This window comes from Podarcis bocagei (genome assembly GCF_964188305.1).
Source record: "Podarcis bocagei genome assembly, chromosome: 11".
In the NCBI taxonomy this organism is placed as follows: domain Eukaryota; kingdom Metazoa; phylum Chordata; class Lepidosauria; order Squamata; family Lacertidae; genus Podarcis; species Podarcis bocagei.
The window spans coordinates 27,812,317-27,884,405 of NC_138136.1; the positions used below are offsets into that span (position 1 = coordinate 27,812,317).

At 44.2% G+C, this 72,089-nt stretch overlaps 1 protein-coding gene across 2 annotated transcripts; it reads left to right on the forward strand.

Moving 5' to 3' along the window:
- Nucleotides 1–11,090: 11,090 nt before the first annotated feature.
- PCSK1 (proprotein convertase subtilisin/kexin type 1) lies at nucleotides 11,091–43,736 on the forward strand. 2 transcript variants are annotated; one of them, XM_081212382.1, is made up of 14 exons: nucleotides 11,091–11,628; nucleotides 17,658–17,762; nucleotides 21,441–21,551; nucleotides 22,943–23,089; nucleotides 23,720–23,796; nucleotides 25,213–25,301; nucleotides 27,326–27,498; nucleotides 32,961–33,173; nucleotides 34,834–34,934; nucleotides 35,866–36,099; nucleotides 37,049–37,206; nucleotides 39,940–40,073; nucleotides 40,550–40,711; nucleotides 41,574–43,736. In XM_081212382.1, exons 1-14 carry the CDS (start codon nucleotides 11,446–11,448, stop codon nucleotides 41,931–41,933), a joined length of 2,247 nt encoding a protein of 748 aa, XP_081068508.1. In that variant the 5' UTR covers nucleotides 11,091–11,445; the 3' UTR covers nucleotides 41,934–43,736. The 2 variants fall into 2 exon arrangements, with proteins under 2 accessions (XP_081068508.1, XP_081068509.1); XM_081212383.1 differs by having other exon boundaries at nucleotides 11,499–11,628; nucleotides 17,690–17,762.
- The last annotated feature ends 28,353 nt before the right edge of the window (nucleotides 43,737–72,089 follow it).

Genomic DNA, 72,089 nt, shown 5'->3' on the forward strand with positions numbered 1-72,089 from the left:
AACCAAACACAGACATCCTTTCAGATTCACACTTCTCCAAATTTTGCAATGTAGTAATGCATACAAAAATGCATATACTGGGGTAATTGTGTGCACACAAATGCATATATTAGTAAAAACAACATACAAAAATGCATTATATTAGGGGAAATTGCTTTGAAAAAAATGTGCATATTAGGCAAGATTGCCTACGAAGTGTATATAATATGGGCAATTCACACTAAGATGCTGATAAATTTCCGTAAGGCCTCTTTTTCATTAAAAAGAAAAAAGAAAAATGATATGAACTGAAGATTAGAGAAAAGAGAAACCAAAATGGACTTCTGAACAAAACCATAGCTCAATGAGCCAAGTCAATATCGGAGATCAAAAAGCCCATGTTTTGGGAGGGGGCACCAAACCAGGTGCCAGTGGCCACACCCAAATCCTCACTGTGCAGATGATCCTGCTGCCTCCCACCATGTGGCAAGCCACCCCACCTCCTCCCATCCTAGAGGAAGGCAAGGAGGGAGACAATGGGAGCAGAGGTTTTTGGTAGCACTAAATATGCAGCAAAGCAGGGAAGAATATAGCAAAGCAGGGAAGAATATCCCAACCTTTTTTTTTCTTTTTTTTGGGCCATCTCTAAAATCCTGATGCCCCTACCCTGTGACATATAATTTCAAAAAGTAAACTTCTATTCATGTGGAGGAAGCCTAAAAGGTCTTTAACTGTTAATAACTCATTCGCGAATTGCTCCCCCTTAAAAATTGAATTGTCCCCCTGTTGGGAACCACAGATGTAGGGGGAGGGGAAGAGGCCCCCACCACTAAAGTGATGACCCTCCCACAGCAAAAAGGAAAGTCGATAAGGAAGAGGAGATCCTGCTGCCACCATTGCCCTCAAGAAGAGGGGGGCAGAGACCAGTGTGGATTTAGGGCAGAGGAACCGGTTCTGCTGCAATGGGTGCCGATTCTCGGGGGTGCTGCAGGGTGCCACAATTATGAGATAGTAAATTGAGCAGAACAGAAGCCAAGAGGCAGGGAGTGCCAAATTTTGGGCTCGCGCGGAGCACCACTGAAATTTGAAAGACCAAAACCCACCCATGCAGAGATAAGGGGGAGGCGAAAGCAATGAAGGATCACACAGTGTGATTTGTCCCAGGCCCTGTACCTGCTTAGGCATGCAGCTGCCAGCAGAGGTTTAAAAATAATGCTACTTGGAGCAAAGCCTAAGCACAGCAGGAGGCTCACATATTAACAGGGGGAGATAACTTGGATTCAAGCCTTTTACAACTTTAAAGGTCAAAAACATTGGGAGCTAATAGCCAATGTTGCTATTCATCACATTTATGAGGTACTTTCTTTGGCCAGCTCCCACCTACATGCATCTGATTATATACCGGTACATAATCCAGTGATCAGGGCACTGAATTGGATCCAGGCTTCTGCGACTGAAGCCCCGTTCTCTCAGGCCTTGGCTCTCCCGTCTTCTCCCTGCAACCTTCTTCTCCTTGCCTCCTTGCTCAGGAGAACCCTCTGAGAATGTGTGGAAGGTAGGTAATGTGAGAGGCTACAGGGGAAAGTTGGAATGAGGGGTTTCCTTCCTCCTCTCCATTCCTAGAACGCTTCACCCGAACCAAGCTCCTCCCTTCCATGTGTGACATGGCAACTTTGGAGCTAATCCACTACAGTGTTAAAGGTAAAGGTAAAGGGACCCCTGACAGTTAAGTCCAATTGCAGACGACTCCGGGGCTGCGGCGCTAATCTCGCTTTATTGGCCAAGGGAGCTGGCGTACAGCTTCCGGGTCATGTGGCCAGCATGACTAAGCCGCTTGTGGCAAACCAGAGCAGCACACAGAAATGCCATTTACCTTCCCGCCGGAGAGGTACCTATTTATCTACTTGCACTTTGACGTGCTTTTGAACTGCTAGGTTGGCAGGAGCAGGGACCGAGCAACGGGAGCTCACCCCGGCGCGGGGATTCGAACCACCAACCTTCCGATCGGCAAGCCCTAAGCTCTGTAGTTTAGACCAGTGTTTCCCAACCTTTTTTGGGCAAAGGCACACTTGTTTGATGAAAAAAATCTCCAGGCACACCACCATTACAGCCCCGTGACGTCAGCGCGCAGCGTCACGCCGGGAGGGACGCACGAAAGTGTAAGTTTCAATTTTTTTCCCTCCCCCTTGCCGGGGAACCTCCAAGCTTTTGGGGGTGGGGGGGGGGAGGAGGCAGCAAAGCGAGGCAGGAAGGAGAGCGCGGCTTGGCTAGGTGAGCTTTGGCAGGGGCAGGGAATGAGAGCCGCGAGGCGGGCGCTGCGGACGGAGGCGCTGCCCGCCAAGCTCGCAGGCAGCCAGGCAGGCAGACGGCGAGAGCCCCGCGCTGGGCGGCCTCTCCTCGCCGCCGCCGCCCCGCCTCTCGCCGCCCGACTCGCCCGCCTCCCTCCAGGCAACATCTCGCGGCACACCAGGCAACATCTCGCGGCACACTAGTGTGCCGCGGAACAGTGGTTGGGAAACACTGGTTTAGACCACAGCACCACCCACATCCCTACAGTGTCAACTACACTGCGTCAACTACAGTATTAGTTGAAGTGAATAATGTTTCTGTCCCTTTACAGAATGTGCACAGTGTGCACATTTAACTATCTGCAGCAAAACTGAGTAGATTTTCTCATCACAGAATGTTGCATGTCCAAATGGGTGGGTGCTGTTACTGGATAAACATTTGAAAAACTTCTCTTTGATTTGGTTATCCATGGCTTTTCTTCCCTGTGCAGCTGAATGAAGAAGTTTTTGAGAACTGTGATCTTGGTATACACCCAACCACAATGTCATTAAATTGGTATGGATATATACACCTGTTACTGCTCTCATACTTTTTCAATGGGACACACTAGGAATTAATACAAGATGAATCTGCATTGTGCTTTTCATATTTTGAATGGAACTCAGTTTATGAAAAAGGACTTTTCAAGGACATAAGATATGTAATACAGTAGGCTCAGGGACTAAGTAGAAAGAAAAAAACTATATTTCAGAGTGCATTGAATTCAGAATATCATGTAATGTGTAAGCAGTCTAAGAGTCCTCCAGTTCTCTGCAGGCTCTTCCTACATTAACTTAAGGCATGTCTCATGCTGCAACATTCTGTTTATATTCAGAAAACAAATGTTTTCCCCATTATTTTTTTTAGCATGGAGCTGAGGTGCATTTGTATCTTTTTAAAAAAAAACAGCAAGTGTAAGTTTCTCTAGAGGAGGTGACACCAGGAATCCACCAGCACATCTCAATTTAGCTGTGTGAGAGAGAGTGGGGAGAGAAGTGATAGCTGTATCTATCTGCGGGCATAAATAAAACAAATCACTGTCAGCGTAGCCAAAAATATATAATCCAATAAGGGTGCCGCTCACAGCGACACAGGAAATCTGTGATCAGGAATTCCATAGGTGTGTTTTTTAAGGTTAATAGCAGAGGGGATTGTATTGTGGCCAGTGTGCTTGAGAAAGGAGAATTAACTAACTAGTTGCCAGTTCATTATTGTGTCTAGTTTAAGATTCTCACACTAGTGGTTAAATTCCTAAATGACTAAGGCCCCAAATATCTGAGAAACTGCCTCTTTCCCTTTCTTGGATGTTACTATCAGCAGAGGGGGCTCTCTTGGTAGTTCCACTACCCTCAGAAGTTGGGGGGGTAGACTAGGACAGGACATTCTTTGTGGTGGCCCTAAGCTGTAAAAGGCTCTCTCCACAGAGCAGCGTCTGATACCATCATTATGATGACTCACATATTCTGAAGACTCACTTTTTTACTCTGGCCTTTAACATCTAGGAGATACATTTTCAAGACCCACACTTTCTTGTGACTGTAATTGGTTTTACACTGTTTTTAATATTGCTTTTTTAAAAATTACAGTAAACTGCCCTGGATGAATGGCAGATAAGAAATTGAAACAACAAGAGGATGTGGTCCCTTTTCCTTGTGCTGTTTTCCCCAATTAAAATCACTACCAACACATGCCTAAAGTTGCTATTTGCTCCATGGGAGAGAACAAAAGGTACCACCTCTGCTCAAAATTGCTGCTTGATATCCGTCATTGTAATACTGAAAAAAGTACCAGAGGCACTCTTGGCTTTTAAGAAAATCAGTAGGAGCAGGGAATGTTTAGTTTCTGGCCACAGATTAAACTTCCATTGCAAGACCAAGAACATTGCCAGTGTGTTGGCTAGACACTCACTGGAAGCAAATAATCTACCCTCCCAGGAAACAGAGCATTGCCATTCTAGCATGAGTGAGAGACAAAGAGTTGGAATCAATAATGTTGGAAAGCGAACTTTGACAAAGAACCTTTGATGGATTTGCTACCCATCAGAGAATACAGCTGCTGAGCAGGGAGCGTTTACCAGCCGTTGAGGGAAACTGATTCCAAAGTGGACATGATTACCTTAATTACTTGACATGTGTTAACCCTGGTATGTTGAATATTTGTTTTCCTTTGCTTCATTCAAACACCAAGGTCCTAGACTATGGACCTATGTTGTATGTTTAAGATAATATTTTGTTCTCTGGCTAATGATGCTGTTTTAAATGTGTATTCTATATTTGACCTCCTTTTGTAATGTTTTATTTTAAAATCTTTCAGGTAATTTAAGTTTCCTGTTATTTATATATTTATATATGATTATATTTCATTTGTTGTAAGGTTTTATTCTGGAATGTTTTATTTGCTCTTTTAAAGTAGGTTACAAACCACTTGGATATCTTTTTCTTAAAAATATAAAGCAGTATAGAAATGAAATGAATAGTACTAATAGTAACAATAGTAGTGCTCTGGACCACTGATGTCCAAGAATTGAAATCTTCCATGGAAGTTTTGCATGAGTAAAGCAATCTTCTTTCCTCTATAGTGTACCAAAATAAAAAAGACCCTTAAATCCCTTGTATGCTGCATGGAGTATTCCATGCTAATGAAAAAGGCCATCATTACATATTTCTTAATTTTTTAGGTTTAAAATTATTATAATGGATTTGTGCAGTGACTAATGCTGTAATCTTATTTATGCTTCCCGATGAAATATACTGGAGACTTACTTCTAACTATGCATGCATAGGATTGTGTTGTAAATGAAGAAAAATAATACTCAGTGCCCCTAACTTCATCTGCAAATATATATTCCCTATCACTAGCTGATTTTCTGATATGCCCAGAAACTAGTGCCTGTCTTGTCCATGTGCGCTCTCTCTCTCTCTCTCTTTCTCTCTCTCTCTCTCTAACAAGACTAACAGAATAACCACTACCCTGGCTAACAATCCTAAATAGTGGTTTGAATCCCTTTAAAACACACACACACACCACATTTTAATCATTTAACCACCACAACTGCCAATACTAAATGGTACAAAACTACGTTACCAAATAAGCTTTTCTGAGAAATCCAATAGCTAAGTATCCACAGGCCCAGAACTCCATCCCATATCCGAACCATTCCCACTACCATCAGGGAAACCATCAGAAAAGTTTGGTGGGTGCTGCAATCTTCTTCCAACCTTGTTCCCTCCCATCAGAGTCAGTGGGTGGGAAATAACTCTCTCCATGTCCTGTCCTGGCATGATTTCTGTTGTGTTCACAGGCACGTTCATGGGATGGAGAGACTAAGATCTGGTGTAGTTGGGTTCCTCCATTCATGCTGCCCACTTTCAGCCTAGGATTCAGGGAAATAATTTTCCCAGTGGAGGGGCTCCGTGGACTTTTTGTACAGCATACAGGGGCATTTCTGCAGGCTTTCAACAGGAATTGGCAGCCTCCATTTCACTTCAACTCCCCTTGACCCATGAACCAGTGAGGATAGGATTGCACCCTTTAGGATGAACTAATTTGCATTAAGTGGTGCCATGTGTCATCCTACTCCTAGGCCAAAAGGGTGACAGTTCACCACCACCACCACCACCACAGCTAAACCTAAAATTAAAGTTTAGGTTTATTTGTTTTATTGATCTCCAGAATCGTGGAGGACAACTGAAAGACCCATCTAGAAATCTGTGCAGGCCAATGTAAAACAATAGCACAGCAAAACAAACAAATAAATTCTCAATTGTCCCACTACTTAAGGCAAACCTCGAGTCATCTTGCTAAGCAAACACCCAAAGCGGGTGATGAGGATGAAACAAACTCTGATTTCAACCACCATCTCCTCTTGAAATTTAAGGAAGGGATATAGAAGTTGGAGGTAAACTGGGGCTGTGATAACTGAAACAAACAAGATAAAAAAATTCCTTCCAGTAGCACCTTAGAGACCAACATATTTGTTGTTGGTATGAGCTTTCATATGCATGCACACTTCTTCAGATACACTTGCATGCACACGAAAGCTCATACCAAGAACAAACTTAGTTGGTCTCTAAGGTGCTACTGGAAGGAATTTTTTTTATTTTCTTTCCACTATGGCAGACCAACATGGCTACCTACCTGTAACTGAGACAAACAAGGTCAAGGAAAGAAGCAATTTTCACAAGATAGATAAAGGAAAGTGATTGCAAGAGAAGAGGGGGTTCAGAGGGGGGATAAAGACAGGCAACTAACCAGTGCTTACGAAAAGTGAAGTCGGTGTTTGAGAAAGAATCAGGAAGGAAGGTCATTGGGGACTTATGAGAAAGAGTGACAGTGCAAAGGAACATGATAATGGTAACTGTGGGAGCCAAGGAGAAGAGAGCAGAAATGGTGAAACAAAAGGGACTGCACAATAAATTTTGCGCATTAAACAAAATGCAGACTGCAGTCCTATACACCAGGGATGGGGAACTGTGGTCTACCTAGGGTTCTTAGACAGCAGCTTCCATCATCCTTTACCATTGGCCATGGTGGCTGGGACTTTGAGTACAACAACATTTGGAAGGTCAAAAGTGACTACTTCCTACTAGACACAGTTATAAGTAAGTGTGAGTAAGCTCCACTGAATAGGACTTTAAAATGTTAAAAAAAAGAAAAGGTAAAGAACCCATGGACCGTTAAGTCCAGTCAAAGGCAACTATGGGGTTATGGTACTCATCTTGCGTCAGGCTGAGGAAGCCGGTGTTTGTCCACAAACAGCTTTCCAGGTCATGTGGCCAGCAGAACTAAACCACTTCTGGCCCAACGAGACACCGTGACGGAAACCAGAGCACACGGATACGCCGTTTACCTTCCTGTCACAGCGGTACCTATTTATCTACTTGCACTGGCATGCTTTCAAACTGCTAGGTTGGCAAGAGCTGGGAGCAATGGGAGCTCACTCTGTTGCGGGGATTCGAACCGCCAACCTTCTGATCGGCAAGCCGAAGAGACTCAGTGGTTTAGACCACATCTCCACCCGCTCCTCCTGAATAGGACTTACCTTGGAGCAGACATGCAGAGGATTGCACTGTCAGTGCGTTTGCAGGAGATGCTGCTGCCCACTTCCTCTCTCCAGTGACTTGTAGCCATCTTTGTAGATGTTGATGACTTGCAGACATCTTTGCACCCACCACCATCTCACACAATTGGGCAGCATCACGGCTCCCATGGAACCATTGTTGGAGGCCGCATGTCTCTAAATGCCAATTGCTAGGAATCACAAGACTGCTGCTGCACTCGGATCCTGCTTGTGGGCTTCCCACAGACATCTGGTTGGCCATTCTAGGATCAGGATGCTAGACTAGATGGGCAAGTGGGCCTGGTCCAGCAAGACTCTTCTTACCGTATTTTTCGCACCATAGGACGCACTTTTTCCCTCCTAAAAAGCAAGGGAAAATGTGTGTGCGTCCTATGGAGCGAATGCAGGCTTTCGCTGAAGCCTGGAGAGTGAGAGGGGTCGGTGCGCACCGACTCCTCTCGCTCTCCAGGCTTCAGGAAGCTATCTGCTAGCAGAGGGAGACCCAGCTCTCCCACCGCTAGCGGAGCGCTGCATTAATCCCGAAGCTTGGGGCGTGCGGAGCTCAGCACGCCCCAAGCTTCTGGGTGCCGGCAAGGTCTCCGCTAGCCCTGGGAGAGCCCCGCGACGTCGCGCGGCTCTCCCAGGGCTAGCGGACCACTGCGCTAATCCCGAAGTTTGGGGCGTGCGGAGCTGAGCGCGCCCCAAGCTTCTGGGTGCCGGCAAGGTCTCCGCTAGCCCTGGGAGAGCCCCGCGACGTCGCGCGGCTCTCCCAGGGCTAGCGGACCACTGCGCTAATCCCGAAGCTTGGGGCGTGCGGAGCTCAGCACGCCCCAAGCTTCTGGGTGCCGGCAAGGTCTCCGCTAGCCCTGGGAGAGCCCCGCGACGTCGCGCGGCTCTCCCAGGGCTAGCGGACCACTGCGCTAATCCCGAAGCTTGGGGCGTGCGGAGCTCAGCACGCCCCAAGCTTCTGGGTGCCGGCAAGGTCTCCGCTAGCCCTGGGAGAGCCCCGCGACGTCGCGCGGCTCTCCCAGGGCTAGCGGACCACTGCGCTAATCCCGAAGCTTGGGGCGTGCGGAGCTCAGCACGCCCCAAGCTTCTGGGTGCCGGCAAGGTCTCCGCTAGCCCTGGGAGAGCCCCGCGACGTCGCGCGGCTCTCCCAGGGCTAGCGGACCACTGCGCTAATCCCGAAGTTTGGGGCGTGCGGAGCTGAGCGCGCCCCAAGCTTCTGGGTGCCGGCAAGGTCTCCGCTAGCCCTGGGAGAGCCCCGCGACGTCGCGCGGCTCTCCCAGGGCTAGCGGACCACTGCGCTAATCCCGAAGTTTGGGGCGTGCGGAGCTGAGCGCGCCCCAAGCTTCTGGGTGCTGGCAAGGTCTCCGCTAGCCCTGGGAGAGCCCCGCGACGTCGCGCGGCTCTCCCAGGGCTAGCGGACCACTGCGCTAATCCCGAAGTTTGGGGCGTGCGGAGCTGAGCGCGCCCCAAGCTTCTGGGTGCTGGCAAGGTCTCCGCTAGCCCTGGGAGAGCCCCGCGACGTCGCACGGCTCTCCCAGGGCTAGCGGACCACTGCGCTAATCCCGAAGCTTGGGGCGTGCGGAGCTCAGCGCGCCCTAAGCTTCTGGGTGCTGGCAAGGTCTCCGCTAGCCCTGGGAGAGCCCCGCGACGTCGCGGGGCTCTCCCAGGGCTAGCGGAGACCTTGCCAGCGCCCAGAAGCTTGGGGCACGCTGAGCTCCGCACGCCCCAAGCTTCGGGATTAGCGCTCCGCTAGCCGTGTCTAGGCTGCGGATAGCAGCCTGCTTCCCGGAGCGTCGGGCGCCCTGAAAGCAGAGCTCCCGGCGCTTTGGGAACACATCCGCAGCATGGGGACCCTTGCAGGAGCTCCCCGCAAGCTTCCCCACGCTGCGGATAGCAGCCTGCCGCCCGGCGGGTGGGGCACCCTGAAGCAGAGCGCCCCTCGCGCCAGGCATACATCCGCAGCGTGGGGAGCCCTGCAGCAGTTCCCCACAAGGCTCCCCAAGCTGCGGATAGCAGCCTGCCGCCCGGCGGGTAGGGCGCCCTGAAGCAGAGCGCCCCGCGCGCTAGGCAGACATCAGCCAGCCCCACAAGCTCGGGGGACAGCAGGGAGGCGCAGCGCCACTATCCCGCTGTTCCTCGACCTGGTTCGGTTTCCCTGACCTGCTTTTGGGGGGGGAAATAAAGGGAAAAATTTTTTCCTTTATTTCCCCCCAAAAAAACTAGGCGCGTCCTATGGTCCGGTGCGTCCAATCGTGCGAAAAATACGGTATATTCTTAAAGGGATTATAAGGTCCATATGACACATAGGAAAGGCATATGCTATGGGGAACTGGAAACATTAAAATCATCATCCTGACTTGCAAGCTCTAAGCTCTTAAGAGGCATATGTTGGCGTTGACTCATGCCGGAGTTTGGTTGGAGAAACAGGTAGGGAACATGGGAGGGGTCGCTAGAAATGGCTTGATAATGCCGTGACAATAATGTTGTCGAAGCCAAGTGAATCCCAGGAGTCTAAGGCTTATCTGGTAAGAAGAGCAGCATGGATAATGCCATTTTGGACTTGGAATGAAAGACTGTCAGTATATATGGTTCCTAATGGCTTTGTGAATATTTTTTTCCTGTTTCAAACAGCAGGGTATCAGTTTCTAAATAAAGTTTTAAAAACCCACCTTCCTCTACATTGGAGAGGAATGCCAGCTTTTTCATACATTTCCTGCCTGGAAAAAACCTCTGTGATTCAAAATATGTGCCATATTGGGGTAGCAATGGTGGAGAATCTGTAGATGTGGACAGATGCATGTTTGTTCTGCCACATTCTCTTCCTTCTTCCCACTGCATGCAATGTGCCTGGATGTATAACCTCCATTCTCACTTTGTGGAGATCGCCTTTCACCCTGTATAGAACTGGAAACCCCCTTCCCTGACAAATCTTGCGGTTTCGAAATGCTGTGCTTGTGATTTTGTGCATTTTGTACATTGCCTCTAGGCTTTGGCGTAGGCGAGGCATGAAACCCTAATAAATCATCTTCTCATCAGGAGCTGTGAAGTTGCCCCAAAAGACCTGCATGTGGGGTCACAATAACTGTTCTTAGGTTGACAGGGCAGACTCCTCCTCCCAACTTTAGATAGGGAAGTGATCCCCAACTGCACACACACACACACACACGTACGTTCCTTACGGCCACCTCTTTGAAATCTGTTTACAAGCAAGCAGCCCATCAGCTAAAACCTCTCTCCCACCTACCCCCCAAGATCTTTATCGATTCTTTTGGCAGTGTTCAAAGCTTCAGAGCTTCAGAAAGACAGTGACCGGAGGCACCGCATCAGGAAAGCAACAGGAACAATATGTTGATCGAAATGCCCATCCGTTTGCGGGCAACCTTCATGTTACAGAAAGAGCTTTGCTTATCTGTAGGGAAGCCGGCGGTGGGTTGTCAATTCATTCAGAGAGGCGAAAGAGACCGACAGTGAGACAGATTGCCGGAGCCTTCGGACCATGGACAGCTCCTGGTACAGAGACGCTGGAGAATTTCCCCTTCCTCTTGCGTGTGTGTGTTAATAATAATAATAATAATAATAATAATAATAATAATAATAATAATAATAATAATAATAATAATAATAATAATAATAATAATAAATCCTGCAGTCCACCCCCTATATTAGCAAACGCCTCCAGCTCCGCCTCTCCCTTGGGAACAACCATCTCGATCGGAGCCCGGGAGATCTGACGTCAGGGATCGCTTTCGTCGTTTTGACGTGTCAAATCCTCATTTCCATTCTGGCTGTGGCGGGTTGGAGTCCTGCTCAAGCATGAGCCGGGCAGAAACGGGCGACCTGTGATCGCAGCCAGGCACTTTCTTGAGAACAGCCAGCTCCTTCTCCACCCCCCGCCCCGCACCAGCCTTTCTCCTGATCGCATAGCAACCAGAGTGGGGAAGGAGTTTTCCACTCTTCCTCCTTTTTTTGAAGCACGAATCCTGACTTCTCCAGTGCCTGACTCGATTCCTTGATCGATTCTCCTCGTTCTCTCCAAAGCGCCCGGTCCTCCTTCTTCCTCGCCGGCTGCCATGGAGAGGCGAGGCTGGGCAGGGCGCAGCGCGGCGGTGGCTTTGCTGGCTGCCTGGAGCGCAGCCGTCCTGCTGGCCCGGGCGGAGAGGCAGTTCGTCAACGAGTGGGCAGCCGAGATCCCGGGAGGTCCGGCGGCAGCCCAGGCCATCGCCGACGAGCTGCAGTATGAATTTCTGGGGCAGGTAAGGCTCCCCGCTTCCCTCCCCACTCCACCCCTCTCCCACCCCATTGCGCAAAGCAGGCAAGTTTGTTTCTCCCGCTTTCCCGAATAGGAACCCGGCGGCGCGCGTAATTGACAAGCGATGCCATTGACTAGCAGCTGGAGATAGTGGCTGTGCGCTAATGGCTCTGTTGCTGAGACAGAGCTACACACGTCACGTGCTCCTTTCTAGACACTGACTCCCTTAAGCAAGGACTTCTCATGCTATTATTATTATTATTATTATTATTAGGGAGTGGTAGGTGGGTTTCCTAGCTCAGGATGGCGAGTTCTCCCTCCATATGGCAAACACAATCCCCGGGGAAAGTCCTCAGAGTTCCCAAGCTTTCTCTCCTGCCACAGGATTCTTTGCTTTTCTATGCACACCACTGAATAATAATAATAATAATAATAATAATAATAATAATAATAATAATAATAATAATTTAAACAGAGTTGAGGAAATGACTTTAGGGATAGCACACTCCTTTGCGTTCTGCGAGAGGTGGCTTTCTCGGGGACAATACCAAACGGAGTGGAATCGGCAGCAGGCGCTGGGAATTGCAACTCAGGGGAAAAGAGGAATGCTTCCTCCTCGGAAGCCCCCGCAAGGAGACCTTCCTTGCTTTGCATTAACCCCTACAGCTCCCCAAGGCGAAGATGGAATGCCTTTTAGCTGGGGTTCCAACCTCAGGATCCGTTTCAATTGCCAGGATTGAAACGAGAGAGAATTCAACAATCGAGAGAATTCAGAATTCCCCAGGGATGGGTGAAGCAGTATGCAGAAGGAGAATGCGCGTGCAGAGTACTTCCCCCATCCTTCTGAGTAACCACAGACATCTGGGTTTATGCAGGAGGAAGCCGTCATTCTGTGGAGCGAGCTTTCAGACAAAGAATGAGCTCTTTCTTTCTTTCTTTCTTTCTTTCTTTCTTTCTTTCTTTCTTTCTTCCTTCCTTCCTTCCTTCCTTCCTTCCTTCCTTCCTTCCTTCCCTCCCTCCTCCTTTGATAAAGTTCTACCAGCCCAGAGCAATGAATCCACTTGCCGTTTCTTTCCGCAAACCCTCTGCTCTTAGGGACATATTTGTGCCTCCGTGGTTTGGTGAAGGTGCCATGTGGATTGAACAAGAGCAATCCTACACTGTATCCTAAAAGTTAACAGCGCCAGGTGTTTTCCACAATCTCCTCTCCCTTCCCTTCCCTCCAGCCCACCTCCTCCCCCCGTCTGTCATGTCATGACGTCACTGTTGTCAGGGATGAGTAACTTCATTTACGTAATAGCAACCTTGCCCCGTTATCTAATTGTAGAGTTTCCTACCTGTATCCTGTACCCCAGCAGTTGACTGCAGTAGTGCAGAAACCAAACCCCTCTGATCTGGTTTCTAAAGAAACAGCCTAATATGTCTGTGTGTTAGTCCAGTGATGCAGAGCATGGAGAGGGTGGAGATCAAAGTCTAACATCTGCTTTCTCTTTTATGATCCTCACTTACCTCTTATGCTTGAAACAAGCTCCGTTGCCACTGCTGGAAGCAAATTTAACTCCCCGCGCCCCCATAAAGGTAGTGCTGACGAACTGCTGTGCTGGCAAATAGAAGTGCATAGGATCTGATTCACTGCTGTATCCTGTGTCCTTGTGTCAGCGACACAAGCCTACCCCAGCCTGTTTGTTACACAGCAGTGGGTGTTGACAACATTGCATTGGCAACGACTCAGACCACCCAATGAAGCAGAACAGAGGCACCCAGGAATACAGCGTAATGTCGAGATGAGCAATGAGGGGCAATGTAGCCCAGGCAGTGCTGGAGCTGGGGGGGCTAGCCAGGTTTTTTTGCCCCTGGTGAAACCTCCAGAGGAGCGTCATTGAGGCTCCCAGCCTGCCTCTGTGTGTGTGTGTGTGTGTGTGTGTGTGTAATACACAAATGTGGGGGGGGGGGTTTGCCAAATTGGGTCTTTGATCTGGGTGAAATAAAGCCTAGTTTTGCCCCTGAGTCCAGGTCCAGAGACCATGCGATGAGCTTTTGCACCCTAACTGAGTCAGCTACTTTGGCACAATCTAGGGCAGTGAGCTGTTGCAAAGAGATTACAACTGATAGGGAGCGTGGCAGAGTTAAATGCCCCCTTGTTTTGCAGAGGGTTCTCTCTACCTGAGAATAAGCCACTGTGAATTTTTGTAGATATGCACATCTCATGACCAGGTTTCCTATATACAAGATCAACTGATTCATAGGCACTTCAATACTCCCCTCCTGTCAGAACTTAATTTGAGTCAGCAAGTGTCTCTGATTCCATAGCCATAGCTCATCCCTGGAGCTTGTCAAGTAATAATAAAGAAAAGTCTGCCTTTCTTTTGCCACGTATATATCTTGATTTGGAAGGCAGGCTTTCTAGCTCGGAGGGTGTTGCTGCAAGCCTGTCGAGAACCGCTTTGGCACCTTTTGTTTTAGAAATTTTGATTTGTTTATTTTAAATATTTCCGCCTTGCTGAATTTCCCGAAGATCTAAACACGGATAATACATGGGAGTTGCTGTTTGTAGTGCATTTGGAATTCAAGTAGTGGCGGACATTTGCAAGCACTCTAATGAAGATGTGTAGCACTTAGATTGCTGCTGCATTAAATGGGAGGCAGTAATGTTGCTCTGAGATTAAGCTAACGGGGTTACATGTTATATGGCCCAGGTCCTAGTGCTGTCAACGTGGTGCTGGCTGCCATCAGCAGTAAACCACTTCCACATGGTAGGAGCTCCACGACGCAGCCCCAACACTTATAACTGGCTCTGGCAAATGTTTGCCAGATCCACTGGGGGCAGTGGCCCTGGCATGGCTATTTACTAACCGCTGGCAGGCTTATATGCAGGAGCTGAGTAGAACATTACAGTGGCTACCTGGAGCCCCAGAAGTGATTTCAGTGGCAACCAACCTGTGTCCATACTGCCTGAATCAGGCAACAGTTGTAGCTCTAGGAGCTCACATTTCCTATCCCAATTAAAAACCAGGTAAGAATTGTTGCTGAGCAGAACTGAAACCAGGCTCCTTTAGTGCTTAACAGAAGGCGGAATCACTTAAGCTCTTATCTCTGTTTTAACACTTCCTGTATTATGCCACTAGCTGGGTAGTTTCTAGGCATGCATTGATCACCTCTCCTCCATTTAGATTTCCACATGATTCCTAACATTTGCTCATAATTGCAATTAAATGGCTGGAGTCTATGACCTGCTACTGTTGCAGCCAATGTGCCAGGAATTTTAAAACAGAACCACGCATGCCAGGCCATTACAACCCAACAAATAGGAGTTATGTTTCTGGTTCCACCTTAGCAAAGGGAATTAGATCTCCATCCATGCTGAAAATAAAACCCACTCCCTGTCCTGACTGCTGAACAATCATATTTGAATAAGCTCCAAGATTTAGGCCTGCTTTTCTGGCCAAGTAAATGTCCTCTCAAAATTCTGCATACCATGTAACATGAGTTCCAACTGCCAGAACACAAAGTAGGAAAAATGAGGATTCTAAGCAAGCCAGAATTTGTATGGCTGCTGCACAAGATCACTGTGGCATTGCAGAAGCAGGCTATCTCAGCATAGCAATGCAAACAAAACTACCGTAGACATTTCTACCAATTATCATTTCAGCGATGATCACTTGGTAATGAGAAGTGGAGGGCACTGAACATGTTGCATTCAGGCTGACAGCGATTCCATATATCATTTGCTCTAATATCCCAGAGATGAGCAAGACGACTATATACTGGGGGAAATCAATGTTACGGAGAAAGAATGGGAAATGATGAAATGAGCTGTGGGGAATCCAAGAAGTGCTGTCTAATGAAATCCAGAGCAAGGCCATTGGATAAGAGAAAAGCGAGGTAGAGAGAGTGGAATACATCATGAGGTGGCTGTGCTCTGCCTCCACAGTTGGAGTCAGCAATGCTTCTGAGTACCAGCTGCTGCGAAAGGGACACAGGTGGCACTGTGGTCTAAACCACTGAGCATAGGGATTGCCGATTGGAAGGTTGGCAGTTCGAATCCCCACAACAGGGTGAGCTCTCATTGCTCGGTCCCTGCTCCTGCCAGCCTAGCAGTTCAAAAGCACGTCAAAGAGCAAGTAGATAAATAGGTACCGCTCTGGCAGGAAGGTAAACGGCGTTTCCGTGTGCTGCTCTGGTTCGCCAGAAGTGGCTTAGTCATGCTGGCCACATGACCGGGAAGCAGTATGCCGACTCCCTCGGCCAGTAAAGAGAGATGAGCGCCGCAACCCCAGAGTCGTCCGCGACTGGACCTAACGGTCAGGGGTCCCTTTACCTTTATCAGCTGCTGCAAACCCCAGAAGGGGAGGGTGTTCTTTTACTCATGTCCTGCTTCTGGGTTTCCCACAGGCATCTAGGAGCCATGGTGGGACAGGATGCTGGGCTAGAGGGGCCTGCTTCCTGTTTTATGTGTTTTTATTTTATATATATATATTTTATATTTTTTTCTAATTTACATTTCAAAATATTCATTTGTCCATGGAGTTTTCTTGGCAGTGATACTGGAGTGGCTTGCCGGTTCCTCCTCCAAGTGGATCACATTTGGTCAAAACTCTCCACTATGACCTGTCCATCTTGGGTGCCCTGCACGGCATAGTTCATAGCTTCTCTGAGTTATGCAGGCCCCTTCGCCACGGCAAGGAAGTGATCCATGAAGGGGAAAACATTCATTTAGACAACTTTAAATCAATGACTTCCCTTCTTCTCTTTCCGTGGTTCATTTTGCATACCATAAGGTAAAGGGGGACCCCTGACCATTAGGTCCAGTCGTGACCAACTCTGGGGTTGCAGTGCTCATCTTGCTTTATTGGCCGAGGGAGCCAGTGTACAGTTTCCAGGTCATGCGGCCAGCATGACTAAGCTGCTTCTGGCAAACCAGAGCAGCGCACATAAACGCCGGAGCGGTACCTATTTATCTACTTGCACTTTGACATGCTTTCAAACTGCTAGGTTGGCAGGAGCAGGGACCGAGGAACGGGAGCTCACCCCGTTGTGGGGATTCAAACCGCCCACCTTCTGATCGGCAATTCCAAGGCTCTGTGGTTTAACCCAAAGCGCCACCCGCATCCCTTGCTTGCATACCATACACCCCTGCATATTTTGCATGAACTAAACCATTCAGTAATCCATTGCTACATCCATCAAAACTTATTTACACTGCTGAATTTATCTTAATGCTACCAGCGGTTTTAAATGAACACAATTTTCACCCACATATTCAGTAAACATTTTCCAGTCTTCTTTAAACGTATGTTCTTCTTGTTCTCTTATTCTGTATGTTAAATCTGCAAGCTGCGCGTATTCCATCAGCTAAGTTGCCATTCTTCTTTGGTTAGGACCTCGCTTGTTTTCCATTTTGGGGCTAGCAAAACACGGGCCACAGTAGTAGCATACATAAATAAGCTTTTTTGACACATGGGACTCCTTTGTGTTTGAATCCTTTCAGTTCCATATCTATCAACTATCTATCTATCTATCTATCTGGAACTGAAAGAATTCAAACAGGGTCTGATGAGGAAAAGCCTGGGCAAGTGAAAGTAGGCAAATGCATTTACATGTCCTCAGCCTTTGTTTGGGTTGAGGATAAGGATGGAGAAGTCCTATGCTCTAAACAAAAAGCACCTAACAGTTAATCATCTGCACACATAGATGGGTAGTAGAGTTGGAACCTATTTGTTCCTTTTAATTCTAAGAAAAATCCTGTCCCCTGTGCATGTTTTCAACACATTGCTCTATTCAAGACACATTGCTATTAGTTTAAAAACAGTGTATGTTGACAATTATTCACGTGTTTAATTGCTTGGAAAATATTGGTGGAGACACAGTTCTGCTCCCACAGTCTTTGCACTTCTGCTTTTGAATAAATATTTTATCCAGCAAAATTTAATGTTCTTATATTCGAAGCATTTCTGGGAAATTCCAATTATCCGTTGCTATTGACTGTTTGCTCCCTGTGGGAAAATATCTCAGAAATCATCCTGTGTATTGCAGATTGGATCACTTGAAAATCATTATCTATTTAGACATAAGAGCCATCCTAGAAGGTTGCGAAGGAGTGCTACTCACATCACAAAAAGACTCTTGGATGATCAACGCGTAAGTATTGCATTTGCAGTTTCCCGTAGACTGCAATACTGAATGCACTTACAAGGGAATAAGCCCCCATGAACACAGATGGGCTTACTTCTGAGCAAACATACATAGGATTGCAGTTTCCTCTGGCCTTTAATTTATTTATTAAATTCATATCTTCCCTTTCCTCAAGGAGATTAAGGGATTGCCCATGGTTCTCTTCAACCATTTTTATCCCTACAACAATCTTGTGAGGTAGGTTAGGCTGAGAAACACTGTCTGGCTCAAAGTTACATGGGGAGGTCCACAGCTGTCAGTGTTTGCTCTGTTGGAGTCAAGTGGCCACCCACCCTCCGTTTAAGGTACAGAAGCTGACTGAACCAGCAGTTGAATCTTAGGCCCCAAGCTTACCATGATACCACTTTAAACAGTCATGGTTTCTCCCAAAGAACCTCAGAAATTGTAGTTTGTTATGTGTCCTGAGAGTTGTTAGGCGACCTCTATTCCACTCAGATAGCTTCAATTCCCAGAGTTACCTGGGAAGAGTGGTTGCTTGTTGAACTACTCCAGAAACAGCAGCTTTGTGTTGGGAATATAAGTCTAACAAATCGCAGAACTCTTAAAAAACCACAGTTCCTAGGATTCTATGGAGGAAGCCATGAGTGTTTAAAGTGACATGAAACTCCTTTAAATGTTGCAGATGGGGCCTTATTCCAGCTCTGGCAATGGGATGTTATCCTCCACAGCACTTGAGGGCAGCAGGCTTGCTTAGCAGATGCCCAACAGGCTGTGTGGCACATACACCTCTGATTTCCGACAGGTGGAAGTGACCAGGTAGCTCAGGGGAGCTGCTTCCTCCTGGTATCTGATGCCTAATGGTGGGGCCACCCCTGAATGTAGGAGAGTGACGCAGACTGCTGAAATTTATGGCAAGTAGATAATGTTTGCATAGTAGGGCTATTGTTGCCTCACGGTGTCAATGTCAAGATTTGCCCCACAAAAGGGTGGAAAATATAACCGTCAGAAATTTTGGGGTTCATTGAGGAACTAGCCCAAGGGGAGTCTGTGGAAATTGGCAAAGCTCAATAACTTGCCGAAAAAGAACAACTTTTGTGATTTTTGAAATACTGTATGGCAACCTTACTTAAAATGCAACAGAATCCTTGCTTTTTAAAGAAAACAAAAGGTGAAGGAAGAGGGAAGAGGGAAGTTCTGATGACAGTGCAAATTCTAAGAAGCAAAGTGTTAGCAAATGAGAAGGTCCATATCTTGATGTAGAATCTTGGCCAGCAGTTTGACAATTGGCTACTGGAATTATGCACTTAGGAAACAAGACAAAAAGCAGATGTGTGTCAGATAACAGAGGGCAACATAGACCAGCTGATTGTTGATATCTTAGTTCTTGGTATAGCCACTGGGAAATCAATTAGGTGTATGTTATTTTGTTCACACCACAGCAGCTTCTCTGTCGTGTCTCTCCACACTAGGGGTGTAACCTGCAACAGCCTACAAAGTGGAGAGTGTTCACACCACACCAGATGTCTTTGTGACATCGTCATCAGACATTATGGCAATCACTCACATCCTTCAGAACTGGATTCAGAACTGGATTCAGCCAACTGAGTTCTCTCATGTTGGGGCGAGGGGGAGAAGCTTTGTGTATTCTGGACTCTATCCTGTGCCCACTTTGAGCCGAACTGTGCTCCCAATTACATCACCAGCAGCACAGCGGGGTCTGAATCCCCTCCTTGCATTGTGAGACACAAACCTGATTGCCTGACTAATGCAGAAGTCTGCTGTTTCTGTTTGCTGAGTCAGTGGCAGAGACAGAGTGAGATCTCTGCCTCCTCTCTCCCCACTTTCTCTCCTACCCACTCCTTCCTCTTTGGTTCTTGAAATACCGCTATGGCAAATTGCAGGCCCTAGGACTGCTGGGAAATGCAGGTTTTGTGACATCCCTGTGCTAGCATTTCAAGTACGAAGGTGAAAGGAAACGAAAGGGAGTAAGACTTTCCTTGCTGCCATCACTGCAGCCACAGCCAGATATATAGGTAGGAAGAGAAGTTCTTTTTCAGCTTGGATTGTAACCTGAGCCGCCAAAGAACTATGGGGCTGGGGTGGTTGGTTCAGTTCAGTATATTCTAGTGTGCTTTACAAGCATGGCAGATTTGCCTTCCAAACTGGATCATTGCAAAGTTCAGTGGCATCAATGTTTTCCATGTGAAATTTGGTGCTACACATGAAATAATCAGTAGGGAGATCCACTTTGCATAATGGGAATGGGTGTCAGTTGAGTAACCTGCCCTCTGCCCCTCAAACTACTATCTGTCGAAATTGAGCACTTATCAGAATGTGGTCCTCCAGGCTTTGTATATGCAAAGGCTTGGTTGCAGAATTTGTTTTCAATATTAGAGGTCAACTCTGACATGTGTGCAGTGCAATATTAATTACATTTGCACTAGCAGCAGCTGCTGAAGAAGGCCCGCTTCCTGGCTCTTGCTACAACCTTTTGCAAACAGGGTTATGCCTAATCTGCAAAGATATATTATAACATGAAATGGAGCATGGCTGTCTTGCGATTTAATGCAAATACCCTTTGCTGGGATAGTTCAGTTGGTAGAGCAGGCTTGAGTTACCTTTTAGAAAGAAAATACAGTATGTTGAGTTAGAATCATTTAATATAATTTCCTAAAGTAATAAATCACCATATGCCAAGACTAAACAACAACAACCCAGCAACCTAAAAAAATAATAATAATAATTAAACCTATCTTCCAGTAAATAGGATGCTCTTAATGCTTCCATAGAGAACAGACATGCTAAATTAAATAGGGTGTAGTCCTCTGTCATTAATGCTCTTATTCTATTATATATAATTATTAGATGTGATTTAAGAGTAACAGTTTTCTTAATATGGAGATTTGCAATGAGATGTAGTTACAGGGCCAGGTGGAAGAGCATATGGACTGTGAATAAACAACTTTGATACTGGTATAACAAGAGAGTATATCTCCCACATTCACTGCTATAATTGTTTTTAGTTCACACAGCTAAATGTTAAACTGTAGCTCATGGATAAGGTTTTTTTATACATATGAGTGAGTCTTGTTGCTTAAAAAAAGGAGAGAGATAATTTTCTGTTACTGATGTGCCAAAAACCTGTATGCCTGTTTCTCAAAAAAAAAAAAAAAGGTTTCTTCCCCTGTGAAAGAAGATTCTGTTTTTCTACTTCACTTTTGGAGTGCTTTAGAATTTCAGCAGCTGTTTTATCATTGCAAGGTTGATTTGGGTGCTTTTCTTTCCATTAAATATTTCTCCAGTTCTCAGCAGCCTCCCCAGTGGCTTGCACTTCCAGGTCTGGAAAAGGCCCATGGACAACATCCCTGGATTTTAATTAAAGTTGGGAAGCTGGAGAGGCTGTGGAGATCAGTGTGCTTGTTGATGTTGTTTTTAAGGGAAGTTCTTCCTTTTACCTTAAAAAATATATATCCACACTGATTTCTCTACAATTAAAAAAGACATAAATGTTGTGAGTCTAAAATACGCCTCTGAGATTCTTAGAAAAGGGGTGGGATAGAAATGCAATAAAAATACTTTGGTGCACTAATAATAATAATAATAATAATAATAATAATAATAATAATAACAACAACAACAACTCCAGGGTCTTTATAGATGTTGCTATTGGCAAATATATTCCAGGTGTCTTGGGCAGAACAACAGTATGAAAAGAAGAGAAGTAAGCGTTCGGTACTGCGGGACTCAGCAGAAAATCTTTTCAATGACCCCATGTGGAATCAACAATGGTATCTGGTAAGAGGTTGCATTTATATGTAGACTCTACATGTCTTAAGAAAATTCAAAAGTCATCTATGAACTGTGGTGCAACCATTTAGGCTGCAATCCTAAACACCCTTCGTAGGGAGCAAGTGCCATTGCACTGAACCGAGTGGGACTTACTTTTGAGTAACGATCCATAGGATTGCACTGTATGAGGCATGCAAGGTATTCAACTCTTGACAAGCAATTTTCTACTCCTTCTACTCTCAGCTTCCAAATTATAAAATTAAGAGCATAGTGCACAAGAACTTTTGCAAAATGTTTTCACCTTTTGAGATGGATTTTTCTTTTCTCTAATAAGTCTCTTATTGCTTATGTCACTGGTCACTGGCTACCAAGTATCCCCCCCCCACACACACACATTCAGGTTCTGAAAATGGAAAATTCAACAGCTATCAAAGAACAGACTGGTGGTTTGGAATAATCTCTCGACTGCAACTGTTAGAATAAAATGCATTGAAGTTGCAATCAGAAGCAGACTAAGTGAGCAGGAAGGCACTTCCACTCACACATCGGGGAGGGGGGCACAATTTCTGCCAACTCCATCAGCAGCCCATTGTGCCACACCCCACACTCTGTGTTTGCTACTGTGACACAGAATGGGAAATCCCATCCCACAAGTGAGCATGGTTCCGACCTGTCAGGGAACTGCCATCAGCTCAGAGGTGAGAGGTGGAAGGGCAGCTGGGTTACAGGAAGCCTCCAAAGATCATGAGAAGCAGCACTTCCTCCAAGGAGGAGGGAAGCCCCACCTTTAGTGGGGAAGGTATGCAGGGCTCGGAGGATGCAAGAGAGAGCCAAGACACCGTGCATGAGCAAAGCGAGGGGGAGGCACGTCCCCCTTTACCAACACCCTCTCTGTGCAGTAGGTTTACACGCAGAGAGGGGAGGCGTTGGATGGGGGTCAAGACACTACTCCGCTGGGGAAAGTTTAAGGACCGCCCACTCTCAGATTCTGCTAGTGACTGAGCAAGACATGGAATTGAGACGTTCTGCACTGTAAATGCTTTTGCACCAATAATAAAGCCTTTGAAAAGACCAGTGGGGATCTTGCCTGTTCGCTCTTGAGCAACCACGCTGGTAGGCATAACACGACCCAACAGACTTTACTTATGAGGAAAGAAGATCAGGCTACAATTTAAAGCACGCTTACTGTGAACCAAATCCCATTAAGTATGATATGACTTGTTTTTGCTTAATATTGGGAAGTACATTGCAAGAATTATTGGGCATAATCCAAAGTTAAGCCCTGCTGATCTGACTGGAGAGCAGGAGAGCGCATGCTTTGCAAGCAGAAATTCCCAGGTTCAATCCCCACCTTCTCCAGGAATATATATAAATGTATTATCCTTTATTTTTCCTAGCAAGACACAAGAATGACTCCGTCTCTGCCAAAATTGGATCTCCATGTTATCCCTGTGTGGCAAAAGGGGATTACTGGGAAAGGTGTTGTCGTTACAGTGCTTGATGATGGCTTGGAGTGGAACCACACCGACATTTATATTAACTATGTGAGTTTTATACTTCAGCAATCAATCAGTTATTATTTACCAATGGAGTGGCTAGACTCTTGGGGCTTGGATGTGGAAAATGAGTTTTATCTCCCTGCTCAGCAATGAGGCTCACTGGGTGACCTTCAAGTCACTCTCTGTCTGCCTGAACTGCCTGACATAGGTATTGTGAGGATAAAAATGGAATCCTTCAATAAAGGCTAGGAGATTACAAAGATGACAAATAAAGTTAAACAAATTAATAATGAACAATAGTTCAAGTGTCTCTCGTGAGCTCATGTGTGTGTGTAAATATAAAAAAACTGTTAGGAAAAACTAACAGTAGTAGTCACTAAAATATAATATCAGTGCTATTTTTCTAGAAAAAGAGGTGCTGGAACTCACCATGAACACCTCCCTTGTTCTCTTAGAATGGCAATGGCATCTACCTGACAGGTGCCATAACTGAATTCCGGCAAGTTCCAGCTGAAGAAAAGCCCTGTATATTATCATGCTGCTGCAATTGCAAAATAAATAAATAAATAAAGGGGGGTGTTTTCAAAAAGTTAGAATTAATTTATCTCCGCTGCCTCAGCAATTTCAGAAGTGTTCGTTATCCATCCTCTTCCTTTGTTTCATTTTTCAACTTAGGATCCTGAGGCAAGTTATGATTTCAATGACAACGATCACGATCCATTTCCTAGATATGACCCAACAAATGAAAACAAGTGAGTAACGACTTGCTGTTTCTCTCTTTAATATATGCTGCCGATAATCTCTGCAAAACAAATATTGACAGTTGACCCTTTGACCACTTTCATAATATGTACGGTGCTATTTAAATGAACTATCTCAGGGGTGGGAAACCATTTTTCTGCTGAGGACAGCATGATGGCTGTCAGCGGGATTGAGCCAAAAGTGAGTGTGAGCGGATCCAAAAGTGGGTGGCTACACCCCTTGTTCTCCCTTTTTCTCCATATGAACCAACCCGGAACCTGCAATCATCATCCAAGGCCCTTCTTCATATGCCTCCTCTGTGAGAGGTCTGGAAGGTGGCAACACGAGAATGGGCCTTTTCTGTGATGGCTCCCCACTTGTGGAATGCTCTCCCCAGGAAGGTTCACCTGGTACCTTCATTACATATCTTTAGGCGCCAGGCAAAACCATTCCATTTGCCCCAGGCCTTTGGCTAATTAAACAATCTATAGCCTTTAAACTCTTGCTGATGAGAAATGTAGTCTAACATCATCCAGTCGTGGGCCACAGGTTCCCCACCTCTGTTCTAGCCAATCAAATAGTACAATATGGTTTTTTGGCAGGCTGGGCCTTGAACGATGGTTTGAGAAGTCCAGGGCAAGGAGAATTGGCTCATTTCAAACATGGAGTCCAGCTCAAGTAGTTGTTCCAAGCCAATTAGAAGGCCAGTTTGTAGTGACACAATAAGGAACTTACACGATGGTTCACCAGCCTCTATCAGGCAAAAATGATATTTCATTTACTACATGGATGCTCTTATAACAGAAATAATATCACCGGAATAGAAGGTTTTCAGCGGATTAATGTTTCAAGCCTTTTGAAAATCCATCACGCGGCTTCTCTGCAGCAGTTATCGGCAATGGGAGACCATTATCCTCCAATTCAAATGGCATTATCTCTAAAATCTACAATTTCTGCATAACATCAGCTCTTTATTAATATGTAAATGGAATTCAGACTGGCAGCGTTCAACAGCTCAACTGCATACAAAGCTGTACTACTAAATAAGGCAGCTTTTCATCTACGGAAGGTGAGCAATCATATAGAACACATCATAGAAAACATGTTACCATTTACCCTGGGACTGGCAACAAGGACAAGCCATACATATAAATTCTGTTTTCTTCCTCCTAGATACCTTGGTATCTTGTGTACTGGAAACAAGGCAGGCTTTGCTTTATAGTATTTCCATTTTTTTTCACTTGAGAAACTAGGTTTGCCCTTGGAATTAATTCATTAAAATTGGCTTATCATTCAAATGAATGGCAATGGCAGTATCCTGCAATCTGATCCCTGTGGGCTCCATTTGAATCTGATACATTCAAATGAATAATCATTCATAATAATAGTTGTAAACGATTGGTATGGACTTGTGGGTTTTGTTGCAGACATGGAACACGGTGTGCAGGAGAGATCGCCATGCAAGCCAACAACCTGAAATGTGGAGTAGGAGTTGCATACAATTCCAAAGTTGGGGGTAAGAATCCAACATAGCAATTCAATTTTAATAGAGTTTTCCACCCCTGATGTGCTCGAGGTCTGAGCAAAGGAATAGTAAATGGAGCAACATGCATTGGCGAGAATGTATTATTAGAGGAAGTCTTCCATTTCTGTTATATGCAATGGTCATGCAGAAGGGCTGGAAAGTATTGCTACAAAAGTTGCATGCTATAGAAGACTTGGAACGCGGGTGGCGCTGTGGGTTAAACCACAGAGCCTAAGACTTGCTGATCAGAAGGTCGGTGGTTTGAATCCCTGTGACGGGGTGAGCTCCCGTTGCTCGGTCCCAGCTCCTGCCAACCTAGCAGTTTGAAAGCACATCAAAGTGCAAGTAGATAAATAGGTACCACTCCAGCGGGAAGGTAAACGGTGTTTCCGTGCGCTGCTCTGGTTCGCCAGAAGCGGCTTAGTCATGCTGGCCACATGACCTGGAAGCTGTACGCCGGCTCCCTCAGCCAATAAAGTGAGATGAACGCCACAACCCCAGAGTCGGCCACAACTGGACCTAATGGTCAGGGGTCCCTTTACCTTTACCTATAGAAGACTTATAACCTCTCCCCAGGGCCATTGCTCTATTTTATTTTAACAGAAAATAATATATTCACTTAACCCTCATGTTTTTTCTGCGTGTGCACCTGTGCAGGAATTAGGCTGCTTAATATGGGCTTCTTCCTATCTCCCTTTAAAAGGAGCTAAAATTCAGTTGTGAGGCTATACAATGCACTTTCACAAATGTTGAAGGGGCCATGTAAATGATTCTCTGCACAGCCAAGAACTCGGCTCCTATCCCAAAGAGGAAAGGTCACAGTTAGGACTCCCAGTACCAGGCGCAACTTGAAAGAAAAAGATCTCATTCCCCCCATCTAATGGAAAATAATAGATTTTCTAATGGAAAATGCTTCTCTAATGATTCTGAAAGTGGCTTACTAATGGGAAAATTGGTGGAAATACTTTTTTTAAAAAAACACACACCATTGTGGATATTTAAAAGATACAAAAAAGAAAAAATAGTAGTCAGTCTAGTCATGTTAAAGAAATATAAAAATGCAAAAAAAAAAACCCCAAACAAATCTAGTTATGTTGTCCAAAACTCCTAAGTGTCATTTGTTTATGTCTGAGTGAAAGAGTAATATGGAAATAGATAGGAGCTTGTTTATGTTTTGCTTTTTAAATCTGAGAATGACAGGCATGTAGTTCAAATGCCTTGTCAAGAGTAATATAGCCTGCAAAGTGATAGATTTATTTTTTTTCTACACAGCTTTTCTCACAGTGTCATCAATCAAATTTCCCAATTACCTTGGTGGTGTCCAGGTCATTTGCTTGTCTTATACTCAAATTGTATGCTAATGTTTGTACAGCCCCTTTTTACCCACCCACCCGAATTTTAGAAATCTCGATTAACAGAGGATTCTGAAGCAGTACTAAAGGGGGCAGAAACATTGCTCTTTTTACATATATATAAAAAAATGAAAATGGGACAGCTGTAAGTGGAGCAGACAACTGTGCTGGCTGTTGTCACATTTGAATTATTCTGAGTTAACAGCCTTCTCCTCTCCTGCCTTGCAAGCTATCAATCATGCTACATTCCAATCTGACTTCCTCAACCTGCTTCACACCTTTCTAACATCCTAAATGAAGCAACTGCCTCTCAAGACAGAGCCGGCCCAGTCATCAGAATGTGAGGCTGCTGTGAGAAATGGTAGGAATAGGGTGCCCCTATTTTCAGTGAAGAAATGTTGGAGAGTATGGAATTGAATCTCCTGCGTCAAAGAAAGTCCTGGATCAGTCTTCCGCAACCTGGTGCCCCCTGGAAGTTTTGGACCACAACTCCCAATAGCCCGTGTCAATTGTATTTTAAAGCCCTGGCAGCTTATATTGGATAATAATATATTTCTATTCTATAGCGACAAGAAATGTTTCATAATACTAACATTGAGAAAGCATGAAATAACCACTAGTTTGTCTCTGTCTCTGTCCGTCTCTCTGCTTTCTCACATTAAGGCATAAGAATGCTGGACGGAATAGTCACAGACGCCATAGAAGCAAGTTCAATCGGTTTCAGCCCAGATCACGTGGATATTTATAGTGCCAGCTGGGGCCCAAATGATGATGGGAAAACTGTTGAGGGACCTGGCCGGCTGGCACAGAAGGCTTTTGAATACGGCATCAAAAAGGTGAGGCCTCTTAACTGAGAAAGTGGCAGTATTTTTAAGCAGTTCATACATGCCAGGGTATAGGGCCTGGGAACTTGTTTCGTTCCAAGGAGCAGTATTTATGTGACTTGTTCCCTCATTCTGCTGTTTTAGAAAAACTGGAACTATTCTAGAGAAAAGTTGAACAAGAGTGGCTGAATGCTTTTACATATCCTCCAACTTTCCTCAGATGAAAATAGGGACATTTCTCACCCTCCCTGCCCCCAACTGACCCACCTCAACTCCCTATTTTTTTGTCCACCCAGCCCCCCAGCATTTCCTATCTGAAAAAGGGCGAGTGTCACCACCACTAAACCAATGGAACACAACACACATGCCCTCTACCATCTTGAGAAAACCTCTTAATCCCAATTCTATTTTATCATTTTCTTTCGTAGATTTACAAAAAGAAAAACACACACCAATAAATAAATTTTAGAGAGGCACAAGATTAGACACACAAAACATTTTGTAAAAAATAAATCAAGACTCCTTGCACTTTGCTCCGCTTCTTCTTTCTTCCTGACCAGGGCAGCCCTGCCCTCTGCCTGCCCCTCAGAGCCACGGCGGCATGTGGGGCTGGACCTTAGTGGTAGCAGCCTCATCCTGGCTTGCTCTCCAACACCTGCTATGAGCTGCCCAAGGAAGGAGGCCAGCGGCAGTGGCCATGGAGAGGCCATAGAGAGGCAACAGGATGCTCCCTCAGAGCCACTGCTGCAGCCGCCACAGCCTCTGCCGCTGCTGCCACTCGGGACAAACACCAGCTCATCTTCCTCCCCAAGCAGTGGCAGCAGTGGTGAGGAAAATAGGGACATTCCAGGATCAAATCAGAAGCCAGGATGTCCCTGGAAAATCAGGGCACTTGGGGGGAATATGCTTTTAGACTCTAGGGCTCAGCTCAAGATCTAGATAGCAGCAGCCCACGTTGTCTTTCAGCTCGTTTCCTTGACTGCCTGTTTTGCTTCCAATACTAATGGGGGTCTTGTGTGTGCAAAGAGGTGCTATAAAATATTGATGGAAACTTTCTGCTTCATGAATATTGCATTTGTCTCTCTTTAACATGCCCAGATTTTATGCATTATTTTGTAAGCCCATGGAGTAACTCAATCCAATTATAATTAAGATGGTTGAGAATGCACGTTGAGGGGGGAGAAATTCTGTCATGCTAGCTCTTTAGTCTAGCTAAAGATCATGTGGGCCTTTATTGGCATCTTTTTATTCATGCCTACCTATGAAATACACCTGTACCATGCCAGCGCTGGGAGATCAGAAGGCCCAGGGCATGGTTGGTTGCAGTTGGTTGGTTGCAGTGTGTTTTGTTTGTGTGTGTGTTGGGTGTGTGTGTGTGTTGCTGAGTCCAATTAACAATATCAATTTGTATGCTGTTGGAGGGGATTGGTCATTATCTTGTTGGCCTGTATATGTAATAAAGGAAAATGCTGTAGATTCTGTAGGTAACAATGCTGGTGTAGTGGTTAAGAGCGGTAGACTCGTAATCTGGGGAACCGGGTTCGCATCTCCGCTCCTCCACATGCAGCTGCTGGGTGACCTTGGGCTAGTCACGCTTCTCTGAAAGTCTCTCATCCCCACTCACCTCACAGAGTGTTTGTTGTGGGGGAGGAAGGGAAAGGAGAATGTTAGCTGCGTTGAGACTCCTTCGGGTAGTGATAAAGCGGGATATCAAATCCAGACTCTTCTTCTTCTTCTTCTGTTTGCTGATCCAGGAAGGAAGATCAGTTTGCAATGTACCAAAGGTGCAGAGTTCCACATGACATGGGCGGGGGTTCATCATGTGCACGTGACGTCACACGTGTAGCACACACGTAACATCACACGTGTAGCACACACGTAACATTGGGAGGAGGCCACGAGGTCCGATGAGGCCCTTTGCCACCGAGGGTGGGTCCAGGGGGCCCCTCCACCATTGTGGGGAGGCCTGCCAAGGTCCTCCGCTGATGCAGGGAGGCCTGGCAGGGCCTGGCTCCTCAAGATTGGGAGGCCTCAGCCCCATCCCCAGCTGACCTCAGCCCCATAGATTTGACACCTATGCATTGTACCCACATAATGGTGCCCATCTGGGCCCAGTTGAACCAATAGGATGCATCTTTTGATGTCCATGAATACTCAGCCACGTCCTAGTAGCACTTGCAATAAATCAGCTGTCTGGGATTAGATCTGAACAGTGCTATTTTTCTAGAAAAAGAGGTGCCGGAACTCACCATGAAAGCCTCCCTTGTTCTCTTATAATGGCAATGGCGCCCACCTGAGAGATGTCGGAACTGAGTTCCAGCGACTTCCAGCTGAAAAACTAAAAGGCCTGAGTTTGAATAAGGGCCTGTGTATAAATCCATTGGAAGTTAATTGTATTTGCTTTTAATATATTGCTCCATTTTTGTAGTTTGCCTGTTGGCCCACATAGATCGCACAACAGGGAGCCCCATTTTAGCTGGCAGTAACAACTTGCATAGACATAGTTATGAAAGCGATCCATCAACAAATGTACAGAAAGCAACTCAGCTGCAAGGCAATTTAGAAGACCAGCAGCCTTTCTAGTGCTTTACTTATATTTTTCATAGTTCTCACCTCAAGAAGGTTATCTTTAGTACTGGGAAATGTTCCAAAACAGGCAACCAAAGTGACCAAGAAGTTGGAGCTACTCCCTTTTGAATTGGTGGGGTTGTTTTGTTTTTGCTTTTGCTTAGAAGGTGAAAAAGTGGATAAGGAGTTTTCCTCCCTGCCTTATCCTTCTTAAGTAATTGTGCCATGTCAGCCCTGGATTACTGCATGGCCTCTGTTGTGGCCTATATGAGGGTGAGTAAACTGATTCTGAATCCTGGAAAGATGGAGGCATTGTGAGTGGGTGGCTCCTGAGTCAGGATAACTGATCAATGGCCTGCTTTGGGTGGGGTTGAATTCCCCCTGAAAGGGCAGGTACATAGTCTAGGGGTGCTCTTGGATTCATCTTTGTAGCTGGAGACCCAACACAATGTTGCATTTTATTCCTCACATGTTTGCTTGCTGCTCTGACATGGGGAGCCCTTTTCAGCTTGAGGGCCTGAGGACAACCTTCTGGGGGCCCCATTCAAGTGGTGGGTGGGTCCAAAGGCAACAGTGGGTGATGTAACAGATTGTGCGCTTTTCTATCTAAGTTATAGGTTGAGTAAACCCATTGAAATTAATGGACATAAGTTAGCCACATCCATTTAACCCACCCATGGAAAATCAAAGGTTTCTGACTTTTGACAGATACTTTTGACACATACACTTTTTCATCCAGGCAAGCAAAGAGGCGTTGTCATAGTCCAATGACAAATTCTTGCCTAGCAAAGGCAGTCGGGAAGAGCATGGAGCAGGTCTGGGGAGGGATGCGTTTGGGGGAGAATCCTATGGGTCAGATAAAGAGTCCTGGAGGGCCAAATTTGCCCCTGGACCTGAAGTTGCCCTCCCCCACTCCAGTTAATCAAATGCATTCCTTACGAACATTACCAGCAATCATTTCTTTCTTACTACTCTTTGTCCTCTTTGGAAATTCACCCAAGCAGATTAACAGTGGACCACACTGTTCTTTATAGTGAGTGTAAGTTCATTAATTCCTTTTTTTTAAAAAAAAGACTCAACATAAACTATCTGCTGAAAGGTCACCAGCAAGCTACTACAAGATCTAGCCAATATATTTTTTCATGCTGCCCTAGCTCTGAGTGTTTGCATTTTTATAGCTGCCTCTCACTCATCACCCAAGACTCAAAAGGCAACGGGGGCGATTGGTCCCTGACTTTAACTAATGGAGAGTCATGGATTTTGAAACAACAGGAAGGCACAGATTATATATTTTTCTGTTCCACTGCCATGAAAGTACACGCCAAACATAGAACACTTGAAATGCCAATGCACTTGTGTGAATCATACACTAGTCACATGGGTAATAAATCAGCAATATTATACGTGAAATTCATGGAAATGAAATGAATTCTTAGCATCTATTTAAGTGTTGTTTTAAAAATATATACCTGGAATCGATGGCGTTCCCTCAGAGCAATTATTTCTGTTGGTTACGTTTTGTTTTTCTGTGTATATTGACTATATATTGTTCAGTTGAGCAAATTACGAGAAATTCAGATGCAGTTGCTACCACCACCCCTATTGTAAAAAGTGGGGTTAGATACTGCTAAAGCTTTAGAAGTTGTTGTTCTACCTATCTAAGGATAATTCTGAATGTTTCTTTTTAAAAAAAGAAATGTTCATATACTCAGCATTGTCTTCTCTGAACGGCTGCAACTCTCCAGAGTCTCAAGCAGAGAGCTTCCTCATCACCTGCTATTTGATCTTTTTAACTAGAGATTTCAGGAACTGAAACCAGACCCTTCTACGTGCAAACCACATTCTTTAGTATGGAGCCTCAGCCATTCATCAGCCACACAGCCATGCTATTCAACCAAGCACCCCTCCTACCTCTCCATCACTAAAAACCACTTTGTTCCCCAATGTGAAGTTTTCACCACATATTCCTCCTGTCTCATTCCCCTTAGCCTTAAGGGGTCAAGCCTTTGAAAACCCCTGTGTCTCCAATCTACCGCACGGCACTAGACCAAATGTGAGGGTTTCCCTAATCAAGTTATCCTTTCATTTACAAGAGAGAAACTGCATTCATTTTCAACCTTCCATAACTGACCCTTCCCACTTCAGACTTCTTATAGCTACTCAGTGAATGTTCATCTACTTAGTATTGTCTATTCTGTATGCCTGCAACTCTCCAGAGACCTTATAGACATGCAGTGAATGAAGTGCTGTACTCTTGCACCAACTGCAAATGGTTATATATTGTTATATTGTATTATTCCAAAAAAAAGGGGGATAACCTTTTCTCATTATATAGCTCAGCCTACAAAATGGCTGCAACAATGATTTTTTGCGGGAACGTACAGCATCAGGGGGACGCGGGTGGCGCTTTGAGTTAAACCACAGAGCCTAGGACTTGCTGATCAGAAGGTCGGCTGTTCGAATCCGTCGAATCCGTCGAATCCCCACGACGGAGTGAGCTCCCGTTGCTCGGTCCCTGCTCCTGCCAACCTAGCAGTTTGAAAGCACGGCGTTTCTATGCGCTGCTCTAGTATGCCAGAAGTGGCTTAGTCATGCTGGCCACATGACCCGGAAGCAGTACGGCGGATCCCTCAGCCAGTAAAGAGAGATGAGCGCCGCAACCCCAGAGTTGTCTGTGACTGAACCTAACGGTCAGGGGTCCCTTTACCTTTACCAGCAGCTGCAAACCCCAGAAGGGGAGGGTTTCTTTTACTCATGTCCTGCTTCTGGGTTTCCCACAGGCATCTAGGAGCCATGGTGGGACAGGAAGCTGGGCTAGAGGGGCCTGCAATCAGGGGTCCCTTTACCTTACAGCATTGGGGCTTCTGCCCTTGTGATAACCATGCTGTTCCTTTCGTTTGCTATAGGGGCGAAAGGGGAAAGGTTCTATTTTCGTCTGGGCTTCTGGGAATGGCGGCCGCCAAGGAGACAACTGTGACTGCGATGGCTACACAGATAGCATCTACACGATCTCCATCAGCAGTGCTTCTCAGCAAGGCCATTCTCCCTGGTATGCAGAGAAGTGCTCTTCAACAATGGCCACAGCATACAGCAGTGGGGATTATACTGACCAGAAAATTGTAGGTTGTTTTTACCAGATTTAACAAGCTTTCATTTTTGAGGGGAGGGGAGGAAATCGCCTGATCCATGTTTCATGTTCTAATATGCCAAGTCCTTCTGTAGTGGGATGTAAGATATTGCATTTCCCTAATGATAAGACAAAAAAACCTTTCACTTAAGAGCAAAAAGTGATCCATAGTTTCGTCTTCATGGTGTTGATTGCTGAGAAAAAGAATGTCACTTATGGGTGAGAGGAGGCTCTCTCAAATCTGTCACCCTGAAGGACCAAACTGCCTCTGTATCACTACTACTACTACTACTACTACTACTACTACTACTAATAATAATAATAATAATAATAATTTATTATTTATACCCTGCCCATCTGGCTGAGTTTCCCCAGCCACTCTGGGCGGCTCCCAATCAAGTGTTAAAAGCAATACAGCATTAAATATTAAAAACTTCCCTAAACAGGGCTGCCTTCAGATGTCTTTTAAGGATAGGATAGCTGCTTATTTCCTTCACATCTGAAGGGAGGGTGTTCCACAGGGTGGGTGCCACTACCGAGAAGGCCCTCTGCCTGGTTACCTGTAACCTCACTTATCGCAATGAGGGAACCGCCAGAAGGCCCTTGGCGCTGGACCTCAGTGTCCGGGCTGAAGGATGGGGGTGGAGACGCTCCTTCAGGTATACAGGACCAAGGCCATTTAGGGCTTTAAAGGTCAGCACCAACACTTTGAATTGTGCTTCTTGGACAGGGAATTGTATTGAATTTGCTTTCAGTGTTTGCGTAGAAAATTTGTGGGTTTCCTGTTCCTTTCATGGCAGGGAACATCTCTGCTCATAGACCAACTGATAGATTTAATCTTGCAGCGAACAGATCACCCTTCTTGTCATGTTTCTAAAACAGGAGGTAGTATGCAAACTGACTACAACCCTATCAGAAAACCACATGGAAGTAGCAAATATATTGCTCCTATAGCATGGAAGGGGGGGTGACCCCTGGTCTGATTGTGAAACAGAGATGGGGGTTAAAATAACTGAAGTGTGATTGGTCAGAAATACTTCCAGTTTGGGGTTGACTTATAAAGCGTCCCGTAAGTGCAAATAGGAATATGCCCTGTCATTAGTTCTTCATTTCCACACATTGTACCTTTCCTTGCTAACATGTTAGGTACTTTATCTAAGTGGGAAACTTCATTTTCTGCTTCTGTTGGAGGGGAAGAACAGCATTCAGTCTCAAACTCTGTGATTTTAAAGCCAGAAAGCTCTTTAAAAATTCCTAAGCCCAACATAGCAATGTGCTTTATGATTCATTTGTAAACATGGAAAGCTAACTTGTATGCTCCTTGAGATCTCAGAATAAGGCAAGTTGCTTGACTTGGACATATTTTCCTTCAGTGCAAAAAATGTTTGGATACAAAAACTAGAATTAAAATGCATGCAGCAAAAAAGAGTCTTCCAATCTCATCCACATTATTTTATTAGAAAGAGTCAAATGTGCCCTCAGGTTGGACACATTACAAAAATGGGAACTAGATCCAGGCTCAACAATCACTCATGATTATTGGGTTTGTTCTAAGCATAACTCATTCTGGATCCCACCCATAGACAAGAGTGTTTTAGTGCATGGAGACAGTAAACTCAAATTCTGTAATTTATGATGTTTATCTCCTTCAGATAAGTGCTGACCTTCATAATGAATGCACTTCCACACACACTGGGACATCTGCTTCTGCTCCTTTAGCTGCAGGGATCTTTGCTCTGGCACTGGAGGCCAAGTAAGTCTTCTTAAACTCCCTTTTAGTACCCATCGCTTTCTTTCTTGTTATCATCACTGTGAAAATTATGGCAAAAACCCTCCAGCAGTTCAGGTCCTTAAAGTTAGCTGGAATGTTTTTATCGGATCTCACTGTTCCTCACACTGTTTAACATATAGGCTCGTCTCCAGACTTAATCATGTTTAGAGTAGATCAATGGGACATACAGGTAGTCTGCAATCCTAACCCCACTTACCTGTGAGTAAACCCCACTGAATGAAACAGGACTTTACTTCTGAGTAGACATGGTTAGATCTGTTCTGTAACTTACATCCCCCTGGTTCCAGGCATGACTAAATATGGATCCAACCCACGGTAAATACAAAAGCCACTGGCATTGACAATTATTGATTTAGATCCTAGGAATTAGACACCCTGCAAGTTTCAAGGTGGTGATCTTTCTCAGAGGCTGAATGAAAGAAGGTTGGGAGAGAAAGGACAAAGCTTTCATCCATAAATCATTATGATCTTCCTTGTTCAACCCCAAAATTGCCTTCATAAATGTTTACAGTGAAGGCTGCAGATATATATAATGGGGAATAGTATTGTGACACAATAGTGAATCGACTTAACAAATGTTATATAATGAAGTAGCATTGATCTTCTAACCTACTATTCCAGCCAACACAACATAATCTTTTTCTCTATAAAAGTCCCTGCAAAAACATGGCTGGGGAACCTAGTAGGGATCTGCTGACTGATGGAACTATGTGAAGAACAGTGGACAGCATGAAAGCCCCAGGATATTTTGCTAAGAATGCCACAATTCATGAGCATAGCCCCACCCACTGGAAAGAATGTACTAAGTGTGTGGAAGAAAATTCCAGTGGATTGTGGCCAAATACCATTGGGTGAGATATTTAGAAATTGACTAGAATTTTGTTTGTGATAGTCCTCATCTAACCTGGAGAGATATGCAACATTTGGTAGTCTGGACATCTGAATTCGATCCGCTGGCCAACAATCCGGGATGGAAGAAGAATGGAGCTGGACTGATGGTGAACAGCAGATTTGGATTTGGATTGCTCAATGCCAAAGCACTGGTAGATTTGGCTGACCCTAAAACCTGGAAAGAAGTACCCGAAAAGAAAGAGTGCATTGTTAAGGACAGCAGCTTTGAACCAAGGTAAGAATTCCATTGTTAGTTAATAGCCTATGTCTACCGGAAATATTTTATCCCATTAAAGACACTTGAAAAGCCTAGAAGGTGAGTCACTGTTGCTTATCAGGAGAGAGGTAGCAGGGTGGTCAGGGTGGTGCAAAAACAACTGCAGGTGCTTCCACTTGGCTCTGTCAGTGCATTTGCATTGTGATTACCTCCCTGCAACCTCATCCTGCTCCCTCCATGTAAGAAGCAATGATCCACCTGCTGAGAAGCTAGCATAGAGGGTCTGGCCCAGTCAGCAACTCACTTAAGTTTTTTAAAAAATAGTGTTCCTGGTCTACTGCTTCCCTTTCATGTGCATTAGAACAGGAGGAAGGCGAAGAATTTGAAAGGGACCACTATTCATTGGTAGCAGAGCATCTGGCTTTGCATGTAAATGGTTCCAGGTTCAATCCAGTCAAAAGTCTTTCAGGGCAATGGATTGGCCCTGGATTGCTGCTGCCAGAGAAGACAAAAATGATACCTGCTCTGTGCCACCACCAACCCAATACCAGGCTGCTTTGAAAACTTCCCCATGGTTCTCACAGGTGTATGTAGCATTGTAATCTTGGGCATTGTGGGAAATTTAGCCCATATCTGCCTGGTACAGAGCAAGCATCAAGGACCAGTGGATCCTTGAACCTGGCTTAGGTTGTCAGTTCAGGTGCTGCTGCTGGACCTGTGAAATACTAGGGGTCCCCCATACACTGGGATGAAAAAACCATTATACACGTTCCTGCTCGTTCACCCAGAATTTATTTCAAAGGAGCTTTACAGGAACAGTAAACGAAGCAAAATGTCCATATCTGACCATGAGACTATTAATATCACAAGTAGTGTAAAAAGGCAACAGAACCTCACTGAATAAATGAAGAGAATAAATTGACATTGGGGGGGAAATAACTTGATAATTTCCTTGTAACATTGCCAGGTTATTAAGATCTAGTGGTGAAGTTACCATTGAAATTCCCACAACAGCTTGTGAAGGTCAAGAAAATGCCATTAAATCCCTGGAACATGTACAATTTGAAGCAACGATTGAATATTCCCGCAGAGGTGATCTTCATGTGACCCTGACTTCTCCATCAGGTACAGGAGACAAACTACCTAGTTCTGCTATGTCTAGTAATTGTACCCTAGACACAACCAGTTTCTCTTTTCTTTTTGCTGTTTTGTAATGTTTTGGGAGCTGTCAGGATTAAGCATCCCTTTGGGAAGTGGGATGCTAGTATCAGCACACCAAAAAACCCTGAAATGTCAAACTAAAAGCGTGTATCAATGAGGGCGCTTTTGGATGGCAAAGCATTGTTTGCCAGTAGCAAGCACAACTGCATGTCAACATGCATATCTTCTAACAAACCTACCAGAACTGAGCAGGTATTTGATCCAGAGATTTTCATGCGTTTGGCGAGGGGTGAGCCAGCCACCACCATGCTCCTGGCACATGATTCAAGGGGAAAACCCAAAATAATGGAAAAAGAAATGAAAGCACAAAGGAAATTAAAAAGGAAACGAAACATCTTCCCCAATCTATATACTGTGTACCTGCCTCCAGCTCTCACTTCCTGGAAAATTCATTTACTCCATGGTTTTCTTGGAGATGGCCATGATTCATGTTCCCTCTAGCAAATTAGGCAAGGGAAAAACAATGGCTAAAGGCCATTGTTGTACCTGGGCTCTTGGTAGCATCACCTTGCTGAAAGTAGGTATATGTGGAACACTTTTTCAGTGATTTAAGGGGATTAAGAAAAAGGGGTAAAGAAAAAGTGGAGGAAGCCAATGGAGGCAACCATCTCCTTTTTAAAACCCAGAGTACCCTGGGAATGAGGCTGCACATCATGGTGTAGCACCATCCCCATTGGGGCATTCTCAAAGAGTAGCACCTAACGAGATGTTGCTTCTTGTTGCAGAAAGTCTCTGAAAAGGTCCGTCACCACTTTCACTAAGATGCAGGGATACTTCCTTGGCTCCACCTTAGTTAGATTGTGTGCGTAAATCCCTGCTAAGGCCAATAATGTAAAGTAGAGAGGTCCAGCAGTGTTAAAATTGAAATATAACTCTCCCTTATTGAGGGCATGTGGAGTTTAATCTATCTGCAACCAGCCATTGTTGTCTTAGCAACAGAACTCTCCTATTTTATAGCTTCCATTTTATAGCTTCTAGGCATTTTTTAAAAATTCTTATTATTTCTCATGACCAATCCTCAGGGCCCTTCAAGCTCTCATTAAAATTAGAAGTGAGCTTTCTGGAGCTTCATCCATAAAGAAAATAATAGTGTGAGAGATCACAAAACCTGTCAATTTGCAAAATAGGGACGCCACCTCCCTTATCTACTCCTTTAGATTGTAATCTCTAAGTTGCTTGCTCCAGAGCATGTCAATTGTCATCAGCCAGGACTACTCTAAAACAAATGTGTTGCAGAAAGCAAATTGAGAGAAGAGAAAATATGAAGGGTCGTAGCTCAATGATAGAGCACATGGTTTGTATGCAGAAGACCCCCCCCCCTTTCAATTCCTAGCATCCCCAAGGAGGACTGGAGGAAACCTGTTTCTGAACCTGCTGTCAATCAATTTAGAGCTGCTACCCACCAGTACACTAAGCTAGATGGACCATTGGTATGACTTAGTATAAGGCATGTTATTATGTTCATTAAAATCAATGACAAAGGCACTGATAATAGCCCATGTACTCCCACCAATACTATATTCTGAATCTTATTCCCCAATAATAAAATCTGAACCAATTACTGAAAAACTAAGCCAAAGCCAAGACTTTCAGGTCTTTAAGGGCCATTTACCCTGCTCATGGCAGTTTCTTTTTTCCTTTTGCCTGTGCAGTATATCGACACATTAATGGACATGTTGTTAGTTCCATTCAACATATGCAAAACCTACAATCTTGCACAACAACTATATATTGAAGGAGAAGCAGAGCCATGCTACTATCCCCATCCTTGAGTTTGTGCATCTACCTGGCCCTACTCTTAGGCATGGACATCTAAGCAATGGAATTCGGTGTATGTTGACTCTCCATGCATAGGATTTCACAGGAGCTGGAACCCTGGGTGATCAAGACTACAGCTTCTGTGGAAACCTCTTTGCATACTGCTTAGACCTGGCTTCCACGGCTGAGATGTCTGTGTCCAATGTGTGGGTTCTGGTAGTGGAGCAGGAGAAGACTTCCAATGTCAGGGATGGTGCTGGTAGTGTGGCCCAAGTATCTCTTTCAACACATGCAGAGAGCTAATGTTTAACTCGTTTTGATGAGTTTTGCAATGATGTGGAAAGGTGCAGATAACGGCAGGGATCCATGGAAGTCCTTGGGCAAACATTTGTTTCTAAACAATCACTGGAGAATCCCTATTTATGTCTTCTGGCCCAAGGATCTCTGCATAACAAGCTGAGGTCCCTCATCACATCCCACTTTATGAGCAGCTTGGCAAGCAGTGCAGGGGGCTGCTCAGTCAGAAGTTGTGGATTTTGTAAGTGACTGATCTCAATGCCTAATTTCTAAACTTCCAGGAAAGTATACAATGTACAGTATTCAGTCATTGATTTTATTTGTTCAATGTGCTGAATCATTTTGGCAGTGCATTATGATCTACAGGAACTCAGTATTCCCAAATCCACATATTACTATAGCTCTTGAGAGACAACAAGCTATTCCTTTATTCCTCAGTGAACCTAAGTGGTACAGACTGTGAAACTCAAGGTCGTTCTGTGTCTCCAGAGCTGACACTGTATTTATCACTGTCTGCTAAGCCTCATCAGTTTTCCTCTTGTGACCTTATCCTGGGATTCTTCTTCCTTTCCAATAATACAGGGACCACCACAGTCTTACTAGCCGAACGGCAAAGAGATAAGTCACCCAATGGCTTTAAAGACTGGGATTTTATGTCGGTTCACACTTGGGGAGAGAATCCAACAGGCACATGGACTTTAAAAGTTGTTGATACGGTAAGCAGGGGAAGCTACTGAAGCAGTCAAATGCATGAGTGAAATGATACGAGGGGTGTAAGCCCCTTCCTGCCAGAAGCGAGGAAATATAATCAGCGCCGCAAATACCTATCACTTTAGTTTGGTTGGAAATTATCATCCAGGAGTTCAGCTGAGATAAGAAGACATCAGTGTTTCTAATAAAAGAACAATGCTTTATTTTTGCACATTGTGACAGAAGCAATGATTCATGAGATTGCTTTAAAGAGCAGGCATGTATTTATTTTGAAGAAATTGGGGTACTGAGAAATAAATGCAACAGGACAATGTATGGATTTCAAAGAGTAACACAAACAGTGTGTAGAATGGTTAAAATGTTTATTTTAACCTACACACCATTTGTGTTGCACTTGGAGTCACTGCCACCACCAGTTTATTCTCCTCTGTCTCCCACCTGTACAATGTGAAAGACTAATTATTCTGCTATGACCCCTCAGTCTAGACGATTGCAAAATGAAGGAAGAATTGTGAACTGGAAGCTGATTTTGCATGGCACTTCAACTCGACCTGAGCACATGAAGAAACCTCGCATCTACACATCATACAATACTGTCCAAAATGACAGGAGAGGTGCGGAAAAGATGACGGATTTTGTAGAGGTATCAATCTATTCTCATCATACCCATCCTTGAAGCATCCTTGTAGCATTAGAATCAAACAGGAGAAAATTTCCCCTTTTAAAATGTTTTTGTCTTTCTGGAATTCCTCCATTGTTGGGTCTATGTATATCTAATTAATGTACAGAATTGGCAGGCAAAAATATGTGGCAATGGCTATCATGTAGCTTAGATGGCTTTAAAAGGGACTAGATAAATTCATGAAGGATGCAACAGCGACTGTTAGTCATGATAGCTTAATGCAACGTTTGCCAACCTGATGACCTTTAGATGTCCCTGGTGGTTCCTCTTTTGAATGGAAGTGAAGCTCAGCTTCCAACCATGGTGGCCATCTGCCAAAACACAGTGCCCCAGCAATATATAGATATGAAATATATAGATTCCATAGATCCATAGAATGGGTTCTGTACATTTTATAGAAGCATAGACCTTGCATTTTGGGTACATTTAGATGACAGGTGGTCACCATTAATGGAAGCATTGCTGGGTCAGAGCAATGAGGGACCCTTTTCAGGCTCTTAGACAATGCCTGACCTGGCTGACCACTGGCACCAGACCTGAACACAAATGAACTTTGATAGCTCACATCACACTGCATTGAGCATTCTGTTTTATAGCCCCTTTGCACATAATAGCTGTGAGGAAAGCTTGAGTGTGCTGGCCCCCAGCCCATGAACAGCTGGTTGTATGAGTTCAACCGCCACAGGCAACATTGAACTTTTGACTTGGGGTTTCCAATCTGCTCAGCGTTTGCTTTAAACATGTGGAGTTCTTTTTCCTTTTGCTAATATTCAATGGCTCCTGACATTTGGCACACTCATACATATATATATATATATTTCAGGATCACACCACACTGGAGAACCTGAGTGGAAAAAGGAAGGTGACAGAAAGTACCACTGGCAAAGATAAATTACAGGAAGTGGCTTCATCAGATGCAATGCTCCGGCTACTGCAAAATGCCTTTCGTGACCAGATGGGTGGGAATCAAGTACCAAAAAAGGTGCTAAGTGAAAACTCAAATATTCCCTATGAACATTACTATCAAGCTCTTGAGAAACTAAACCAAGCCTCTCAGCTGAAAGACTCAGAGGAGTCTCTGTATAGTGACTATGTTGACCTTTTTTACACTGCCAAACCATACAAGCATCGGGATGACAGACTACTCCAAGCCTTGGTTGACATTTTGAAAGAAAAAGATTAAGATATACATATATAGAATAAGGCACTAGGTTGGAAACATTCACAGCCACCCCATCTTCTTAATACTCCTCATTCCAGACTGGCTCCCGCTTATTCAATCATCATCATCACTTTTATGGCTTTCTGCATGGCAACTATCTTCTTTAGGAGAAAGAGATTGGGCTGCTTGTTAGATGTGAGGAAATCACACCTTTATGAAAAGCTTTCAGTAATCCTGAGAACAGGCAGCTTCCTTCAGGAATGAGACAAATTCACCAACTTGAGAAAACGCTAGAGATTGAATGCAGGAGGCCTTGTCCAAAAAATTATGTTACCAATCGCAGTTAGGGAAATTGTTTCAAGCAGAAAAGCCAGCGATTATCTAACGTCTCCTTAATTTAAGTGAGTTCTTCAACCCATAGAGAAGATTTCCTTTCAGAAGGAATAAGGCAGTATTGTCACAAAATCCAGCCAACTCCTTTCAACCCCAAATACTGAAGGTTGTCTGTGGACCCAACCCCCCACCCTGCCCTAGTTTGGATTCACATGTAAAAACGCTCCTTCAAAAAAATTTCTTCCGTACAGCCAATCAGTTTCTACCGCTGTGGTTCAAGAACAGCAGTGAGGCATCTCTGGTCCACATGCCTAAATATGCCTGCCAGACCATTTGGAACAAGCCACACCCACATGCCTCTATAGGTAAAAAATGTAGCTGGGCCCAAGCACTGACAATCAGCTGACTATCTACTTTGTATGAAGAACCTCTTAGCCCTGATCCACTTATTAGGAGAATCCTATACGACACCTATACCATGCTTGGATCTACATGGATTATATAGATCCTGGGAAATGTAAATAGGATACTACCAGCACCAGTTTTCTTTAATAAGGCACAGGAAGAAATGCAGATGTGAATAGCGCCATGCCAAAACCTGGGCATCAGGATCAAATGAGTCCAGTTAGGCCCATTTGCTGGTGTTAAAACTCTATAGCCCTATTAGGCTCTGAATGTGCTAATTTTACTCCCCCCCCCCCCAAAAAAAAATATCAAAACTAAGTCCATACATTTCAAGAGACAGGCTTCCTGGGGGAAAGCCCTAATATAACAAGAGAGTACTAAATATAAATAGCAAATGCTGAATCTAACCAGACCTGGCATTATTGTGGTGATTTTCTTGCTGTATGACACATTTGTCAACATCTAGCAGAGAGGCTATTTTGTCAGAAATGAAAAACCGGGGAAGAGAGGCACAAGGGCTTTTTAGAACAAATGGAAACTGAATGCAGAAGAAACATTTCAATGAAAGATACCTAGACTGGCTTGGCTGCTTTATTAGGTGAGGCAGTGCCTGCAGGGGGGCACCTTCCCCTGAACCCTGGTCAAGGCTGAAAGAGGTAAGAAAGAAAGAAAGAAAGAAAAAGAAAAAGAAAAAGAGGACATCAAGGAAATAACTAGTGAAACAAAATGTGGGCACAGAGGCCGCAAGAGCAGTGAAAAGGAAATCAAGAGGACAGGAGAGAAAATGTGGGAAAGGGCTGTGGCAGAAAGCATCACTCGCACAGCATCTAGCTACAGGTATGGTGACTGCCAGGGGAAATGCTAAATCATCAGGTAAGGTTCAAAAGAAAGTATAAATTGCAGGGTGTTAAGCGGAATGGTACCTTTTCCCCATGTGCACATTTTGTTGTGTAGAATAAGGCCATAATCTATTATGTTGAAGATGCATCCCAAAGGAGAAAATACACTGTTGAATCAACAGTTTAGAAAATGTAAATGAGCACATTAAGATGAAACTAATGTAAGGTGAATAGCTAGGTGAATAAATAGTGATGATCAACATCTCCCCACTCTACCCCTCTCTTTCTTCTGTACAATACAGTCATGGGGAAGGGCCATAGCTCACTGGCAGACCATCTTCCTTGCACGGAGAAGGTCCCAACTTCAAGCCACAGCACCTCCAGATAGGACTGGGCAAAAGTCCTGCCTGGAATTCTGGAGAGTTGTTGTCAGTCACTGCAGACCAGGCTAACAGGACCAGTGGTCAGGGATGATGGGAATTGTAGTCCCAGACATCTGGAGGACCGGAGTTTGCCTATGCCTGCTGTAGACAATACTGACCAATGAATTGGCTCAGTGAGCTCAGGTGGACCAAGGAGCTGACTCAATATGAGGCAGCTACCTGTGTAATACTAATTTCAAATCAAACTGTAGTGCCAACCAGCTGTGCATGATGACGTTGGTTCGCACCCATTGAACTTCAAAGCATGCGCAAATGCAGACTTGATTACAGCAAGTATTACTCTTCCCCCCCCCTCCTTGGTGCTAATCACATTGGTTGTCACCATGAGGCATGCCCACTTGCCTTTTGAGAACATCCCTCTAGTAGCAATGAAGCTCTGCATGAGGTGAAAAATTGGCTGCTAGGGGCTTCACCCTTCATTAATTTAGTTCCTTCTCAACCTTCCTCTTCTCCTTCATATGCCATGAACTTTACACTGAAAACTAGTGGCAGATTTGATGTGAGTTTTCTATAAAGTTCCCTAGCTCAAATAACATTTAGATCAAGGTTTCCCAGACTTGGGTCTCCAGCTTCTTTTGGACTACAACCCCCATCAACCCTAGCTAGCAGAACCAGTGGTCATGGATGATGGGAACTGTAGTCCAAAAACAGCTGGAGACCCAGCTTTGGGAAACCCTGGTAGGGAACAGAAAGTTCAATGATATAATAACCTAATAGAAAGTAAAAGTTGAAGTAAAGGTGGGATAATTAATGGGAAATTGGAAAACCAATGCTAGCTTCCTCCCTCTGCTAAGTTATCAGAACCTGGGAGCCACATTGTACATAATGCAGTGCTTCTAGCCCTCATTAGCATCTAGTTTAGATTGTGATAATTACTGGCTGCTTCCTTTAGGGAGCAGCAGAACAAGTAATTATTCATTATGTGAAAATTACCACTGCACACCTTAAGTAACATCAGTGATGGCCAATACATGATTGTAACCCTTTCTGAATACCTGGTTTTGTTTAGCTTTGTTCATTTAAGATCAGTAACCCATATTGTAACTAAAATTACATGAGACCTATACTTAAAGTCCTCTGATACAAATTCTGTTGCTTGAATGCTTCCAACCTAGAGTGCATTATATAGACGTTAAATTATTTTTGTTAGTCTTTTCTTGGTGCCAGTCTGTGTTTTGTGAAAAAGTAAAATGAAAGATAAAGAATGTCTTATCTCAAGGGGGAATTATATTTTCTTTACAGCTATTTATAACATATTAAAGCTTTTATCAGACACAATTTGAAAACAATAAATTATTACAAACTTTAAAAATAATAAATGACAGCAAACCATTTTTTTTATTTGAGCAAAACAACTTCGTCCAATAAAGTATTTTTGATGGCTTGTTGGGTTGACAACAGCCATATGTATATGATGTGATGTGATGTTAAAATTTACATTTGTTTAATCATAGCATAATACAACGTAATGTGATAGCAGAGCCCAGAGTGTGTGGTCTTAACATTTGTAAAGAAGCACAACACAGAGACGTCACGTGAAATACATTTGCTTGCAAATACGAGGCAGTGCCATGAAGGGTTGAATCTGAAGAAAAGCACAGAAGGACTGTCTCAAAGTGTGGTGTAGTGGTTAAGAGCGGTAGTCACGTAATCTGGGGAACCGGGTTCGCGTCTCCGCTCCTCCACATGCAGCTGCTGGGTGACCTTGGGCTAGTCACACTTCTCTGAAGTCTCTCAGCCCCACTCACCTCACAGAGTGTTTGTTGTGGGGGAGGAAGGGAAAGGAAAATGTTAGCCACTTTGAGACTCCTTAAAGGGAGTGAAAGGCAGGATATCAAATCCAAACTCTTCTTCTTCTTCTTCAAAGTGTCATGGCACTCTCAGAGCAGGACTTTGGGGGCAGAGGTATAGGGCCCCACACAGCAGAATGAGCAAGAAGTCCCTTCAATGTAAGCAGTGACATCTTGAAGCAAGTGAAGTTGTGCAAATTGCCATCTAAAGGAGGGGTGCTGAACCTCTGGCCTTACACGTGTTGCTAGACTACAACTTCCATAATCTCAATATCTGGAGGGTCACAGGTCATGCAGGATAGGGGAGCGGGTGGCACTGTGGTCTAGAGACTCTAAACCACTGAGCCTCTTGGGCTTGCTGATCAGAAGGTCGGAGGTTTGAATCCCCGTGACGGGGTGAGCTCCCGTTGCTCTGTCCCAGTTCCTGCTAACCTAGCAGTTTGAAAGCACACCAGTGCAAGTAGATAAATAGGTGACGGGAAGGTAAATGGCATTTCCATGTGCTCTGGTTTCCGTCACAGTGTTCCGTTGCACCAGATGTGGTTTAGTGACTTTGGTCATGCTGGCCACTTGATCCGGAAAGCTGTCTGTGGACAAACATCCGCTCCCTTGGCCTGAAAGCAAGATCAGCGCCACACCCCATAGTCGCCTTTGACTGGACTTAACCATTCAGGGGTCCTTTACCTTTACCTTTTTACCTATGCAATATGAAGACATCTAAGACTATTAGATCCCGGGGTGTTGAAACCATTGAGTCTTGAGTCTAAAATCACCTAACAGCACTACTGCTAAACGGAAAGCTGTTGTAATGAATTTGACAGTGGTGGCTATTCCAGTGCAACAGCACCAACTTAAGCAGTTGGGACAAGATGACATTCAGAGACAACATGGGATACCAGCATTATGCAATAACTACTGTGATGGCAGTCAGGTGTACTAGACAACCTAAACACACATTTGCCGATGCAAATTGTCTCCAGCTGTTTTTGGACTAGAATTCCCACCACCCCTTACCACTGGTCCTGCTAGCTAGGGATGATGGGAGTTGTAGTCGATGCAAAGCCCTGACACACCACCAGGCTGGGGGTGGGGGGAAATCTACACACACCAGTGGCGTAGCGTGGGGGGTGCCAGGGGTGCCGGCCGCACTGGGCGCAACATTGGGGGGGGGCGCGTTTGGCCGGCCCTTCGCAAGACAAAAGTCCATAGGGAAATCTCCAGGACAGCGGGGAAGCACAGCGCGTCTTCCCCACTGTCCTCGGACCTCCTCCGAAGCCTGGCGGTGGGGCAGAGAGACCTCCTCCCGCCGCCAGGCTTCGGAAGGATGCTCCGAAGGCTGGCGGCGGGAGGGGGGCTCTCCGCCCCACCGCCAGGCTTCGGAAGGCTGCTCCGAAGCCTGGCGGCGGGAGGAGGGCTCTCCGCCCCACCGCCAGCCTTCGGAAGGCTGCTCTGAAGCCTGGCGGCGGGAGGAGGGCTCTCCGCCCCACCGCCAGCCTTCGGAAGGCTGCTCCGAAGCCTGGCGGCGGGAGGAGGTCTCTCCGCCCCACCGCCAGCCTTCGGAAGGCTCCTCCGAAGCCTGGCGGTGGGGCGGAGAGACCTCCTCCTGCCGCCAGGCTTCGGAAGGCTGCTCCGAAGCCTGGCGGTGGGGCGGAGAGACCTTCTCCCCGCGCCAGCCTTCGGATGGCTGTCCTGAAGACTTGTGGTAGGAGCAGTGGCGTAGCGTGGGGGGTGCAGGGGGGCCTGTCGGACCTGGCGCAACATCTGGGGGGGGCGCGGAAGAGACTCAAGTGCTAAAATCCACGGGTTAGGGGGCGTAAATTACTTGCCTTGCCCCGGGTGCTGAGAACCCACGCTACGCCACTGACACACACACACACACCACTAGCAGCAGCAGCAAAGCTGCATGGTGGAACACTTCCCCTCTCACTGACTCAGTGAGAGGGGAGGTGTTCCACAAAGGTTGCGAACAGTCACTGGATTTGGCTATAGAGCAGCAAATATGACGTTTTAAGGGCATTTTAAGTGCATTATACAAATCTGACACTAGATGGCGCTGCTGAACCAATGGCAAATTGCATATATTTTTTAAATGTTTTTTTAAAAAGCATTTTCAAAGCGTTTTTTAATGTATGTGTAGATTCAGCCACTCTCTGCCCCTAGAGGGCAGGGAAACAGGCAATAGAGCTGGGTGGTAGAACAAGTGTGCCGCCCATTGGCAGGGTGCTTCCTGAGGCAGTTGCCTCACCCTCATGCGGGCCAGCTCTGCTCCCTTCCTGATTAATTATCATGTTTTTATCTTACCCTTCCTCCAAAACGTTCATGGCAACTGACCTGTGTTTATGTGTGTATTGTGTGTGTATGTAAGCATGTGCGTGTGTGTAACAAGACAGGGACTTGGGTTGCAATCCTACATAGGTTTATCTGGGCATAAGCCCCATTGAACTCAATGAAGAGACATGCCTCAGATTGCAGTGTTCAGGGGGGCTGTTTAGGGATTGCACAGTTTGTCTGTTTCAAACCCAGTGCTCTTTTTCTAAAAAATAAATAAATAAAATGTTTAGGGGTACTCTCATTTTGACTCAAGAAAAATCACCATTTTATAGTTCAAATCAGGGAAAATAAATACAGTAAATGGATAAAAGTACAAAGATTCACAAACTGTTTAGAGATATGCGTACCCCTGCGTACCCCCAGCAAAAAAGCACTGTTCTATATGTGTTTGAAAGACAGTCTGTATGCTCATGTCACAGTAGCTTTGCTGATGTTTCTGTAAATAATATGCTTGTAACTCTTATCAAGCTATTTATTTTGTTACTTCTTTTCTGCAGTTAAAACACTGCCTTTCTGATCATTCACTTGAGGCATTTTAACATTTAAAACAAGGATGTGTGATGTAATAGATTCAATGACAAAAGTGGTGGAGGAGGGAAGCGAGGAAGGAAAGTGGAAGCCCAATAAATTCATGTACCAATGATTACATAATGTTATAATGGTGGAATGGCCAAGAGGGGAGACAGTTCTGGCGGGGGGGGGGTGGAGAAAGGAGGAGCAAGATGCCACCTGGTCCCAGCCAAGCCCATGAGGTGGACCTTGCCCTCTCATCTCTCCCTAAGATGCAGCCAGGCAAAATGCCTTTTGATGGAGACAAGTGTTATCTTCCTCTTACGATACTAGACAAGAACAAGGGCTCTGTAGCCAAACGATTATCAGGGAAATAGCTCTTAATGGTGAAGCTACTTCAGCTATTTAGATATCTAAGAATACGCAGCAGAGAGTGATTTCTTTTCCCTTGCTGTGATATCGGTAGCCAAGAATAAATGGGTTTGCTCTTGTTTTATCTACTAATGTTTTGTTTAACAATACTTCTTATCAGTAAAATGTTCTGAATGCTAAAACATGCAGTAATGCGGGCCTGTACAGCCTGATAAGGAAGTGCACTTAGAATGAAAGATTTGCAGGTTTATTAATGAAGTCCAGAGTTCCTCTGTGGAATAAAGCAATAAAAGCTCGGCTAGTTATAAAGTCAATGCCATATGTCAGTCCCATTAAAGGCAGTGAGCCAGGGCAGAATCCTTTCCTTTGAGGATCATGAAGTCTCTTAACGCATAGCATGGCAAATATTCTTGCTAAGAAAGAAGGGAATGTTCCATCATCTGTATTCCAAAAGCCAAGTCAAATAGTGCGTGGCTCAGCGACAAATTTATATAAAAGAGATGCAAGATAATAGGAGGAAATACAAGGGGTGCTTAGCCAATCACCACTTTTGCTTTGCTGGAAAAAACTTCCTGCTACTCCTAGGATGCAGGACAAACACAGCATTCTCAATCTCTCAGGATTCAACGAAAATGTCCATCAGCCTTGTGCAAGACTTCTGCTTGCTCAATGGGGCTTTCCTCCCCTCTTTTCGCCCTGCAAAGCAGAAGCTCAACCACTGAACTGCGGCCCGTCATTATTTTTTGCCACAGAGTGCAATGTTGGCACGTATAATTTCACCTGGAACAGAACTGAAAAGTAGCCTGCAGAGGCAAAGATCTTTCCTGTTTACTTACCTCTGCAGTGTGTGGGAGGGTGTGATGTTCAGGCTCCGAGAAAAGTAGTTAATTATGGCATTTCATGTTGCACACACAGAGGCTGTTATTGGGTCCGTTCCATTTGCCTTTGCCGCCTACTATTTTCTAGGTCACCCAAGGAGCTGATCTACTATTCCTAATTGCTTTTCACATGGCTGGCACTGTTGTCAGTGAAACTACTGGAAAGAAATGAATCATGATAAAAGGGCACCAACATATTTTGGTGCTAAAATTAAGGGTGGTCTGTTGCTCTGGCTAGAATATGCCTCTAACTCTGGAAAACAGAGACACACAAAAAGGACTACTATGAGAGTTTTCCCATTTAGGAAAAATGAGCTGTTGTTAGGGATCCCCTGTGTTTTAACAATGCTTCAAAACAAAGGCCAATGTCACCCACACTCTTGAGTTATCCATGTAGCTTATGTGCATTTAAATTCTTATTCTGTGCAACAGAATAGTGATATCAGTCTCACCAGACCAGCCTTTCTCAACCTGGTGTTAGCCAGATGTTTTGGACTCTAAAACCCATCGGCCCCAGCCAGGCTGGTCAATGGTAAAGGATGATGGGAGTTGTAGTCCCAAAAGTCTGGAGGTCTCCAGGATGGAGGAGGCTGTACTAGACCATCTCACCCCTACCAGCCATTTATGACAATGAAGAAGACCAACTATCTGTTTCTTCTAGTCTAAGATGGGAGAGCTGACTTAACCCAGAGACTTTAGCAATGGGGTCTTGACACCTTGCTCATTGCTCCTCCATGGTAGCTTTCTATCAGAGGAAGCAGTAGCACCAGACATGGGTATTGCAGCTAACATCTGAACAGGAGTCAGGTGAGTAAAGGGGCCAGTAGTCTTCCTCCATAAAGTTTTGACATGGTCCTGGATTCTCTGTCTGGTACTTTGAACAACAAAGTAAAAAGTTCCCTCTCTCCCCTGGTTTGGTTGTTGCACAGCTGGACTAATGGCACAACACTGAATTCCACCCCTCGATTCTAACTTGGGCAAAAAAGAGAGCACCGTAACACCTTTATCTTGTAGATTTGAATTAAACGCTATCTGGATTTTGATAGGATGCTTCTTTTTATCAGATTAAACTATTTGCCCATTTAACCCAGCATTGTCTGGCAGCAGCTCTCCAGGGACTCAGAGAGCAGCTTTCATCCCATCACAGTTGCCGCTTCTCTTGCCTTTTACCAGACTGGCTGAGACCAGTAGCAGAAAGAGTTGTGCCAACTCTTCATTGAGTGAGTAAATAATGCGTCACAGCCAAGATTAACTTTTGTTAACTCTCTAACCATGGAAAGATTAGTCACCTCCAGACAAATATCAGATTTCTGTTACTCAGAGCACCATCTGCTGTTCTTGCATTTGTCAATTTCACTTCCTATTGATTGTCTTCTTAACATAATCGTTTCCAGAAAGGTTGCTGCCTTTCATCTATCACAGCAAAAACAACAAAGACGCTTGTAGCACCTTAAAATTGAACACATTTATTGTGGCATAAACTTTCATGGATAACAATCCACTTCAGTGATGCATGAAGCATTATCTGAAGTTGGCAGGTAGGTAGGTAGGTAGGTAGATGGGGTGAGCTCCAGTTGGTCTGTCCCAGCTCCTGCCAACCTAGCAGTTCGAAAGCACACCAGTGCAAGTAGATAAGTAGGTACCACTGCAGCAGGAAAGTAAACAGCATTTCCATGTGCTCTGGTTTAGTTAAGCGGTTTAGTTATGCTGGCCACAGGACCCAGAAAGCTGTCTGTGGAAAAACACCAGCTCTCTCGGCCTCAAAGCAAGATGAATGCCACAACCCCTTAGTCACCTTTGACTGGATTTAACCATCCAGGGGTCCTTTACCTTTTTTACCTAGATAGATACAGTGATACCTCGGGTTACATACGCTTCAGGTTACATACACTTCAGGTTACAGACTCCGCTAACCCAGAAATATTACCTCGGGTCAAGAACTTTGTTTCAGGATGAGAACATAAATCGTGCTCCAGCGGCGCGGCGACAGCAGGAGGCCCCATTAGCTAAAGTGGTGCTTCAGATTAAGAACAGTTTCAGGTTAAGAACGGACCTCCAGAATGAATTAAGTACTTAACCCGAGGTACCACTGTAGATAGATAGATGATAGATAGATAGATAGATAGATAGATAGATAGATAGATAGATAGATGCATGCAGCTGGGAAGATTGTGAGATTAGAGAGGAAAATAATGCAAAATGTACGGACCATTAAATTAAAACTTAAATGTAAAGTTATTGCAGATTCTTCACAAATCAGTACTGAAAACGCAAACATCCTGGAATCGAATCCGTTATCCTAGATTCTATTGATATCCCAAATCGACGGTGATCATGTTATCACCAATTACAGCCTGTTGTGAATGGCCACTCTGCTTATTTTGCATGGAATGGTCCCAGAGCACACTTTTTGCATTTCATGACTCTGTATAAATCCCCTGTTGACATTTACTCATCTGATGAAGTGTATTCTAGCCCATGAAAGTCAATGGTGATAGTCAGTGTTAGCCTGACTCAGAGTAGGCCACTGAAATCAATGGACTTAAGCTACATGTATTAGGCTGTAATCCTAACACCACTCACATGGAGTAACCCTCATGAAATTCAATTGGACCTAAGGGTGACGCTGTGGGTTAAACCACAGAGCCTAGGACTTGCCGATCAGAAGGTCGGCGGTTCGAATCCCCACGACGGGGTGAGCTCCCGTTGCTCAGTCCCTGCTCCTGCCAACCTAGCAGTTCGAAAGCACGTCAAAGTGCAAGTAGATAAAATAGGTACTGCTCCGACGGGAAGGTAAAGAGGTTCGCCAGAAGCGGCTTAGTCATGCTGGCCACATGACCAGGAAGCTGTACGCCAGCTCCCTTGGCCAATAAAGCAAGATGAGCGCTGCAACCCCAGAGTCAGCCACGACTGGACCTAATGGTCAGGGGTCCCTTTACCTTTAGACATGGCTAGGATTACAGTAGTTCTTTAATGTGCCACCAAACTCTGTATTGGTTTTGCTGCAAGAAACTAACTATCATGGCTACTTCTATATTCTGTAGATAAGAGCTCTGGGCAAATGGGAGCATTTTTTAAATAATATGTTTATCATGCCAAACTGATATGCTACAGGACTGAGACTCACTATAATAACAAGCAGGGGTTTCTATTAGCAAGTTTAGAGTGTGGAGCTCCATCTAGCGGTTATTATCAATATTATTCATCTAGTGGTAGATAGGTAGCCGTGTTGGTCTGCCATAGTCAAAATAAAAAAATTCCTTCCAGTAGCACCTTAAAGACCAACTAAGTTAGTTCTTGGTATGAGCTTTCGTGTGCATGCGTATCTGAAGAAGTGTGCATGCACACGAAAGCTCATACCAAGAACTAACTTAGTTGGTCTTTAAGGTGCTACTGGAAGGAATTTTTTTATTCATCTAGTGGTTGTTAATAGTATTAGTACTACATAAGTACAGTATTTCAAATGCATACTCTAATCCTCCCCTGGCTGTCTTCCATACTAGGCTGTGTGTCATTTCTATGTGGGGCTTTAAAGAAATGAACAAGAAAACAATAAACCTATATAACACTTTACCAATATATAGACAAAGCCAAAAATGTGTCTACGAACTGTTAATGTCACAGACTTACCATTACCTACTTACAATAAACATATTCCTTAAATAAACAGCCTGAGTGAAATTATTATGTCAAAGTTGGTTGAACAATCATTAACGCTGTAGAATATTGATTTTACTGTGTAATCCAGGTAGACATTCTTCCATTTATCAAAATGCTTGGGAAACACACAAGAAAGATATTGGGAAGTTTCGCAGGGGGAAAATGGCACAGCACCATATAATATTACTTTAGAACAGTTTCAGCTTTTGATTTTCCCTGGAAGCTGTTGTCAGCTGCTTCTGTTCCAATGCAAGAAAAAGCAAATTTGCTAAACAACTGCAAATCCTCAAAATTCTATGCCCTCATGACAAAGATATTGAAATAAAGACCCAGCTCTAAATTTACATACAAATTAGTATGCATTTTACAATCTGGTGCTATAGCAGTTTACTTAGAATCCAACACAGGACGTTCAGTCTTGCCATTTTTTTATATTCAAATCACATTTTTATATTCCTATCACATTGTATGATTATTATTTTTAGTTACATTAGGACAGCATTAAAATGCTATAACTTTGGGAAGTATTTGAGGATATTAATGGCATGTATCTTTATGAATGTAAAAATGCAGCATGAGAAATACCGCTCTGCTTTGTGACAAAATTCATCTTTGGTAGTCCTACTGAATGGAACACCTAAGCATTTATTCAAAAACCTATGGGATAAAAACTCTTATTTATGAATGTACAGTTTCCAGCAGAGATTATCACTTGAGATTGCCCCAATGCTCAACCAGTTGTGACAAATTGCTATGAGGTAGGCAAAACCACCGTGTCAGTGCCAATTAGCTCGGTGGGCAAATTCCCATCTGCCCCCCCCCCATAAAGAAAGGTGACCACCGTAGCCACAGCAAAGTCATTGTCTATCAGTGTAAACTGTGGGTGGGTGGGAAACCCAGTGCAGGAACAAACAGGCCATGCCCCAGGTATGGGCTGCTTAAATGGGCAGGAGGCGGATCCGAGGGAAGCCCACTGTCGGCTCCATTGGCTCTGCCCCCTGGCACAGACAGCCCATGTCCCAGCCTGCATCCCTATTCGCCAATGCAGGGTGCAGGTAAATGGAAGGGAAGGGAGGGGCATATGCCCCCGCCGCGTATCAGGAAGGGCACTGCCATTTGAATTCCACTGTCGGGGCCCCAGTGAAGCCCCTTCCGTCCAGCAATGCCACCTCACCAAGAGAGGTGAGCGGACTTAATAAAATATTAATTAATTAAACACCAAAATGATCAGTTGCATTCCTCTGTCCTTAGAAGTGTGATGTGATGCGATCTAAACAGTCTTTGGATCCACTGCTTCCTGCTGGCTTTGGACATCAGTAGGAAAAGATGCCATAAAATATGTTGTCACATCCATTCACCAAAATGGCAAGTCAAATGCCAGAACTGATTCTGGTTCATAGAAGGCATCCTCTGCATCCATGTATCTCTAGGGGGACTTGAGAATAGGATGTAAGGCAAAAATTCACCTGATGAATGGGTGCAAAGGTTTCCATCTACCCTATCATAGGCAACACATACATTGACAGGGATTATAAAGTTCATTTCATAAATACAGTGGTACCTCAGGTTAAGTACTTAATTTGTTCCGGAGGTCAGTTCTTAACCTGAAACTGTTCTTAACCTGAAGCACCACTTTAGCTAATGGGGCCTCCTGCTGCCGCCGAGCTGCCGAAGCACAGTTTCTGTTCTCATCCTGAAGCAAAGTTCTTACCCCGAGGTACTATTTCTGGGTTAGCGGAGTCTGTAACCTGAAGTGTATGTAACCTGAAGCGTATGTAACCCGAGGTACCACTGTATTCCAGAGCGCTGAAAGTGAAAGGACAACAGCTGAGAAAAGGATGGAGGAAGCAGGAACTGAGGGGATGAATAAGATGATCGTGCGATAAAGCGTTTCAAACAATTTATATTGATTGGGAAGCAGTAATATGTTTTTTAGCAATTTGGGGGCAGGCTGGTAGCTGTGTAGTCCATTGCAGTAAAAAGAGCAAAGAGCCTTAGAGACTAAGAAATGTATTATGCCATAAGCTCAGACCACTTCAGCAGATGCATGAAGTGATATCCTGAGTTCCAGGAATATGTAGACATTTGGGGGTGGGAATTATCATCAGTGAAATGCAATGCAGAAAAGTACGGATAGCAATAATTAAATTTTAACTGTGGTGAAATAACAGTGTTCTCCAAAAATCAACTCTAGAGGGCACTGTATGCTTAGATTTATTATTATTAATTATTATTATTATTATTATTATTATTATTATTATTATTATTACTACTGTATTTTAGAAAAACCAACACATCAGTGTTTTACAGTTACCTAAATGCCTGTCTACAGCTCACACTAAGCAAATTGCATCCCCTCCCCCCTATACACAGGAGAGAAGTCACAATCTCACATGAGTTTTCTGCTCTGACTTAAACCTGCTTGTGTGAGCAGACGCATGAAAGCAGGTTCAGAGATGGAGGATTGGCTACAAGTAGGGTGACAGAATATCTTTGTGACTATCTAGAGATGGCCTGTGTTGTCTTTATATATATATATTAATATTTTATTTTTCCAATTTTTCATCTTACAATGTTTTTACAACAAAAATTACATCAAAACAGAAATGAACATTTTCTTCTACTTTAGCCTGTGTATAGCCTATGTTGTCTTGGCTGTACTCTGGTAAAGTCCAGGTCAGACAACTACAATGTGTTTTATGTGGGGTTGCCTTTGAAGATGGTTCAGAAACTACAGATAGTGCAGAATGCCGGTTGTCAACTGGAACAAGAAAAAACATGAACACATAACACCGGTTCGGGCTAGTTTTAACACTTTATAATAATAATTTAAAAATTTAAGAATAATTCATTATTTATACCCTACCCATCTGGCTGGGTTTTCCCAGCCACTCTAGGCGGCTCCCAACAGAATATTAAAAACACAATAAAACATCAAACATTAAAAACTTCCCTAAACAGGGCTGCCTTCAGATGTCTTCTAAAAGTTGGGTAGTTGTTTATTTCCTTGGCATCTGATGGGAGGGCATTCCACAGGGCGGATGCCACCATCAAGAAGGCCCTTTTTATAGTTTGAAATTCCTGAAATCCTCCCCAAGGCCCTGCTCTGCATGCCGAGTCCAAGGGTGGCCACAAGACAATGGGTATTTTATTTTATTTTTGTAGTAGTCGTAATTTATTTATACACTACCCATGGGATTTATGAGATTCTCTCCTCAGAAAGGCCTGCCTTGCACCAACCTTGTCAATGGTTTGGCATCAGCGATATTATATTATTGAATCTATGTTTAATATGTTTATGTTTATGTTATTTTATTTTATTATTGTTGGGTTTTTTCTTTAACAAGCTAGTAAATTGCTTCAGGACTTCTTTTAGTTGGAAGCAATTCATACAGTTGCATGCCACCCCAACATCCGAGTGGTGCAAGGTTTCAGGTTTCCTTGGAATGAGGGACAGTGGAGACTGTGGTGTCTTTATGATATATGGTTTATTTACACACATATACAATCTGAACCTATGGTGGAGGGGCTCACAGTATAAACACACCAAGAAGCTCCCATAGCCACAGCCTTGGATTCAAGCAGAAATCAAGCATGTCTCTTCCTCTCAGACTTCTGCCTGCAGCCTGCTTCTCGCCCAGTCCTCCCACAATACTCTGACTTTTGTCCATCTAACGCCCAACCAGTTAAGGAAAGGGGCCCACCCATTTTCCCTCTGGCACAGAGCCACTTTCTTTGTCACCTTAACAACCCATGTGGAAAATGTATGTTATACATCCAATATCGGTGTAGAGAAAAAGGGCAGAGAGAGGTTTTTGTCTTTCTCTCAAAATACTGTTTTCACAATCAGGGGCACCACCTCCTGGCAGGAAGGCACTCCCCCCCCCCTCTCAGGTTTTTAAGGAGAGTCTGAACCCCCTCAATATCCAGCGGAAAAAGCACAACATCAGGCAACATCGTGCTGCAGGACGTCACATGAGGGATGTCAGCCTCCTCAATCGTGGGCGCAAGGTGGTGCCAATGCTCACAATAAGCACATTGAACAAACTTTCTCAGTTTTGTCCTCCTTCCCGTTTCTGCTCTCCTAAGGAAAATGTGCTTGGCCTTGTCATTGTTAGTATTTAGACACCAGCCTAAGACATTCTTTTTTGCCTAGACTTTTGGTGGCTAAGCTAAATTCTACCATGGCACTTATTTTTTAGTGGGGAGATGTAGGACTTACGCCCCTTGCATTGTTGTGCTTTATGTGCACATTGTTTTCTTTATCTGTTTGTATTTTATCTTGTTGCCCACTCACTTTGAGACTTTTTATTTTGATCGAGTGACTAACTAATGCTAACAACAATAAGATGACGGTGACATTCCTCAAATTACAGACGTTCACTTTAACAATAAAGGCTGGAATTGTGTCTAACATCAGATACACTAGATGGCACTAGTCATGTTTCCATTTGCTCAAGAGTTTTCTGAAACAGAAGTTCAGGAAATCGGCATATATCCTTTTTAATTGGAGAAGTTAGAAGGCAGTTTAGTCTTGATGCAGGGGAAAGTTGCTACTGCAAAAGTTTTCATGCGCTGCTACTATTTTACATTTTATGACTATCTGCTATGCAACCTAATATGAATATATTGGATCTTGATAAGATCAAGTGATCTGTCTGTTTGTTAATCATAATAATTGCATGTGGGGCAACCAAGGCCTGAAACCAGACATACAATCTGCTGGAGAGCGAGGGTGCAAACCCAGATACCCTGTCCTATGCCTTAACCACACACCCATTCTTCCCTTCTTGCAAGATCATGATGATTACTAGTTGCCAAATTCAGCAAACAACTATGTCTGGCTTCTGTCCTGGGACACCATGTTCTGGCCAAAGTAAGCTGATTTAAGAAAGGTTATTTTACACAGGCATCCTCACTGAAGGTCAGGGAAGAACATATGGGAGCCAGCATGCAGGTCCCTGGCTGCTTAGAGCCCTTGAAGCTGTCAAAAAGCAGCACTTTTGAGCTGTGCCCGTAACAGGCAGGCAGCGAAGTCGTGCCAAGATCGGAGTTTTATACTCTCTGCTCCTGTTGAAAGATGGGCTACTACATTTTGCACTGGCAGCGACTTCAAAGGCTGTTTTTAATTCACCCACTCTCCACTTCCTCCCAGAGTTGGCATGTCTAGAAGATAGAATAATCCTATTTCCGTGGTTTGGGACACTGAGGGATGAGAACAGGGAGTTTAATAGGAAAGGCCTCTCTAAAGAGGCTGTAAGATTAGCTACTGTGTTGGGAATGGGGATAAAATATTAGGGGGATGTGAAAGGATGCAAACTCCTGCCTTCAGTTCTGGGACAATCTTCTTAAAGGAATACATTCCCGTGGCTAAAAACTCCCTTTTATTCTCAAAACACAACCAGTAAAAATAGACGGTGTCCCCGAATGCTGTGTTTCCCCTGAGCTTCATCTCATTGGCAGCTTTGAATGCTACAGATTCTCAGCATGCTAGGTCATATTCTTTGCACATTGCCTGATTATGTAAGCATAACTTTTGCTTAGTTCTAATTTCAGCGGCCTGACTCAACTCCGGAGAACTTGGCATTTGTTTTAGGGGTGACTGAATATTAATAACACGAAACAGCTGGATTGTGGATTTTTTGTTTGTTTGTTTGTTTCCTGGATCCATCTTTTTTTTTAAAGAAATGATACTTTATTGAATCTTTTTCAATAATAAAGCAATACAAAAAGAAAAAAAAAGAACAAAAGAACAAAACACACAACTGTGTAAAGGGGATAAATTATATGAATATATATAAAAATACCCTAACCCATACATTATTTTATAAAGGTGGTATTATTCTCCTAAACTAATATAAATATTCATAGCCTACTACATTTTGCATAAATTCATTCCAAATATTGTCGTATTTATCCAAGCAGAGTCTATGTCTGTAAGCAGTCTGTTTGTAGGTTGCAAGTGTTTTCATATTATCAATCCACTGATTGAAGGAGATCATGTCTTAATTCTTCCAGTTCATCAATAACAGCCTCTTGGCTACCATTAGAGCACATAAAATCCATTTTTTGTTGTCCCGTTGTTAACTTCCATATAGTAGGTATATGGTTCAGAAGAATATTCTCTGCTGAAAATTTTAATTTTTTTTCTGAACAGTCATAGTTATACAATCCAGCACTTTCTCCAAAATTTAGGAAGTATAGAACAGTATATAAACATATGTTTCAGGGAGGCTTCATTTTTATTCCAGATATCCCAGTTTGTGACTCACCTTAGCGGAGAACAATATCAAGTTGAAGGGGTAGTCAACTTTATTTTAGGAGACAATGAGATACCTGACTGAGGGCATGCTATGTTCCATTTGGGTCCAATCCAGACAGTATCTTTTCTTAGGAGTTGTGGTGTGAGTGAAACATACCGTATTTTTCGCCCTATAGGATGCACCAGCCCATAGGACGCACCTAATTTTTTGGGGGGGGGAATAAAGGGGGAAAAATTATTTCCCCCCAGCCCCCAGAACATGCAGCTCTCACTGCTTGCGGAGAGCTGCGCAAAGCTAAGCCTGGGCACGCTGCGCCTCCGCCCTGTCCCCCGAGCTTGCGGGGCTGGCGGCAGGGAGAAGCGGGCTTCTCCCCACCGCCAGCCTCCAAACCAGGTCGGGGGACAGCGGGAAGGCGCAGCACGCCTTCCCGCTGTCCCCCAGCTTGTGGGGCTGGCAGGGGGAGAAGCGCGCTTCTCCCCCTGCCAGCCTCCGAACCACGTCGGGAGACAGCGGGATGGCGGCGTTCCACCTCTCCGCTGTCCCCCGAGCTTGTGGGGCTGGCGGTGGGCCTCTCCTGAATCCTGGAGAGCGAGAGGGGTCAGTGTGCACCAACCCCTCACGCTCTCCAGGCTTCAGCAAAAGCCTGCATTCGCCCCATAGGACGCACACACATTTTCCCTCCATTTTTGGAGGGGAGAAAGTGTGTCCTATAGGGCGAAAAATACGGTAAGCTTCTCTCTAAATATAGAGCAAAGTTAACTTCGAATATATAGAGACTTACTTGGTGTTTGGCATCGAGATCCTATAGGCATCAACAATGCAAGTGATGAAAGGCAGAAATGACTGGGCACAGTAGCTGCAGGTGGGGGCCGATGGTGGAAATGATAATAAAAACATATTTTATAATTGCTTTCTTTTTGAGTTGCAGTGACTACATGGGCCAAACTAGCCACACCTCTCTGGAACTATTTGAATTTCAAGAGAAGCCTTTAAAGTGGTTGCCTATGGATTGTGGAGGAGGAGGAGGAGACCACTTACACAACAGAAAGCACATCCAGTGTACATATAAAGCATATGATTTCTCAAGGAATTTTGGGACCTGTAGTTTAAGGATGCTGTAGCTCCATGAGGCAGCAACTATAGTTCCCATTATTCCATTATTCTTTGCAAGAGTCATATGGTTTAAATGTATGTTGTAGCTCTACCTGAAGAGCAAATGCATCAACAACAAAAATAGCAAAGTAATGCGGAATCGTGGAGAACTGAACGTAAAGGAAATGAGAAGCTGAGAGAAACCAAAACTGACAGATCCACCCATCCCTAGAGTTAGGCACACATGGATTGTAATATGCACCTTGGGACTGTAGAAATTTAGCTTTCTTTAATGTGTGGAGAATCAGCTTTTATTTACTGCTGCTGATTCATCTTCAAAGCACTGCCATCAAATAGTTATACTGTGCATTTAATGTATAACCCAGTAGCTGTGGTACTTTAGATATGGTGCAAAACCAGCAGACACACTTCATAAGTAAAAAAAAAAGAGAGAGATGTTCTTTCTTTATTATTAGCTATAAGGTAACATAAATACTATACTTAATTGGTTGCTGTCTCTTTAAGGGTTATGCTGGCTTTTAAAAGGAGGTTGATATTTTAAATGATAGCTGCTTTCAAATACAGACACCTACATGAGACGGATTTGCAAAGCTCTGTTCTTAGCCTAAAGTTAATGTATATGCCAATTACCCTTAGTCCCTCTTAGTACTAAGGATTTCTGCTAGTTGTCTTATAATTCAGTCTCGCAGGCAGTTCTTTTCTCTGGTCTGCTCCAGAAGGTCCTTGTAAAATTCTTCCTCACTGCTCACCGCTCTTAGATGGCCTCTCTGCCAATATTTGGCTTAAGTCAATGATTTAGCATCGGGGGGGACAGACAATATTACCAGGCTTTCCCTAATCTCAATAGCCTCTTGCCTGTCTTGTTTCAGCTCCAGCAGCAGATGTAAGATTCCTGCCTTCAGCCATCTCTTCCAGGTTCTTCCTCTGCTTCCTCTTTTTGTCAGCAGTTTAAATCTGTCATACTCCTTCCCTGAGCTGTGGGAGAACTAGCCTATTTATATTCCAGCCAGCCTACCCTTCGACCAATCAGATTTCAGTGGCAGAGAATCCTCTCCTATGAGTGACCAAGAATTTCAATCCAACGAGCCAATCAGAAGTGCAATTTTACCATTCTCTAACTCAGTATAAAAAGAACCTTGCTGTTCCCAGACCAGTCTTATATAACTCAGTAAAGATTTGCAGGGAAACCAAAATGCTCGTTTACAAAGCTATCGTCCTACCAACTTTACTGTATGCTTGTGAAACATGGACCATTTATAAACGCCATCTCCAACTCCTCAAAATATTCCATCAATGTTGTCTCCAGGAAAAAAATATACATCACTTGAAAAGACAGGTGAACGAATGCCAATGTACATTTTGAAGCAAAGATCACCAGTGTCAAAGCAATGATTCTTCAACTTCAACTTCATTGGCTGGTCCTGTTGTTCGGATGCCTGATTATCGTCTTCCAAAGCAACTACTCTATTCCCAACACAAGAATGGAAAGCAAAATAGCAGGGGACAACAAAAGAGGTTTAAAGATGGTCTCAAGGCAAATTTTAAAAAAACTAAAAAGTAACATAAGCACTGGTAACTGGGAAACACTGGCCTTCGAGTGCTCCAACTGGAGAACAGCCTTTACCAAAGGTGTCACGGACTTTGAAGAAGCACAAACTCAGGGCAAAAAGGAGAAATGAGCTAAGAGGAAGGCATGTTTGGCAAACCCTCACTGTGATGAACTCCTGCCTGGAAACCTATGTCCCCACTGTGGAAGGACGTGTAGAGCCAGAATTGGCCTCCACAGTCACTTACGACTCCCTGTTAAGACTGTGTTCATGGAAGACAATCTTACTCAGCTACGAGTGATTGCCAAAGAAAGAAGAATATAACTCAGTACCAACTAGCTGCCAGCCACCAGTGGATCCTTTGTATTTTAAACTTAATCCATCACATAACTACACACACATAGTGAACTCCTAGACATTGCATATATAACGCAAACACCGTCTCATTAGACACATTTTAAAATATGACTTCTCCACAGGGACTAAAACAAAATTATCCCCAAAGAAAGGCCACAATCCAGATTCTCCCATGCTCACGCAGCAAAATGCACAGGATCCTCATGTGGCTCTAACTCTTCCTCCTTTGTTGACATCACTTCCTGCTGGACACATTGCAATGCACCTGGTCATTTCCTGGAACAGGAAGGCCCATGCACACCACCCACATGCAGATTCTACTATCTTGCTCCTTCCTGGGGCCATTCATACAGCCTAGACATGCTCACACCGGCATGCATAGTCCTGGAGAACAGTCAAACCACTGAATCTGCATCAGTCAGTAGTGGGTGATGTGGTGGAGCCACACTGCTTACCTGATCTCCTTTGGGCTAAGTCGCTGCTGCATACCAGGATGGAGAGTGGGAGAGGGCGGTGAGGGTGGTGAGGTACAAACACGCCAGCAAGTGCGCTGTATTGGCTCTGCTGGTGCAGTTGCACTGTATCAACCTCATCACCTCCTCTTACCACCCCCTGTCCATCTCAATATGTAACAAATGCAACCAGAGAGATGTCAGGTGAGTCTGACCACACTGTCAGCTCATGATCTCTGTATGGGAGATGTGGGAGGTTTTTTGCTCAGCTATACTTGTTACCAACTGAGAGACAGATAGTGATAGGGACTGGGGAGAAAGGGATATTTCAAGGGGGCATGGATTGTGCCTAAAATTAGCATTAAAATGGACAGATTTGACCACCTAAAATTGTAAGCTCATTTCTTCCTGGCAGTTAGTTTTTGGATCTGTAGTACGGTCTGTGTGACTTTAAATGTGCTTTCACAGAACAGCAGACCGAGTGGGGAATATCATGCTGCGTATGAGCATGAAGAATACTAATGCACACATGCTGAAAAACCTTTTGCATTGTGCATCTGACTGTGCAGGCAGAGCAGAAGAGACTCTCTAATGGTTTTGCACTAAGAATATTTTAAGGTGGCATGCTGGCCTCATTGAACCAGACCTTCAACGGCATTTATGCTGGAAAATCATGATGCCATAAACCTGGAGGCCCTAAAACCATTTTCACTTTTCTGCACACACAAACTTCAATATGCAGAAAGAACAATAACCATGGGCAACTTCAGCTGTTACTCAGAAGCTCAAAAAAGAAGGTGTGCAAGTTCATGGGCAATAAACTTAAGACTGAATCTGGGGGGGGATTGAAGTGCTGTCGGTAGATGGCTCACCTTTTTATTATATTTAATAATTTTATAATAGTTTTAATTTTAACAACATTACATGCGTAAACTGCCTTGAAATTATTTATTACAAACAATGGTATAGACCTTAATTAGATAAATACACAGAGATATAAATAAATGTACCAGAGGAGCTCCAGGTGTGCACTAGAGCAGTGATATTTGCAAAGCATTGCTGGTTTAAAGTTTTGACCTGAATGAGCCAGTTTTAAGCACCAAGTGAGTCCTTGGAGGCGTCTGAAGTGATTAAAGAACATTTGTTTTAAAATGCACCTCTGGGTGTGTAGACCAAGCTGCCTGTGTTTACTCCATTGATATAAAAGAGCCTTTAATGTAAATTAGTTGTGATGCCTTTGGGTGTTTTTTGAATTTAATTAACACCCAAACCAATTCAACACACAGTTCAACTGGATTCAAAAATAATTATTTTTGTTTCTCAGTACTCTGTTGCATTGTTGTTTAGGCTCAGATTGTTATGTGTTGTCTCACAGAATCTGGGGTATGGTGAAGTGGTTGTGTTCGCTTTGTAAGAAGCAAAGTCCATCTCAACTAGAGAGCAGGATCAATGGGTCCTCTAGCAAGAAAACAAAGAGACCCTGAAACTAATTTTCCACACTGACATCTGGAGCATTTCGGGAGGCGAGCAACACTAACTCTGCACAAAATGCATGTTGGCAAGTTGGAGAACCATGCGAAGATTAAAGCCTTGCAGTTATAGAAGTATCAGTCACAGCTCAAGTTATGTGCAATTCATGAGGAAATCAGGAAATCCGAGATTCCATCTTGCTGCAGAATCTTAAGAGGTAAATCCCATTGACAACCATTGTCTTTGTAATACTTGGCAGTATTTTACCTACGTTTTGTCAATAAAACTATTCAAATGGCAATGTATTTTTTTATATATTTTATAGTGTCAAGGTTGAAGAACTTGACTGAAATGTGTTGGGCCTAATAAATCACATTTTTGTGCTCCTAGAGGTTATCTTTCCTGCGGCCCGCATGCTGACAGACATTCATTTAGCAGGGATGAAAGGCCCTTGCTGCTTAGGGGCTCAGAGCATGGAATGACCTAGTCAGTATGCATTTGCCCGGTTCTGGAGAGACAGGCAGCTGGCCGGCAATAAACAGGAGCTTAGAGTCCCAAGGGAGCTGTTGCTCCAGTGATGATCTGACTCAGGACAAGAGGCTAAATGGGAGGCAGAGGTCCTCCACTTCCTGGCTCTCAGCTGAGCTCTGATCCAGGCAGGCACCTGCACAGACTCCCCCCTCCTCCCAAGTATTCTCATAGGTGCTTTCCTCAGAATAGTATCCCTCCCATTTGGCCATTCTGTTTGTGATTCAGCGAGAAACACCGCTGGGTTGCTATTGCAGCTCTGTCACTGCTTAAAGTGGTGACATTTCCCCGCCCCCTGCAAAATAAAAATAAATAATAATGCAGCCATCCTGTGCCACCTCTTCTCCTTCATGATGAGCTAGTCCAACCATGAAAAATATTATGGTTTTGCCCAAGCCCCTCAAAGAATGCAAAAATCTTCAGGTGCTGTACACTTAATTAAACACACTTCCCTACATGTCCTGCAAAAGGGGGACACACACACAGTGCTTCTGGAAGAACATGCAAGTCTGCAACAAGGAACACCTGCTATTTCCTGCTTCACACACAACCTAGAAGCAAATTTAGGAGCTGTACAAATCATTTGTGCATCTCTTTTTCCAGGTGAAACACAAAAGTATCCTCTGTAGCAGCTCAGCGACTGTTACGTTTCCTACACCTGGAGTTTCACAAAACCTGGAGTTTTAAAAACAATGTGAAATCATTCTGTTTCGGTTGGCTTTTAATAAAGACTAAAGTTTTATTTTTCTTGTTTCCCTAAAGCTAACTGGCTATATTATTTGTGGTTGTTTGATTGTTGCTTTCCTTTGAGATGGCAGGGCTGGACTATGCAGCTGAATGAATAATAATGAATGAATAATAATTAAAACCATGTACTATTGTAACCCCTCTGTTAACAAGCACTTCAGTCCGAGGCAGGGCGGGGGGCGTGTATTAAGCACAATTATTCTATTGTTGGACACATTTCCCTATATAAAGCAGAGGAAGGAAACAATGTACGTTCTATAAGATAAAATCCAGCTACTTCACATTTTTTGAGGGTTAACAAATTAGCTGTTTCTATTTCTAGCATAGTTTTCAAAAAGGACTATCAGTGCACAATCCATTCTGCTACATAGGATAGCTCTTTTCTCATTTATGGGCCTCACTGCTTAACCATTCCATACACTTCCCATTGTGCCTATTGATATGAATTGCCCAACTTTGTGCAACAAAACTGTGAGGTATTCAGGTATTGCCTAACAATTTCATTTGTCAGACTGGTGCAGGAACAGGAGATTCAAGCTGAGAGAACACAGGAAGGGCAGTGCTGGAAGCAGCTTCAAGTTCCTGCAGTCAATGGGAAGCTGCGCACGCCTCCTCCGCGCCAGAAGGAGTGCCAGAAATAGCATTTGCGCATGTGTGCACATGCACGCACACACTCATTCTGGCCCACTGCAGCGTCTGCGGGACAGTGGACTGGCCCAAGCCTCAAAAACTTTGCCGACCCCTGAACTAAACCCTGTCATGAATATGAGAAGTTCCTGTCTGAGCACACCCTCCACAATTCACCACAAAGGGCTGACAACTGCTCTTCTATGGGCAAATCTTCATAGTTATTCCAGGATAGCACAATGGGCTCTTACAGTGATCCCCTCACCAGTCTTCAGTTGACTTTAGCCAGTTCTATCCAAGAGGGATGCGGGTGGTACTGTGGGTTAAACCACAGAGCCTAGGACTTGCCGATCAGAAGCTTGGCGGTTCGAATCCCCGCAGTGGGGTGAGCTCCTGTTGCTCGGTCCCTGCTCCTGCCAACCTAGCAGTTCGAAAGCATGTCAAAGTGCAAATAGATAAATAGGCACCGCTCCGGCAGGAAGGTAAATGGTGTTTCCGTGTGCTGCTCTGGTTCGCCAGAAGCAGCTTAGTCATGCTGGCCACATGACCCAGAATCTGTACGCTGGCTCCCTCAGCCAATAAAGCGAGATGAGTGCCACAACCCCAGAGTTGGTCACAAGTGGACCTAATGGTCAGGGGTCCCTTTACCTTTACCTTTATCCAAGAGGAAAACCCTCCCTTGTTTTCCCAAGGCATTTCTCCATGGAGTCAATCAATCTGTTACTCAATAATTGACCAAATGATCTAGTAATCTACTTCACATTAGACATTGCAAAAGCAGACTACAATGCCCCAAAAGTATTCCCCGTCATCATTTCAGAAGTTTGCATTACTCAATAAGGGAAACTGAGGCAGCAAGGCATAAGTAAGTAGTCATACCACCAAGCTGCTTATAGCATGCTGCATAGTTCTGATCTCTTAGGATTCAGCTAGAAGACTCTCACTTTTCTATTTTTGTTTTGTTCCTTGGACAAGTTAATTGTAAGTGCTTTACAGACTACTAATCCTTTATAGATGTTTTTTAAGTTCATAGGAAATCAGGCAATGCTGTCTCATTTATGGGAAGCCTTTATTGTTACAGGTTGGAAGCCTTTATGGAACATTACTAAGCATCTGTATTCCCAAGCAGAGATGCTTCATCATGTTGAGTGCAAGGCTATTTCTTGTGAGGCTCTATCAAAAGGGTTTTTTCTGCAATAAGCAAGTCCCACCTGGAATCAAAATTATTTCCAATAAGGATAATGTTTAAAGGTTTGGGTTAAAATATGTGCCTGTGCCTGTAAAAACAATCTCTTATTTAATTACACCTTTAGTTAAGATGAAACCCAGAAAAGAAAACTGGCTTTTAGACAGTGTCTAATGAGGTATATGCATTGATTAAACACTTTGTGGCCTTCTTGTACCAGACACCTTAAACCTCACACAGTGCGCAGCCTTGGGGTCATTTTGTACTCACAGTTGTCCATGGGGGCACAGGTTAATTCTGTGTCCAGGGCAGCTGTCCACCAGCTCCATCTGATATATTGGCTGATACCCTACCTGCCTGCACACTGTCTCACCAGAGTGGTGCATGCTCTAGTTATCTCCCACTTGGACTACTGCAATGCACTCTGCCTGGGGCTGCCTTTGAAAGTGATTCAGAAACTACAACTAATCCAGAATGCGGCAGCTAAACTGGTGACTGGGAGCTGCCGCTGGGACCATATCCTGAAAGACCTACATTAGCTCCCAGTACATTTCCAAGCACAATTTGAAGCATTGGTGCTGACCTTTAAAGCCCTAAATAGCCTTGGACCCTGTATACCTGAGGGAGCATCTCCACCCTGAGGGCCCCAAAGTTACAGGGAACCAGGCAAAGAGCCTTCTTGGTAGTCATACCTGCCCTGTGGAACACCCTCCCATCAGATGTCAAGGAAATAAACAACCATCTGACTTTTAGAAGATATCTGAAGGCAGCCTTGTATAGGGAAGTTTTAATGTTTAATGTTTTATTATGTTTTTATATATGCTGGAAGCTGCCCAGAGTGATGAGGGCCACCCAATCAGGTGGGCGGGGTATCATCATCATCATCATCATCATCATCATCATCATTATTATCATTATTATTATTTTCACAAGCAGCATTCATATTCCTGATGAAACAAAAATAGTATTACAGTCTCTCAGTGGAGAAGCAGATTAGGTAATATAATGTCAATCTTCTTTCCATGCTTACAAATTGAATTTGTTAACAGACGGAGTCATTTATTAAGGATTGTTATCCATGCTCCTGTATGGTATCATTCCATTATTATTTTTTTAAAAGAAAATTACTATAATAGCATGAACTTTAACATTTTTATTATTATTTTATTATTCTTTTGGTAGAGATAAATGTTTGGTATTGTTGGGTTACTAAAGCACTAGCTCCTTTTTTCTGCTCTTAAGATAGCCATAGGAAGGGTTGGGATAAAGCAGGAAGTAGACTGGGAACAAGGCGGAAAAAAGATCTACCTTGGGATTTGCTGCCCCTGTGCATCCCGCTGTCCGAGGCAATTGCCTCACCTTGCCTCATGTGTGGACCGGCCCTGTTGTTGCTTATCAGGATGGGGAAAGACAGGAAGGTGGTGAGGTTGGGGCAGCCCTGGTACACTGCCAGAGCCAACCCAGCACTTCTGCTTGTACACATGCAGTGTTCTAACCTCACCACCACATGAACCAAACTCAATTCTGACTGCACAGTCAGAAAAGAAGAGAGAGAGAGAGAGAGAGAGGAAGTGTGGCAGGAAGCAACACTGGGGCCTTGGGGCACAAGAAAATATCAAACCTAGACATTTTAAGCATTTTTTTTCTCATGTAACCATAATTTCTCAACTTTCTGTGGCAGGAGACTGATAATATTCTAGTCTTTGTAACTACTTTTGTGCCGCACGCTCTCAACTCCCCCCCCCCATAAACTCACAAAACAGACTATTATTTACGACTGCACACCAGCTTGTCACATGTCAATCCCAGTGATAAATCTATGCACCTCAAATTCTCCAGTAAGCACTTGCACAAGTAGTGCCCAGCTCAACGCTTCAGGTCAAGTGGTGCTATAACTGCACAATTTGTCTTAGATTAATGCAGTGATGATGGATCTCTACAGGCCAACAGTCTGTGGCTTCTGCTATAGGAGATGATAAATAATGGCCACATCCACAATCCATTTCCCTAGGACCAACAGATGAGGCCAACTCAGCTAAAGGAGCAGCTATTTAAAAAGTAAGAGAAAGAATATATACTTCACTACGTTGCATATATTTCTGAAAACCAGTTTGGGGCATCTAACCAGCTGAACCTGCTATGCACTTGTTAACTTTTATGACTGATCTGCTTTCATGTTCGGCTCACCAGATACGAATCAGTAGCTTCACTGAAAAGTGGACCAGAAACAAATAGAGGAAATTCAGAAGAAAAGGAAATACTAACGTGGCTTCATTCTATAAGATGCCATTAAAGGATATCAACTAGGATATCAACGTACACATTTCTACTCAAATTGCCATTCCTTCTTATTCTGCTGTTTTGCTTCTTTGTTCCTTTGTTATCATTATTATAGTAGTAGTTGTAATGTCACTGGTGTGCATAGCATTTTACACATTATAGGACAAATCTCTGCCCTGAGAAGCATGCAATCTGAAAATAGACACAAAGCAAGCAAGCAAGCAAACAAACAAACAAACAGAAACAAGTAGATGGGTAGAAAGATGAAGGCAAGGGTAGAAAAGGGAAGGATGCTGTGTTTGTTTAAGTTACATTGTTTAGCGATTCAGTCTAGACAAAAAGAAAGACTGCTTCTCACAGAAGCTATTGGCATCTGACTGTCTTGGGAAACAATGGAGAAGTGCCCCTTGGGGTGAAGTCAAACTGTTGGAAGGTTACAGCACCTGCTTTGGCTGTGGGGACTGATATGGAAGAGGCATGTTTTGTTGCAGCTGGGGCAGATGGAGCCGTCTGATTGTGCTGCTACAGGTACACCATGGCATTTCTTCTTAAACTGTGGAATTTGTTCCCAGGGAATTGTAGCTCTGTGAGGGGGGGAAGGGGTCTCCGAACAGCTCTCAGCACCCTGAACAGGTCGCAGTTCCCAGAATTCTCTGGGGGAACCAATGACTGCTTAAAGTGGTATGATACTGTTTTAAATGTATAGCGTGGATGGCTCCTAAGAGGGAAAGGTTCACAGAGATGCTCTAAGAAGCAGATCAAAGCAAATGGTGTAATAAGGGAGAAGGGGTGCCATCTTTTGAGGAAGCAAAACACCTTTGGACGGCTGAAGGTGATGGAACTGGAAGGTCAAAGAACATGGGCAGAGAGATAAAGGAGCAAAGAGATAACAGGCTGGAGGGCAGGAAAAGCCATGAAGGACTTTGAAGGTAAGGACAAAGAAATTATGCTGAATCCAGGAGCAGGCAGCAAATCAGTGTAGGTATTTCAGGAAGGGTGTCACTTAATCATAGTGACATTAGAAGTGGCTCATTTGGTAAGCAGAGTGCTAGATAGACATGAAGGGAGCCAGATGAGACAACAGACTAGGCAAGAGATGGCCAGGAGTTCCCAATTTGTCCATGTAATATCAGCCCTCAGTGCTCACTGGAAGGACAGATCCTGAAGCTGAGGCTCCAATACTTTGGCCACCTCATGAGAAGAGAAGACTCCCTGGAAAAGACCCTGATGCTGGGAAAGATGGAGGGCACAAGGAGAAGGGGACGACAGAGGATGAGATGGTTGGACAGTGTTCTCGAAGCTACCAGCATGAGTTTGACCAAACTGCGGGAGGCAGTGGAAGACAGGAGTGTCTGGCGTGCTCTGGTCCATGGGGTCACGAAGAGTCGGACACGACTAAACGACTAAACAGCAACAACAAAATGGATTGGCTTTAAGTTATCAATCAAATGTTTATAGTACGTCCATCTGCCATGAGCCTAAGCATTCACTGCTACATGATCATGGTCACCATTACTTCTTAAAAAGAGGGAAAGAAACGCAAATGCACTCCGCTCAGGATTCATGCTCAGACATGGCATTTTATCTTATTACAAAGTCGTCTTTTCCCCTAGTCTCCTTTTATCCAATCACTATAACATGTTCCCAACAGGCTTTTCAGTTTTGCTCGTATTAATTAGGTGTGTACAATGAAGAATGCAGTCACTTCATTAGTGACTGCTTTTCGTATTGTTAGACAGGCAATCTGTCCATGCTCAGAAAATCTACTTGTACTCTGAACGGCGTGTGACTAATACTTGCTCTTTAGCAATGCATCTGCTTTTAATGAAACTTTGGAGGCAATTAGTGACTCAGTGTGTCAAGGAGCAGGCTTTACACATCTGAAAAGGAGCCAAAACCTTGCTGGTGGTGTTGCAAATGAAAGGGGCTTAATGATCTCGGTGCTGTCATCAGTTACTTCCATTATCCTGTGAATTATCTCTTGCCAAATTCCCTGTAAGCTGAATAATTCAGTTTCAATAAAAAATATATATATATCAAGGATCA

Excerpts from the sequence above, each read along its gene's own strand:
- PCSK1 (XM_081212382.1), top strand. The coding sequence starts at position 11,446 with ATGGAGAGGCGAGGCTGGGCAGGGCGCAGCGCGGCGGTGGCTTTGCTG. Across the intron at positions 27,499-32,960 it reads TTGAATACGGCATCAAAAAG|GGGCGAAAGGGGAAAGGTTC; the intron begins GTGAGGCCTCTT and ends CGTTTGCTATAG. Across the intron at positions 37,207-39,939 it reads GACCCTGACTTCTCCATCAG|GGACCACCACAGTCTTACTA; the intron begins GTACAGGAGACA and ends CCAATAATACAG.